At 40.2% G+C, this 72,089-nt stretch overlaps 2 protein-coding genes and 1 non-coding gene across 3 annotated transcripts; 1 reads left to right on the forward strand and 2 right to left on the reverse strand.

Annotated features, from left to right (window-relative positions):
* Nucleotides 1-2,113: 2,113 nt before the first annotated feature.
* Nucleotides 2,114-2,242, reverse strand: LOC113621348 (small nucleolar RNA SNORA18). Its single transcript, XR_003433137.1, has one exon. It is a non-coding gene; the product is annotated as a small nucleolar RNA SNORA18 (small nucleolar RNA).
* A 16,741-nt stretch (nucleotides 2,243-18,983) lies between these two features.
* Nucleotides 18,984-21,332, forward strand: CCDC184 (coiled-coil domain containing 184). The gene has a single exon (XM_027108221.1). It carries the CDS (start codon nucleotides 19,506-19,508, stop codon nucleotides 20,091-20,093), a length of 588 nt encoding a protein of 195 aa, XP_026964022.1. The 5' UTR covers nucleotides 18,984-19,505; the 3' UTR covers nucleotides 20,094-21,332.
* A 13,846-nt stretch (nucleotides 21,333-35,178) lies between these two features.
* OR10AD1 (olfactory receptor family 10 subfamily AD member 1) lies at nucleotides 35,179-39,098 on the reverse strand. Its single transcript, XM_027108190.1, is given in 6 exon segments — nucleotides 35,179-35,348; nucleotides 35,351-35,563; nucleotides 35,566-35,698; nucleotides 35,700-36,027; nucleotides 36,029-36,182; nucleotides 38,981-39,098. Coding segments are annotated over 6 exon segments (1,116 nt in total).
* Between the last annotated feature and the right edge of the window lie 32,991 nt (nucleotides 39,099-72,089).

Consider the following 72,089-nt stretch of genomic DNA (forward strand, 5'->3'; position numbering starts at 1 on the left):
TAAAAATTTCGACAAGATTTTTGTTTGTTTTTTAGATAGACAAATTGATTCTTATGCTCATATGGAAAAAATAAACAAGAACTTCCAGGGAAACCCTGAAAAGAAGAGCAATGAGGAGGGGCCAGTCCTACTAGACATTTAAAGTACTATAAAGCCTTCATAATTTAAATGGTGTAGAGTTGGTACATGAATAGGCAGACACTAGCGGAACATAACATAAAGTCAATCCAATACATGAAGAAATTTATTAATGATAAGGACGTTTCAAAATAATGAAAAAATGGACTCAAATAAATGCTGTTGAGACAACTAGGCATCATTTGGAAAAAGATAAACTTGTATCTATAGCTTATACTGCACACCAAGATAAACTCCAAATGGATCAGTTAATTAAACATAACAAAAATGGAAACCATACAAGTTATAGAAAAAAACATGCGTGGATTTCTGTATAGTATTCCCATGGGGGTGGTGGGGAAAGCATTTGCATGATTCAAAATATAGAATCAATAAAAGACTGATAAATTCTATTACATACAAGTTTTTTAAATTACATGGTCCAAATACTGTAAGACCAAAGACAAAGAATTCACTGGACAAAATATTAACAACTCTATCACAGGAAAAATTTAATCTCCCGAACATATAAAGATCTTCTAGAAATAAAAAGACGTAAGCCCAGTAGAAAAATGAGCACAAGACATGGACAGATAGTTTTAAAAGATTCACGCAAGTGCCCCTTTTATAGTGAAACACACTCAACTCACTCAAGAAAGAAAAGCAAATTACATTACACTGAGATAGAATTTCTTGCTGTGTTGGCAAAAATCCAGTAGTCTGAGAGAACAGTCTGTTGCCAAAGCCCTAGGGAAAGAGATATTGATATGCTACTGGTGGAAGTGTAGAATGATACAGCCCTTAAGGAGGGGAATTTTGTATTTTTTGAATTAATTTTTTATTGGAGTATAGTTGAGTTACAATGTTGTGTTAGTTTCTGCTGTATAGCAAAGTGAATCCGTTCTACATATACATATGTCCACTCTTTTTTTGTTCAAATTCTTTTCCATATAGGTCATTACAGAGTATGGAGTAGAGTTCCCTGTACTATACAGTAGGTCCTTATTAGTTACCTATTTTATAGGGAATTTTGTATGATCTAGCAAAATTACACATAGATGCATTCACCCTTTAACCCAGCAATCACATTTTCTAGAAATCTATACTGAAAGTACACTGCACAAACTTGAAATAATATGTGCACAAGGTTAGTCATTGTGGCATTATTTTTTTTAACATCTTTATTGGAGTATAATTGCTTCACAATGGTGCGTCAGTTTCCGCTCTACAACAAAGTGAATCAGTTATACATATATATATGTCCCCATATCTCTTCCTTCTTGCGTCTCCCTCCCTCCCACCCTCCCTATCCCACTCCTCTAGGTAGTCACAAAGCACCCAGCTGATCTCCCTGTGCTATGCGGCTGCTTCCCACTAGCTATCTATTTTACGTTTGGTAGTGTATGTATGTACATGCCACTCTCTCACGTTGTCCCAGCTTACCCTTCCCCCTCCCCGTATCCTCAAGTCCATTCTCTAGTAGGTCTGTGTCTTTATTCCCGTCTTACCCCTGGGTTCTTCATGACCTTTTTTTTTTCTTAGATTCCATATATATGTGTTAGCATACGGTATTTGTTTTTCTCTTTCTGACTTACTTCACTCTGTATGACAGACCCTAGGTCCATCCACCTCACTACAAATAACTCAATAAGATAAAATAGCCCTTTCAAAAAGAAGTTGTCATGTGAGTCAGCCCACAATTCTTTTAGTTGGGCCTCTTTGATCTCCAGTGGAATATGGACACACTTCAAAATTCCCCACCTGTAATCTTTGGGATCCAATTCCCTCAAGCAATTTACTTTAGGACCATGTTTAGGGTCAGGAGATGGGTCTGCCTGGTTCTGAATTTGACACCCTCTAAAAATGTATTAGGTTCAAATCATATTCACTCCTAAGCCATCAAACCCTAGAACAGTACATAGAGATCATTGGGATATGCCAATACCGAAGATAAAAAAAAGTTTGACTGTTAGGTTTTTCATAGTTTACTTGGCAGCTCTGTCTTGTAGTTCTTCCCCCCTGATCTAACAGGTAGTTCTATGAGTAAAGGAAACCACAGTTACTCTGTGAGGCGTTTCCAATGATGTAGGTTTACAGAAAAAGCCTCATTGGGATAGACCTCAACTAAAGACCATTTTAAACAAACAGAAGATGAAATGTTAAAGGAAGTTCCTCAGGCAGAAAAAAATAGCATGAAAAATTTGGACCAACACAAAGGAATAGAGAGTGCAAAAAATGAAAAATACTTGGTAAAATATTTTAAAATATTTTTCTCAAATTTTATCTCTTAAAAAATAAATAATTAAAGTAAAAATAATTAAACTGCATTTGGGATTTTAGCTTATGTAGAAGTAATATGTGTGACAACAAAACCACAAAGAACATAAGGGAGGAAATGAAAGTATGTCTTTGTAAGTTTCTTACACTGTGACAAGATAATGGTGTACATTGTAAACTCGAACTGCACTGTCCAATACAGTAGCCGCTCACCATATGTGGCTATTAAAATTTAAATTAGAAAAAAATTAAAAACTCAGTTCCTTAGTCATACTTAGCTATATTTCAAGTCTTAAATAGTCATATGTGGCTAGTGGTTACCATACTGGACAATGCAGACACAGAACTCCATCTTCACAGAAAATTCTGTTGGAAAGAATGGCTCTAAAGCAATAAAGACAAAACAAAACAAAGAGAAAAGAGGAGGAAGAACTAAAATGCCAAAAGCCAAGGTAAAAAAATCATTTTAAAATTCACTTAGTCTAAACAATGGAATGGAAATAAGAAAAAAGAAACAAAGAACAGATGAGACATATAGAAACAAAACAGCAAGATGATAGATGGAAATCCAATCTTATTAATAATTATAATAAGTATAAATGACATCCCAATTAAAGGGTAAAGATGGTCAGGTTAGATAAAAAGTAAGACTCAAGTACATTCTATCTATAGAAAACCTACTTGAAATGTAAAGGCACAGATATGACAAAAGAAAAAAATAGAAAATATGTACCATGCAAACACTTAAAAAAGCTGAAATGGGGCTTCCCTGGTGGCGCAGTGGTTGAGAGTCCGCCTGCCAATGCAGGGGACACGGGTTCGTGTCCCAGTCTGGGAAGATCCCACATGCCGCAGAGTGGCTGGGCCTGTGAGCCATGGCCGCTGATCCTGCGCATCCGGAGCCTGTGCTCCGCAACGGGAGAGGCCACAACAGTGAGAGGCCCGCATACCGCGAAAAAAAAAAAAAAGGTGAAATGGCTCCATGAATATCAGACTAAGTAAATATTAGAGCAATGGATATTACTAGGAATAAAGAAAGGCCATTTCATAATGATAAAGTAGTCAATTCAGCAAAAGGACACAACAATCCTAAATTGTTAAATATATAATAAAAGATCTTCCAAAATAGGAGGCAAAACCCAATAGAAATGAGAAATAGATAAGTCCACAAATCTGGTTTAAATCCAAATTATTAATATTAAATATAACTGCATTAAATGCACTAGATAAAAGACAAAGGCTGCTAAAATGGAAAAAAAGCAAAACAAAACAAAATGTGACTATATGCTATCTGTCAGAAACACACTTAAAGCTTAGGAAGTTGAAAGTAGAGAAATGGAAAAGGAGATATGCACCCCATTCAAAAGAAAGCTGGGGGCTTCCCTGGTGGCGCAGTGGTTGAGAGTCCGCCTGCCGATGCAGGAGACACGGGTTTGAGCCCCGGTCCGGGAAGATCCCACATGCCGCGGAGCGACTGGGCCCGTGAACCATGCCCGCTGAGCCTGCGCATCCGGAGCCTGCGATCCACAACGGGAGAGGCCACAACAGTGAGAGGCCCGCGTACCGCAAAAAAAAAAAAAAAAAAAAAAAAAAGAAAGCTGGTGTAGCTATATTAACATCAGTCAAAATTGACTTTAAGGCAAAAAGCATTATTAGAGAACAAAAACACTGCCCAATGAAAACCGTTCAATTCACCAGGAAAATATGACAATTCAAAAATTTAAATTATACTTACAACATAGCACTAGAATATATAAAGCAAAAATTATCAGAAATACAAAAAATGTATCAGAAGAATAAATTCATAAACATAGTGGAAGATTATAAAAACCTCTTCTTAGTAATTTGTAATATGTATAGAAAAAAATCACTTAGGATATAAAAATTTTTAATAAACAATTTATAAATTTGTTTTAAATTTTGTACTAATGGGTGTCTCTAAACCTTGCATCCAACAAACACAAAACACATATTCTTCCATGATGCATATATATAACAATTGCAAACAACTTTTCTATTTGAAAAATTTCAACAAATTTCCAAAGGTTGATATTGAACAGGAAGGGTTCTTCAACTACAATGGATTTAAGTTTTAATAACCAAAAGATAATTAGAAAATTCCCACGTTTGGAAAATAAGAAATATTAGTTTATTCAATGAATATTTAATGCATGCATACTATAAGCCAGGCACAGTCTAGACACTTGGGATTACTATATCAGAGAGAAATTTATAATTAAAAGTCTGACTATACCAAATGTTGGAGAGAATGTGGAGTCATGAGAACTTTTACCCTGCTGGTGGAGTGTAACTCATTACAAAACCACTTTTGAAAATAATTTGATACTTTCTAATAGAGCTGAAGCTCATACCTTATGATTCAGCAAGTCCACCTGTATGTATAAACTTTAGAAAAACTCGTTATGTGCACCATAAGATATGTACTAGAACATTAGTAACAATAGTAATATCCTAAAATTTTAAACAACTGAAATGTCCATCAACAGTAGAATACAGCAGTAGAATACAGATAAATACATTGCAGTATATTCATGCAATGGAATACAGTAGAAAAATAAATATAAACAATGCACAGGTATCCCCAAAACACTGATGACTTTTACAAATATAATGTGAAAAAGAAGCAAGACACAAAATGATAAATTGTATGGTTTCATTCATATAAAGTTCAAATGAATGAATTCATTGTGATTCTATCCATATAATGTTCAAAAACAGGCAAAATCACACTACATTTTTGGCACTGTATAAATATGTGATAAACTATAAAGAAAAGCAACACAATTATCATGGCAATCAAGGCCGTGGTTACCCACAGGAGGGAGGGAGTTTTGACTTCAGCATAGCAGTGAGGGACATTGGGGAGGGGAGGAAAGATGATTGCAGTACTCTGTTTCTTGACCTCGGTAGAGTGATTATTCATTAAATTGTACATGTATGTTTATTTACTTTTATATATTTGTCCTATATTTCACAGTTAATGAAGGTCCAAGAAAAGGAAAGAGAGAGAGGGCAGACAGCAGAAGCAAGAAGAACTACAATCCTGCAGCCTGTGGAACCACATTAACAGAAAGATAGACAAGATGAAAAGGCAGAGGGCTATGTACCAGATGAAGGAACAAGATAAAAACCCAGAAAAAAAACTAAATGAAGTGGAGATAGGCAACCTTCCAGAAAAAGAATTCAGAATAATGATAGTGAAGATGATCCAGGACCTCGGAAAAAGAATGGAGGCAAAGATCGAGAAGATGCAAGAAATGTTTAACAAAGAACCAGAAGAATTAAAGAACAAACAAAGAGAGATGAACAATACAATAACTGAAATGAAAACTACACAAGAAGGAATCAATAGCAGAATAACTGAGGCAGAAGAAAGGATAAGTGACCTGGAAGACAGGATGGTGGAATCCACTGCTGCAGAACAGGATAAAGAAAAAAGAATGAAAAGAAATGAAGACAGCCTAAGAGACCTCTGGGACAACATTAAATGCAACAACATTCGCATTACAGGGGTCTCAGAGGGAGAAGAGAGAGAGAAAGGACCAGAGAAAATATTTTAAGAGATTATAGTTGAAAACTTCCCTAACATGGGAAAGGAAATAGCCACCCAAGTCCAGGAAGCACAGCAAGTCCCATAGGGGATAAACCCAAGGAGAAACACGCCGAGACACATAGTAATCAAATTGGCAAAAATTAAAGACAAAGAAAAATTATTGAAAGCAGCAAGGGAAAAACGACAAATAACATACAAGGGAACTCCCATAAGGTTAACAGCTGAGTTCTCAGCAGAAACTCTACAAGCCAGAAGGCAGTGGCATGATATACTTACAGCGATGGAAGGGAAGAAACTACAACGAAGATTACTCTACCTGGCAAGGATCTCATTCAGATTAGATGGAGAAATCAAAAGCTTTACAGACAAGCAAAAGCTAAGAGAATTCAGCACCAACAAACCAGCTCTACAACAAATGCTAAAGGAAATTCTCTAAGTGGGAAACACAAGAGAAGAAAAGGACCTACAAAAACAAACCCAAAACAATTAAGAAAATGGTCATAGGAGCATACATATCGATAATTACCTTAAATGTGAATGGACTAACTGCTCCAACCAAAAGACACAGGCTTGCTGAATGGATACAAAAACAAGACCCATCTATATGCTGTCTACAAGAGACCCACTGCAGACCTAGGGACACACACAGACTGAAAGAGAGGGGATGGAAAAAGATATTCCATGCAAATGGAAATCAAAAGAAAGCTGGAGTAGCAATACTCATAACAGATAAAATAGACTTTAAAATAAAGAATGTTACAAGAGACAAGGAAGGACACTACATAATGATCAAGGGATCAATCCAAGAAGAAGGTATAACAATTGTAAATATACATGCACCCAACATAGGAGCACCTCAATACATAAGGCAACTGCTAACAGCTATAAAAGAGGAAATCGACAGTAACACAATAATAGTGGGGGACTTAAACAACTCACTTACACCAATGGACAGATCATCCAAAATGAAAATAAATAAGGAAACAGAAGCTTTAAATGACACAATAGACCAGATAGATTTAATTGATATTTATAGGACATTCTATCCAAAAACAGTAGATTACACTTTCTTCTCAAGTGCACATGGAACATCCTCCAGGATAGATCACATCTTGTGTAACAAATCAAGCCTCAGTAAATTTAAGAAAACTGAAATCATATCAAGCATCTTTTCTGACCACAACACTATGAGATTAGAAATGAATTACAGGGAAAAAAATGTAAAAAACAAACACACGGAGGCTAAACAATACGTTAGTAAATAACCAAGACATCACTGAAGAAATCAAAGAGGAAATTAAAAAATACCTAGAGACAAATGACAATGAAAACACGATGATCCAAAACCTATGGGATACAGCAAAAGCAGTTCTAAGAGGGAGGTTTATAGCTATAGAAGCCTACCTCAAGAAACAAGAAAAATCTCAAATAAACAATCTAACCTTACACCTAAAGGAACTAGAGAAAGAAGAACAAACAAAACCCAAAGTTAGCAGAAGGAAAGAAATCATAAAGATCAGAGCAGAAAGAAATGAAACAGAAACAAAGAAAACATAGCAAAGATCAATAAAACCAAAAGCTGGTTCTTTGAGAAGATAAACAAAATTGATAAACCATTAGCCAGACTCATCAGGAAAAAGAGGGAGAGGACTCAAATCAATAAGATTAGAAATGAAAAAGGAGAAGTTACAACAGACACCACAGAAATACAAAGCATCCTAAGAGACTACTACAAGCAACTCTATGCCAATAAAATGGACAACCTGGAAGAAATGGAAAAATTTTTAGAAAGGTATAACCTTCCAAGACCGAACCAGGAAGAAATAGAAAATATGAACAGACCAATCACAAGTAATAAAATTGGAACTGTGATTAAAAATCTTCCAACAAAAAAAAGTCCAGGACCAGGGCTTCCTTGGTGGTGCAGTGGTTGAGAATCTGCCTGCCAATGCAGGGGACACAGGTTAGAGCCCTGGTCTGGGAGGATCCCACATGCCGCAGAGCAGCTAGGCCCATGAGCCACAACTACTGAGCCTGCGCATCTGGAGCCTGTGCTCCACAACAAGAGAGGCCGCGATAGTGAGAGGCCTGCGCACTGCGATGAAGAGTGGCACTCGCTTGACACAACTAGAGAAAGCCCTCGCACAGAAATGAAGATGCAGCACAGCAAAAATTAATTAATTAATTAATAAACTCCTACCCCCAACATCAAAAAAAAAAAAAAAAAAAAAGTCCAGGACCAGATGGCTTCACAGGTGAATTCTATCAAACATTTAGAGAAGAGCTAACACCCATTCTTCTCAAACTCTTCCAAAATGTTGCGGAGGAAGGAACACTCCCAAACTCATTCTATAAGGCCACCATCACCCTGATACCAAAACCAGACAAAGATACTACAAAAAAAGAAAATTACAGACCAATATCACTGATGAATATAGACACAAAAATCCTCAACAAAATACTAGCAAACAGAATCCAGCAACACATTGAAAGGATTACACACCATAATCAAGTGGGATTTATCCCAGCGATGCAAGGATTCTTCAATATATGCAAATCAATGAATGTGATATACCATATTAAGAAATTGAAGAATAAAAACCATATGATCATCTCAATAGATGCAGAAAAAGCTTTTGACAAAATTCAATACCCATTTATGATAAAAACTCTCCAGAAAGTGGGCACAGAGGGAACTTACCTCAACATAATAAAGGCCATATATGACAAACCCACAGAAAACATCATTCTCAATGGTGAAAAACTGAAAGAATTTCCTCTAAGATCAGGAACAAGACAAGGAAGTCCACACTCACCACTATTATTCAATATAGTTTTGGAAGTCCTAGCCACGGCAATCAGAGAAGAAAAAGAAATAAAAGGAATACAAATTGGAAAAGAAGTAGTAAAACTGTCACTGTTTGCAGATGACATGATACTATACATAGAGGATCCTAAAGATGCCACCAGAAAACTTCTAGAGCTAATCAATGAATTTGGTAAAGTTGCAGGATACAGAATTAATGAACAGAAATCTCTTGCATTCCTATACACTAATGATGAAAAATGTTAAAGAGAAATTATGGAAACACTCCCATTTACCAGTGCAACAAAAAGAATAAAATACCTAGGAATAAACCTACCTAGGGCGACAAAAGACCTGTATGCAGAAAACTATAAGACACTGATGAAAGAAATTAAAGATGATACCAACAGATGGAGAGATATACCATGTTCTTGGATTGGAAGAATCAATATTGTGAAAATGACTATACTACGCAAAGCAATCTACAGATTCAATGCAATCCCTATCAAATTACCAATGGCATTTTTTAGACAACTAGAACAAAAAAAATCTTAAAATTTGTATGGAGACACAAAAGACCCTGAATAGTCAAAGCAGTCTTGAGGGAAAAAAACAGAGCTGGAGGAATTAGACTCCCTGACTTCAGATTATACTACAAAGCTACAGTAACGGAGACAATATGGTACTGGCACAAAAAAACAGAAACATAGATCAATGGAACAAGATAGAAAGCCCAGAGATAAACCCACACACCTATGGTCAACTAATCTATGAGAAAGGAGGCAAGTATATACAATGGAGAAAAGACAGTCTCTTCAATAAGTGATGCTGGGAAAACTGGACAGCTACATGTAAAAGAATGAAATTAGAACACTCCCTAACACCATACACAAAAATAAACTCAAAATGGATTTGAGACCTAAATGTAAGACCGGACACTATAAAACTCTTAGAGGAAAACATAGGAAGAACACTCTTTGACATAAATCACAGCAAGATCTTTTTTGATCCACCTCCTAGAGTAATGAAAATAAAAACAAAAAAAACCAAATGGGACCTAATGAAACTTAAAAGCTTTCGCACAGCAAAGGAAACCATAAACAAGATGAAAAGACAACCCTCAGATGGGAGAAAATATCTGCAAACGAATCAACGGACAAAGGATTAATCCCCAAAATATATAAACAGCTCATGCAGCTCAATATTAAAAAAAACAAACAACCCAATCAAAAAATGGGCAGAAGGCCTAAATAGACATTTCTCCAAAGAAGATATATAGATGGCCAAGAAGCACATGAAACGCTGCTCAACATCACTAATTATTAGAGGAATGCAAATCAAAACTACAATGAGGTATCACCTCACACCAGTTAGAATGGGCATCATCAGAAAATCTACAAACAACAAATGCTGGAGAGGGTGTGGAGAAAAGGGAACCCTCTTGCATAGTTGGTGGGCATGTAAATTGATACAGCCACTATGGAGAACAGTATGGAGGTTCCTTAAAAAACTAAAAATTGAATTACCATATGACCCAGCAATCCCACTACTGGGCATATACCCAGAGAAAACCATGATTCAAAAAGACACATGCACCCCAATGTTCATTGCAGCACTGTTTACAATAGCCAGGTCATGGAAGCAACCTAAATGCCCATTGACAGAGGAATGGATAAAGAAGATGTGGTACATATATACAATGGAATATTACTCAGCCATAAAAAGGAACGAAATTGGGTCATTTGTTGAGACGTGGATGGATCTAGAGACTGTCATACAGAGTGAAGTAAGTCAGAAAGAGAAAAACAAATACCGTATATTAATGCATATATGTGGAACCGAGAAAAATGGTACAGATGAACCGGTTTGCAGGGCAGAAATTGAGACACATATGTAGAGAACAAACATATGGACACCAAGGGGGGAAAGCTGCGGGGTGGTGGTGGTGGTGGTGGTGTGGTGAACTGGGCGATTGGGATTGACATGTATACACTGATGTGTATAAAATTGGTGACTAATAAGCACCTGCTGTATAAAAAAATAAATAAAATAAAATTTAAAAATTTAAAAAAGAAAAGAAGCATTATTCATATTTATTTTGTTATGTAGTTATTGAAACTTTTATAAATAAATATATTTTTAAAAAAGAAAAGGAAAGGGAGCAAAAGGTGAGAAAACTTAGAGAACAGCATGAATAAAGGTGAGGAGGCTTGGTGTATGTGCATCTAGAAGGCAAACAGTGAGGCAGAAAGCGGTGGGAAAAAATGAAGCTGGAAGCTATGGGAAACCTTTGGAATATTGTAAGCTGGGTTGTGAGAAGGCTCAAATGTGAATTTTAAATAGATTCTTCTAAATGCTGTGAGGAGAGGGATTTACAGGGAGGAGAGAGGGGAGGGGCAGAGGAAAGGCTGAAAGTGGAAATGTCCCAATCCTCCAGGCATGAGGTAACCAGGGCCTGAAAGATGGCATTGCCTATAGAAAAGGGAGGAGGGAATGGATTAGAGAAGGGTCTATGGGACCAGAGATTACTGTAAATCTTCCTATTTTGAAAAATACACAATTGCTTCAGGACTCTTTCAGCTTTAGGTCTGTGCTTCAAATGCGGGCAGTGGGGTGCCAAAATATCACAGAGCTGGTCTCAAGGGTAAATAAATCTATTTCCTTCCGAGTTAAACTCAGACAAGTAAGACTCTTGCAGTTTTCAACTCCTCCTGGAAAGGAAAGGCAAGCTCCTTCCTCTCAGGGATCCAGCACTCTCAAGAAGTCCTTTAAGAAATCTTACTAAAATGCTTCATACTGCCTCTTGTCCTCATAGTGGAATCAGGGTATGATGCTGCCCTCTATCCTCTGTGCTGGTTTGTTTCAGAGTTTAAAATCTATGGAGAATCTCCTTCTAGCTTTTCCTTCTCTCTCACCTCTGCTGATTATTTCCTTTCTTCCCTTAGACTTTAGACTCAAATTATAGCCCTGGTATCATCTCCATGCTCCATCTCCATCAGCATTGAACCTGTCTCCTTAATCATTCTTTATTACGAAAAGAATATCCCCGAAACACTAATAAAAATTCACAAGTATGAAGCAGAGAGGCCTTATGTCCCAGAGATCTCATTACAATTGAAACACCAGTGATTTCAATGTTCTAGTAATGTAAAATTGTGAGCAGTTTATTGTCTTTCACGCCTGCAAGTGTCTTGGATGGCACTCATTGTTCTGCTGAGCAGCAAAAGCCACTAATGTCCTTGGTAAGAGGGAACTGATTTTTAATAATACATGAAGTAACTGGAAGGGTGTGTGATATGGTGACGGATGAGCTAGGATGAATAGGAGATTGGGTATGTGACTCAGGATCACCCTCTGAGGGGAACTGAGTCCCAGTTTAATGCATTTTATCTAGGCAATTACCAGTGAAATTGCCCTCTGCTTCTTGGAGAACCAGATAACACTGCTGAGAATAGCAAGTTCTTATTGAAATTGTCCTACAAAGGTTGTTTAAAACTAACCTCAATTCCTGGAATACTGTTTTTCTGATCCAGGTTTGATGTTTAGTTTTTAATTTGATTTTACTATCCTGGAAAAACTGATCTTTATATCTCCTTTGTTATACATTTGATCAATGTGGAGAGTTTTTGTTTGTTTGTTTTGGTTTGCTCATAGAACAGAAGTAGGGAAGGCATAAGCAGAGGACAAAAAGGCCTCAATTTTATTATAGTATAAAGTACCCTGGGCTAACATTACACTAAATTACTAGCCTATCAGCTCAAGAACTCAAAGGGAAGAGAAACCCTAGCTTTACAGCACAGTAACCTTTCTCTTCATAATATCCCTTCTCAGTTAGCTACCAATTTTTTTTTTTTTGGCGGTAAGCGGGCCTCTCACTGTTGTAGCCTCTCCCATTGCAGAGCACAGGCTCCAGACGCGCAGGCTCGGCGGCCATGGCTCACGGGCCCAGCCGCTCCGCAGCATGTGGGATCCTCCCAGACTGGGGCACGAACCCGTGTCCCCTGCATCGGCAGGTGGACTCTCAACCACTGCGCCACCAGGGAAGCCCAGCTACCAATCTTATAACCAGTAGCAGGGTACTTTTTCTGAGCCTGTCTCCAGTAGAAGAAGAGTATAAATCAGGAGTTCTTCTCTGTGACATACAGGATGGGGATACAGGCTTGGCATCATCCCATTCTTAAACATTTGAGAGGAGAGGAGAGCATGCAGTCCTCTGACCCTGAAGATGGACTAAAACTTGGCCCCATTCTTTGACACTTCGATGGCGATAGTGGTGGAATATGCTGCTGGGGGTTCCGGTGGGTGGCTAGGTGATAACTCTTAATTTCAAAGCTACAAGCACTTTGTTATCTTGCAGGAGGTGGGGACTTCCATGTTTCTTACAGTAAGTATTCCTTTGTACAAGGAAAGCCAGTAAAAGGGCCATTTAACTGTGTGAACATAAGCCACAGATCATCAAAGTAGACGGCTAAAACCAAAGATAACCTGCTCTCTAAGATAAGGCAGACTTGGAGCTCTGCAGGCTATGTGTCCTTAAGGGAGATGTTTCTTTTTCTAGGTATGGATTCAGGCTTCATTCATTCATCTATTCAACATGTATTTATTGAGCATCTCCCAGGTGCCAGGCATTATTCTAGCGCTGGAGATATTGCAGTGAACAAAACCAAACCTCTGCCCTAATGGATCTTACACCTAGTTGGAGGTGAAAGACAATAAATAAATACATAACTGAATAAACAAACAAGTAAAAATACAGTATCACAGATGTTAATGGCTGTGGAGATGTATAAAGCAAAGCAGAGGGACTAGAGCATTCCAGAGCAAAGGGGATCCTAGTGCCTTAAAACAAAGAAAGCAGGCATTGTGTCTATAAACTGTGAACGTGTAGTTGACCACAGAAGATGGAGCTACTTTCATGTAAGACTTCTTAAAACAGGGGCTTCAGGGTCTTGGTGAAAAAGTTGGAGAAAGGGCCCTCCTCCTCACTTCTGCCTAAGATGCAGCACCTTTGCAGTCCTTTGAAGATGTGGATTACTTTTGGGGGACCCTGTTCATGACATAATCATGAATACTAGTGTAGTTGTGTTGAGTAGAACCATAGTGCACCCTCACAGTGGTTGCTCTACTAGTGCAGCTGACAGTGCCTTGTTGGCCCTTGGAATACCACCTCATAGCAAAAGGGAAGTGGTAGGAACCACATTTGATAGTATTTTTAGGGCCTTTGAGAAGTGTGGAGAGAGCATAAGTAGAGGCATTAGTAAGAGTGAGACCTGAAAAATTTTTTATATATTGTCCACAGACTTCCTTAAGATATGACAGGTGAGAAGGGGCCTAGAAATTTGCATAAGTCAGTATTAAGGAACTAAATTTCTAAAAATTCTTTTAAATGGAAGAGAAGTCTGAGGCAGACATACCACAGTCCATACCCTGCCCAGATACTTGGACATAATTTCCTCCAAATTTGACTGATACTCTGGGAGAGGCAATTTGCCAAGCAAAATTGCCCCATGGCACCAGAAATTGTGGGTGTTCTCAGGTGGTGCAGCATTATCCATGCCTGATGAGGATCCTCACTTGCGGACAAACCAGGCCCTGAGCTATTGGCAACTTTCTGGCGGCAGAAAAATAGATGGAGAAGATGCATGGGGAGGGTGCCCCAGGCCCTGCACCAGAGGTCATGGGTGGCTCCAGAGCTTGGAATGTCTGTGTCTATGGCCAACTGCCCAGCGACACTTGGACTGGAACTAGTCCAGAGTGGTACAGGATAAATGACTACACATGCACTGAAAGGGGAAAAACCCTTTGCAAGTGTTGATACAAGAAAAGCTGTTGCAGTGGGCAATGAAGAAAGGGGAAGTAGTGTAAAAACAAGTAAAGCAGGTTTAATTGAAATGACAGGTTATTTTCAGTGGAAGTGCAGACTGCATGAGAACTCGGAAGGTCCCCTGGTATTCTTGCTCTGAGTAAAGTTAATATGAGTGAAAAAGAAATGGGGAGGGGTGGCCTTTAGGATTCCTAAAATTAGGTTGAAGGCACAAAGCAAGCAACTGAAAGCCCAGCTCTGGGCTTAAGTGAGGGGTGTGTGTGTGTGTGTGTGTGTGTGTGTGTGTGTGTCTCACCTCACAACTATATCTGTGACAGTAGAGACTCCTGAGTGTGTGAACAGTTGGACCCCCTCTCCAGTCAGAGACTCATATGGATTTCGGATCTTTGCAAATGACCACGCTCATTTCTCTGTACAAGTGTGGAGATGAGCAAAGCAGGTTGGCTGTAACACCAGGCCACCCACCCACTCATGATGAGAAAATTTAGTCTATGTGACAGACAAAATCCACAATAATGTGATTATTCTCAGCCTCTCAGCCTTTCTTACCCTCTTGGAAGGAGACCCCTGTCACTGACATCTGGGGCTCCTGGTACCTGTGCAGATCAGGGAACTGAGGGACAGCATCAAAGGAGCTGAAACAAGGACAAGGAGTTTCTTCTTGCAGAAGAGAAAAGGAATATACTCAAGAAGTAAAGAGGGGGCTTCCTTGGTGGCGCAGTGGTTGAGAGTCCGCCTGCCGATGCAGGGGACACGGGTTCGTGCCCCGGTCCGGGAAGATCCCACATGCCGTGGAGCGGCTGGGCCCGTGAGCCATGGCCGCTGAGCCTGCGCGTCCGGAGCCTGTGCTCCGCAATGGGAGAGGCCACAACAGTGAGAGGCCCGCGTACCGCAAAAAAAAAAAAGAGAAGTAAAGGGGGTGGGGAAGTGAAGAAGCAAGGGCCAGCCTTGAGAGAAAGTTTGGGGGTGTTGGGGGAGAGGGGAGAGAGAAGGGCAGCAACAGCTATGCTCACATGAGCGAGATGAATAGAGAAGGAGGGAAGAGAAGTTTAAGATGTTTTGCTCTGTGCTAAGAATGTAAATCCCTTTAGAGTTTTTCCAGAGACATAATAAAAATCTCAATTGCTTTTCAGTTCTTTTTTGTTATTAGATGTGTTTCTTTTGAATGTGATATCATGCTGAGATGGGCCACAAGGCAGCTCAGCTTCATAACATTTACATTTGGGGAGTACTGTCTGGGATTGCAGACCTGTGGTGCAGCAGTCAGCTGTTCCTTGATTTTGACCATCATTCTAGATCTGAGTCAAGCGAGCATCTTAATTACAATTGCTGGATTTATAGTGCAAAAAGTACACCAGCTATATAAAATAGACACTGGAGATAAACTAGACACGAGACAGAGGAAAACGGCAGAGACTATTAAGAATCACAATTTTAGTGACAATTTGAAGTTTGGAACTAGGTGTACCTGATGGAGACCTTTATCTATGCAGCATGAGTCTCTTCCCCCCATGAGCTGATGAGATTGGGATGAAGGAATAGAACAGCTAAGGTGATTCCCAGAGGAAAAGATAAAGGCAGAAAGCAGAAGAGGAGTGCATAGGGCTTATTTTTTCTTGCTATGTCCGAATACTCTAGTGATATGGCCAGAGTACCTATCCATTCAGTTTGGGGATGGACCCAATTAACAAACCCCAGGGCCCTGGCTTCCAGAGGGCCCAGCATTGTAACCCAAACAGCTGACTGAGGCTCTGCTCCACTCTCTGCATCTGTCCCCCTTACTTTTCTGAGACTAGACCTCTCCTATTTCCCCTTGTCTCAATTTCACACAGAATTCCTAAAATTATCTGGTTCTGAATCTGAGGCGCCAATTGTCTCCTTGTATTTTCAAGTCTTGCTACTAGTCCACACCCCCAGATCCCACCTACCCTTGGCTCTCCAATGTCTGACTTGGAACTTGACTGGATCAGCCACACCCCTTGATCTCTGCACTGTTTCCCATGTTCTTTCGTGCTTCTCCAATAATTTCCCCTCCCTCTAGGCTCAGACCCCCTGTACTCTCAGCAGACCTCATGCCAGCATCTCTGGGGAGCATAATGTAATTTATGCTGAAAGCCTTGACATAATGGTATCCGCAACAACAGTGGCAAAGGGCCTTGTATGACGGCATAAACCAGCTCCTACTGTATAGGGGCTATGTTTAATGTAAGGTTAAGGCTAAGATGGGAGGCCCTGTGCTGGGGACAGGGTCAGTTCTTGTAGGTAGAAGGCAGGGGCCTATCTGAAGAGTGAGGGAGCTGGCAAGGTGAAATCATCCTTGTGAAGTGCTGGTCAAGAGATGTGCAGTAACAGACCCAGGCAAAAAATCTGAAAATCATGCCAGTCTTTTCTGACTATAGCAAAAGTCTCCAGGGAAAGATGAACAGCAAGGTTGAATCCATAATCCCTGAGACTATGCTTGCTATAAACTTATACTCTGTACGCTCAGCTGTTTTTGGTGTGTCTTCTCTGTTTCTAGTTTTCCTACAGCTCCTTTTTGGTAAAGTCTTTTCGTGAATATCAGCGCACTTTGGCTGTGCTTAGGGAAACCAAGGAAAAGCATTTCTGTCTTCTCCTGAGCTTTAGGAATAACCTGTGGGACACATGGTGAAGGTGAGAGTGATAACTGAGGTGAGAGTCACAAGTCTGTGGAACGGAGGAAGGATGGAATGAGCAAGCAAATAGGATTGAATCATAGAAAATACAATAGGTTTTTAACTTTCTCCATATATTTGTTTTGGGAAATCAAATTTCTAATGGCTGCATAATACTTTATTATATCAACACTGCCTTTGATTAAACATTTTGCTGTTTAGGATATTTCCCCACTTGTTTCTATTTTAATAGCAGTAAGACAAGGAATAAGCCAAAGAGTTTTTTAGTGCCAGAAAAGTTTCTCTGGGCCAGCCCCACTCCTCACCACTAGAGTATGCAAGCAGGGAAACCTCAAGGTAACACATTTGCTATCCCTGAACCACTAGTATACGAAACACTCACCCATACCTAGCTCTTCCCCATCTTGAAATGATACAGCTTTTCTCTTCCCCAGATTTACTTCTTCTTGTGAACTTCATTTTTGGTTTCTGAACACTTGGCTTCTCCAATTTACTAAGGTCATTATTAGTTAATATGCTGCTGCCTAGGTATTGCTTGCTTTGCACTCTTAAGTCATCTGTAAATGTATTAAATTCAACTTTTCTTCCTCCTCCTCCTTTCCCACTCCGCTCCTCAAAAAGGGAAAGGCATTGTCACAAAGGTTGAGACACCCCATGTATGTCTGTACATGGGTGATGGGCCTGCTGAGGGGGAATTACCCTTACATAATCCTTCCTCCCCATCCCTTCCACACATTTTCGACAGTTCGCCCTTTCAACTGTGAGCTGATGCAGTGTTATTCAGAGTTAGAAATAATATTACCCAATATTGCCCAGTCCAATCCCCTAACAGATCAGGAAAATGATTTATTCAGGGTCTCTGAACTAATAAATGGAAGAAACAAAACTGAATCCAGGTCTCCTAAAATCCACTACCTGTGAGCTGGAGAGTAATGGATGAGGGAATGGGACGCAGTGGTTCTTGTTAAATTATTCATTCAACAAACGTACTGAGCATTTACTTACTACGCGCCAGGTTCTATTTTGGGTGCTGGGGATTCCGTGCTGGAGGACACGGAGGAGACAAAAATCTCTGTTCTTACGGAGCTTTCTTTCTCAAAACTGAAGCGCTTTGCCTCACCGTGCTGGAAGAACCCCCAGTGCCCTGAGTAGAAGCGGTTGGGTCTCATATGGGAGGGAATCCCATCTTTTCTCGGCTCCTGTACTATCTTATCTACAGCGAGGGCTGATTTACTGCAGAAGCAGAAGGGAGTGGCGGAAACCTCCGTAATGCCCTCCCGCGCCTCTGCACCTCTAAGGCCGGGCGGGGCCGGCTCCAGGTCGCCGTCGCGCACCAGCTCTAGTCTGGGTAATAGGGTCGGCCTCGCTACCCGCTCTGCTTCCCTGCTGGAGGACAGAGAAGTAGGACGCGGCTCTAACGTCATCCTCAGGGAAAGGATTTCGGGCGGGTGAAAATCCTTCCAAGGCAGTCGCGCTCACTGTCTACCACCCAGGCTAGGGGAGGGACGATGTCTCCCCGACTTGGGGATTTATGCAGCAAACTGCTCTCTCATGCTTCCCTATTAAACATTGCAGCCACACGCTCTTTCAGCCTCAGCTGAGGCCACTGCAGCGTCCCCTCCCCTCCCGCTCCGCCCGCTAGCTCAGACTCCAGAGTCCCACTGCAGCTTCCCAACCATCCTCCCTTTTCTTCTCCACTTCCTGGTTGCCATGGAGACACACGTCATTTAAGTGCCGTGCGTCGCCTTGGAAACAGAGGAGCATCCGCGGCTCGGCTGGGAGACCCGCCCGTGTCACTTCCAACCACACTCGCGGACGCTGCCCGTTAATGGCCGAGGGGAGTCCCGAGCTCGACCCGCTGCTGGCCTCTGCCTCGACCTGAGCCCCTGTGCGAGCACTTCCGTGACCCAGGCAACCCGCAGGCACCTGCCGCTCTTGGCGCCCAGAGGGCGGAGCTGACACGGGTGCAATTCAGGAGGCTAGGTAGGGCAGGGCGCTTTCGCCCCGTGGCGAGGCGGAGAGACGCCGGCCCTGGGACTGTAGCGCGATCCTCGTCCCGCAGGCTCTTCCCGGCCTCCCCGATCCCGCCCGCACCCTCCGCCCGAGACTCACCTCACGTCGGCTCCCTGCCCCTCTCGGGAGCCTCCTCTTCCCAGCCCCTCCAGGCACCTCTCCCCCTCCCCGTACCTTCCCTCCACCTCGAGGCCGGGCTGGACCGGACCCGGAGCCGCCACCGCCCGCTTCTGCCATTCAATGGAGGACGGTCTGCTGGAGATCATGACCAAGGACGGCGGCGACATGCCGGCACCTCTGGAGGTGTCCACAGTGCCGGCCGTGGGGGACGTGATCTCCGGGGAGTACAACGGCGGCATGAAGGAGCTGATGGAGCACCTGAAGGCCCAGCTGCAGGCCCTGTTTGAGGACGTGAGGGCCATGCGGGGGGCCCTGGATGAGCAGGCCTCGCACATCCAGGTGCTCTCGGACGACGTGTGCGCCAACCAGCGAGCCATCGTCTCCATGTGCCGGATTATGACCACCGCGCCCCGCCAGGGTGGCCTGGGCGTGGTCGGCGGCAAGGGGAGCTTCCCGGGCGCCCCTCAAGAGCCGGAGACCCCTTCGCTTGGGATCGAGGACAGCGGTTTGCTGGGTCGCGATCCTGAGGAGGAGGAGGACGACGATTCAGAAGAGAAGGAGATGCCCAGCTCCGCCACACCCACTAGTCACTGTGAGCGCCCCGAGAGCCCCTGTGCTGGCCTCCTTGGGGGGGACGGGCCACTTGTGGAGCCCCTCGACCTGCCCGACATTACCCTGCTGCAGCTGGAGGGAGAGGCCTCTCTGTGAGGGGACTCCGAGGGGGCACTACTTTCCCGGTCTGGCTTTGGGTTTCCGAGAGCATGACGCGAGAGGACTGAACCGCGCGGTGCAGCATGCTTCACTCCGACCGCTACTCTTGCGGGTCAGGCGGAAGAGACTCCCTGGAGGAAGCATTTATAGGGTGAAGGACTTTGGGAGCATCAGGAATTCTTTCTGCCTGACCAAGCGAGACGTAGCAAACTGCGGAAAGGTGAGGTTGCGGGAGAGGAAGCGCCCATCTCTGGACTCCCATCCAACCCCCTACCCTGCCCTTTCCCCCTCTCCAGCCAACAGGAGAACCCCTGAATTGTGTAAATAAAATTCTGCTTTTTCTATTCTGAAAAAGGACTTATCTAGGACTCTGGCAAATAATCTCTAACGATTTACCTAGAAATTAAGGAGTTGGGGGTATTCTGTTCTGGCAACAGAAAATTTACCCTTCTGATGAAATCCAAGCTATTCAGCATTCTGCAGAAGCCTCTCCCCCTCACAGATCTCTGCGGCTGCTGATTGGTAAAAGAAGCTTGAGGAGGGAACTGCAGCCCTAGGAGTCTGGGTGAATGGGGTTCCAAGGGCCTCTGGGCTGGGAGGAGCTGACTATCAATGTGCATGAAGACATACATAATAGCTCAACCTCTAGGATTTTGCATGCAGAGTGGATCCTGCCTTGTCACTGACTTCATCTGGGATTGCTTTATCCATTCACTGAGGCTTAGAGAACAAAGAGCCCAGTTCACAGGCAGAGACTTGGGGATGCTCAGCAACAGCCCAGATTTAGGGGACATTGAGGGGCTCTTGGGGGCCGCAGCCAAAAACTGTCTCTTTCCTGGCTCTACCTGCTTAACTTCAGTTTCCTTTTCCCGTCAACACCTCCCTGCCCGCTGCCTCTTGGTGCTGCCTCCATAATGTCTTGTGTGCGTTATGTGTGTCGACCTGTGTAGTAGTGTGTGAGCCCTGAGGGGCAGGGCTTGTGGCTCTGGTGTTAGGTTCAGGGGGCTTCAGACCCGTCTGTGAGGCCCAGGCTCTCACGGCGCTTTCCCCTCTCCTCTCCTCTTTCACCCCCACAACCAGGGCATGGAGCATGTGGCTGCCCTGAGGTTCCTAACTGACGTGCTTCCTTCCCACCTCCTCAAGTGGTGATTTTGTGTGCCCTTTCTCCTCCTCCGTGTATCCCTTCTCAGTGCTTTCCTTGGTGTTAACCTTAATAAAGCGGCGTCATCTCCCCTCCTTGCTGACTGGTACTAGGGCGATGTCAGGGTGGGGCTTCTGGACCCACTGCATGGACACAGGCTTAGCGGGAACTACAGGGACCATGCCTTTCCTCCTCTCTTCTTGCCTCTGGTTCCAAGGAGTTGACCGTCCCTGCCGTGATTGGGACATGCGTTGTCAACTCTACCTGCGGTCATTTCCGACCTGGACCTTCACCTCAAGCTGGAGACGGTACGTGTTGAGACTCCCAAACTGACAAGGGTTTTTGGTAGCTAGAACTCCAGATGTGCAGGAGACTTCTTTTCAGTGAAGCACCTGGCTCCTGGGAGATGATTTCCAAATCTGAGTCCTGGTACGGTAGGCATGACACTTGTTCCATGGGAGGGTTAGGGAAGGGGTATTGTTCAGGAGGGATTGCCCGGAATCTCTGGCAGTAGAGTGACATATCACAAAGGAAACCACAAAAACTGCCTCAGACCTCTTGTGGAGAATGCCCGTAAGGTGTTCCCCCGGGAGCTTAGATTGCCATCAGCTCTAGTCTGCTCCCTTGGGCACTGGAGATTTTCCAAGCTGCTCCGAACAAAATTTGGGAGAAGAATGAGCTGGGGTTCTGTGTGTGTGTGTGCACTTGCACTTGCATATCTGCGTATGTATGTATGTGTGTTATGTATGTGTGTGTGTTCTTGCTGTGTGGTTGTTGCAGAGAGATGGAAAGAGCACTGGCATTGAATCTCAGTTCCAACAGTAAATGAGTGCTTGAGACTTGCTTCCTTGCTTGAGGCTTAGTTTCTGCCTGTGTAAAATGGGGACAAAAATTGTTGAGGAGAAAAATATCTAAGATTCCTGGGAAGTCTTGTGCAAATGTTAGTTTTTTCTTACAGTTCTCTTGGGATAGGCAGTGGTGGTGGTGACTGGCTCCTCTGGGAAAATACAATTACTCAGGGAAGGTTCTAGAAGCTCTTGTTTAATATAATCCTTCCCTATCTAAAACTCTTATCATTCAAGATAGTCAAGGGGATGATGAGATTCCCAAGCTGACATGGACTTTCTTCATAAATGTCATGTAGTTATGGGTCAAAAAGGACTTAAAGTCAGCTCTGTACACATAGGATGACCAGAGGAAGCCTTGAGTTGTGCAGTGGTTGGGGAATATGTGCCAGGGCCCTAGAGAGGGCAGCTAAAGTATATTAGTGGGGAAGTGTCCCTGAGGGCTGGAAGACAGTTTCCTGTTACAGTTCCAGCATTCTGCACCAATAACAACAATGACAGCTATCATTTATTGAGCACTTACTGTGTGCCAGACACTGTGCCCAATTTTATCTCCCAACAACCCTATGAAGCAGGCACTATTATTATTTTCACTTAACAGTTCCAAAAACAGACTCCCAAGGCTTGGTCAAGGTCATACAGCTAGTACTTGGCAGAACCAGGACTTAATCCAGATCTTCTGACTTAAAGAACCCTAGATGGGAACCACTCCGTTAATTGCTCTATTATTTCATCTTCAGAGAAGGAAATCCCTTACTTCCCCAATCAAGAGTCTAAGAGTCCTGAACAGGAAGAAATGCTGGTTTTACTCACTTTTCATCTTCTCAGTGGGAACAAGTAATCGCAGATCAGGTTTTGGTTAGTGAGCCTTCTCAGAGTCTAGTGGGTGATAATTCAATAATGGCACAGAGAAGATGGTCTTCTGGACTTGCTTCTTGAGAGGAAGAAGCTGATGTCCCCAGATATTCCCTGACACAGATCCATTCGTTTGCCTCTTTCCTGTTCCCTGTAGCTCAGATTCCACAGAGTGACATGAATCTCAAGGCAGCTTAGCTCTTTAGCACCTGTAGAAATGTCTGGTTTAGGCTTTTAACCCTTGATGCCAATTCAGTTCCTCTTCCTATGCCTACCACCCTAAATGGGCATCAGTCCTTTAGCAGGGCTCCTAGAAGTTCTCCAGCTCTTCCAAGTCCAGATAGATAAAAATCTCCCCAGATAAAGCAATTTTTCAGCTTTAGTGACCTGCATCAGCATTTCAGAGGGATACAGCACAGGTTTCTCTCCCACCTCCTCCTTTCTCCAGATTCCCCACTCTCCTCTGGCATTTCTCCTTTGTAATGCTTCTGATGAGTGAGTTTCAGGTGAGATTTCTAACCTGGGACTCATGGATGGGGTCACTATGAATTTCAGGGGGCCATAGCCCCTTGAAATTGAAGGCAAAATCGTGTATGTATATTCTCTAGAGAGACGATCTATTGTTTTAACTTAATTCTAAAAGGTAAGAATTAAGTAAAAAGGTAAGAATCACTGAACTAAAAGATGAGACTTTTAAATTCAAAAAATAACAAAGCAGAAATGACCCTGCCTGAACTGATACACCCTTGCCTCCTGGGGCCTGCAGAGTATTTCCTACACTGAAGTGAAATCTTTGCATAAACCTGATTACTTACCACTTATTCAACAAATTCAAATTATACTGATACCCATTAGAATGCACTAAGGATCTTGTCTACCATTATTTCCAAGTCTTCCAGTACTTGGGAGTTTGTCAGAGCACTGCTGATGTGTGGCAGTGAGGTGATGGTTCCCACCCCCTCCCCCCATAGCTTTATGCTGCACTTTATGTCTGAACCCAGTGCAATGCTGCATGTAAGTCATCACAACTCTTTCTGTTTCTGGCACTCCTATCTCTCACTGGGAAATCGCTCAGGGTTAGCTCTAAATCTCAAAATGAAAACATACAACTTCATAGAAATAAGCTACAGCTTTAGCGTGGTACAACTAAAATCTGTTCTAGAGAAATAGTTATTTCTCTAAGAGATGCAAACTGGCCCACAACATAAATATGCAGGTTTTTTTGTGGCTTCAGTATCACCAGAGTATGGTCTTTGCTTGATATGTATAATGAAATGGCTCACCTAGAAGTATTCCCAGAACTAAGGGACAGTTCTTCCCCAGATATATTTGAGTCTAATACTCCTTGCAAGACAGAAAACTGCTTGCATCTTTGAAAAGGCAGGTTTTCCTAAGCATCTTTCTCCATTTATATGCCTAGGAATAGAAATTCAGCCAAGATTCTCAGCTACAATAAGAAATGATATATAGAAGTACAAAAGGAATATTTTTAAAAGTTGAGGGATAGTTGATGTACAATACAAAAAGAATATTCTTGAATCTTTAGCCACCATTCCCTCCACCCCCCTCCCCAACCCTACACCTCTAGATTGTCCCCAGAAGGGGAATTCCCTCAAAGAAACACAGCCTTTCTGCTTGGAAGCACTGTGCATATAGAAGGACGTCTGCTCTGTAAGTAATGCTGTAATGGTGCCACCTGGTGAGTAATAGGGACATTGCAAAGGGACCCTCAAGGTAAATTTGTGGTTTTCGATTCAGCAAGCACCACCAAATGCTTACTAAAGGCCTGGCTCTGCCAAATAATGGGTGGCGAGGACAGAAGGGGAACCGAATAAATAGACTGTATTTGAAGGATATAAAAACTAACTGCAATGAACTCCTAAATGGTCTCCCCTGGCCTCTCACTCACCTATAATCCTGAAGATTGATCTTCCTAAACCACAACTCTGAACATTCATTCTCCTCAGAAATCTGCATCATGTCCCATTACTTCTCAAATTAAGCATAAAATACAGTGGCAGTAGCCAAGCTCCCCCCAGTAAGGCCCTGGCATACTTTTAAATCCATACATTTCATTTCCCAGGTAAATTTTTTAGCCATCATTCCATCAGTTGGAAGCCTATATCATCCAGTCAGCTAGAAACGATTCCCAAGTGTATATCAGCTCTTTTAATCTCTGGATGAGTGGACTGGCTGTGTCCCCCTGGCCCTTGCTACAATTTCTCTTAGCCATTCTTCCCAAATGCAGTCAGGTCCAAATTTCTCCTTCAGAAAAGGGACTTCTGCAGCCTTGGTCACCTGCACCAGCCTCTCATGGGGTGTCCTGCAAGGCTGCTTTTCCCTCCTGTCTCTTATGCTATCTGTAAATAGGAAATCCCCAGAAACAGTATGCAAAAAACCTTTTGATTATGAAATTTGTGCTTTTGTTTCTAGGAATTGGGTTCATAGTTTTCATAAAATTCTTAAAGCCAGAAAAGGTTAACAAACCCTTGAATCAAAATATGCTATTCATCATTCTCTAGAAATGCCCATTTTCCTGCAGCTGATTTCTTGCTCTCTATTATTCTTACTCTGTTCCATCTCTGCCAGTTGGAATCTTATCAGTTTTTCGAGGCCCTTCTCAAAGGCTACTTCCTCCATGGAACCTTTCCTAATGTGATCTCTTCCTCCCTTAAATATCTAAATCTTCTTGTTTGTAACTCTTTGGGGGACAATTAGTATATTTTCCCTCACTTCTACTATTCTTTATGCTTGTTATTCCCCCTTCCAGATTATGAATATCTTGAGCTGGAACTGCGTTCTCATTTTTATAGTCTCTGAAATATTTATCTTATTTTATTGACTTTAAGGCACTATCAATTGTGTGGCACGTCATTATTTTAGGTACCATTAAGAAAGAAAAAATACTGCCAATTCAACTATCACCATGCTTTCTTATCACGTATTTTAAAAGTTCATTCTTATTTAGACTTATTTAGAGAATGAACTTTTTTATATCACTACAATGCACACAAACATAACTGAAAGTCATTATAGTATTATTATAATTTCTTCATACTGAGTCTGACACTTCTGAATCACTTTTTGACTCAGAGTTGTTGATGCCTGTATTTTTCATGCATTTATATTCTCTGGGCCATTTTGAGTGTTAGTGAAGCAGCATTTCTTGAAAGAGAGGGTGACTATTATCTCTGGGAATTTCTTACAGACCACACCACCTATGCTGAAAGTTTTAAAACGGGGACTTTTTTTGATCTTGCCAGTGAGAGGTCAAGAAAGATGTTCAGACAACGACCAGGACTAATATTTCTTCAGAATATTGAAGAAAGCAAATTCAAGCAAATTCTTTTTCTTATCAAACAGTTTATCTCACATTTAGACCCCTGGGTCAGGGAAATTTACCTTATTTCTACCTCAAGTACTTTAAAAAAAAATGTATGGTCTCCTTTTAAGAGGGTTAACAGTGAATAAACATTATGTCATTGCTTATAAATAAAGTAATAGATGGAATGACATGTGCAAGCTTGCATAGTCAATGACAGCATTAGGACTAGAATCCTGTTCGTCTGAAATAAAAATCAGGGATTTTTGGTTTGTTTTGTTTTTTTCTCATTAAATGGTTCTGCATCTTACTCTGTTATAAGTAATTACAGTATACTAAGGGAAGCTTATGGTGGCTTGGATTCTGCTTTGGGAATAAAAAGGGACATTGAAAATTCCTTTTAGAGTAGGTGAATAATTCTTATAAGGATGATGGAAAAAGACATCCAAGAAGAGAACCATGACTGACTCAATCTACCAGGAAGTATTTACCAACTGCTTACCATGTCTCATGGAAGGTGGTAGGCTCTGGGGAAGACTCCAAGAAGTCAGGGTCCCTGTCCTTATGTTGCTCTCAGTCTAATGATGAGGGGATGATATGTTCTTGAACTGGAACACAGCGCTTCTCAAAAGGTTGAAGGGAGGGCTTCACTGGTGGCGCAGTGGTTGAGAGTCCGCCTGCCGATGCGGGGGACGCGGGTTCGTGCCCCGATCCAGGAGGATCACGCATGCCGCGGAGCGGCTGGGCCCGTGGGCCATGGTCGCTGGGCCTGCACGTCCGGAGCCTGTGCTCCGCAGCGGGAGAGGCCACAGCAGTGAGAGGCCTGCGTACAGCAAAAATAAATAAATAAATGAATAAAAAAGATTGAAGGGAATGTTTTCTGTGAGCAGTTAACTGAATTAAGAGAACTTCAATTTGAAAATGGGAATGGTGTGTGTGTGTGTGTGTGTGTGTGTGTGTGTGTGTGTGTGTCTGTGTCTGTGTGTGTGTGGTGTGTTGGGAGTCAGTGGGAGGGTGGGATGACAAGACAAAATGGAGAGGACAACAGTTAAAAAGAATGCTCACAAAATTTTATACCACAGAGGATATCAGATATGACATCAGAAGAAAAGCAGTAGCCGAAGCTGCATCCCATAATTCTCTGGAAAAAGTAAGTAGAAAAGGGTCGGGGGAAAAAAAAACGTAGTTATGGCCTCTACACCAGTGCACAAAGTACAGGTAATATAAAATAGAACTTGAGTTTTTACACAGTGAGGAAAATAAAATGTCACATATATAAAGAAACTTGGTAGGATGGGACTCATGCCTGGACCACGGCAGTGAAAAAAGGTGGAGTACGTTGTTCCAAAGAAACAGAACTGGGTTCTGATGTGCAATTGGAAAGGAATTGCCAGTCATGTGACACACACCACCTGTTTGTGGGGAATTTGCTTCTGGGATAGAAGCAGCTTCTTTGCTCTGATCTACAGAAAGCCTGCCCTGGCCCTCAGTATTTGTAAAAGTCAGAAAGGAAAGGAGGAAGAAAAAGGGCAGGGAGGGAAAGAAGGAAACAAGAAAAGAGACACAAGGAAGTAAGGAGGAGGAATAAAAACAGAAGAAAATGATAGAAGGAAAGTCAGAGTAGTACTTTACATCACGAAGATAGTCTTTTATGGGATTTTATAACCTTGAGAGTGGAAACAAGAAAGGAATTATTTAGGTGAGGATAAAGGAGAGGAAAATAATATATCATTGTAAAAATGTGCTAGAGTCTGCCAAAACAGATCAAGTCTATTACAGATCCCAGGACGAGTCATGAAATGGCACAAAGCCAAGTTCCAGAAGTGAAGAGAATGTTGATTTAGTGTAGTCTCATCCTTCATAAGGAAGAGGTTGGCAGAGAATAGATTGCAACTCTGGATCTAATTTTGACCAACGAAGATGAAATTGACTAGTGGAATGGGAGTGAAGAAAATCTTGAAAGACAGTAACTATGGTGATTTGGTTCTCCCTGACAGCCAAGGAGATAAAGTGAGATGTGTGTCCAGGATTATGGGAAAATTGACTTCAAATAGATAAAAGATATGATTTTCATAGCCTGAGATTCTATGGAGGAAAAGGCTCAAGGAAGATGTGATTCTGTTAAGGATGAAACTCAGTCAGTGCAAATCCTTTGGAGTCCAATGAAGAGGAGTAGATGCAATGACTACAGGGACCTCTCCAGTGAACTCAGATTTAGAGACGCCAGGCTGAGAGTAGGTATAACTAAGAGAGTAGTCCACATATTTCAACACTTTCAAAAGCATAAACCATATGGCAAAAACTGAGGAATTCGATTACAAAACAATTAAAGATTTATGTTCTATCAACAGCACCAGGGACAAAGTTAATAGGCAGATGGCAGAATGAAGAAAATATTTGTCTAAAACTGACAAGGATGTAATATAATCCTAAAATATACATGGAACTCCTACAAATGAGCAGGGAAAGGACAGCAACCCAATAGAAAAAAAGGGTACAAATAATATCAATAGGCAATGTACAGAATAGAAAAAACTAATATGGATATGGAAATTTGATCAAAACCATTATTAATCAAATGCAAATTAAACCAACGATGAGATCAGTTTATAACTATAAAAACAGCAAAAATCAGAAATCTAGACAATTACTAATGTTGTCAGGAATGTGGAAATGTAGAAACTTGCGCTGCTGCAAGGCTAGTTTCACCACTTCTGGAAAGCAATCTGGCAAAACTTGGTTACATTAAATAGACTCATACCCTATAGCCCAGCAATTCCTCCCCTAAGAAATATAAAACAAATTCTTTACAAGTCCAGCAGGGGACTAATAGGAGGATGTTCTTTGCAGGGTTACTTGTAGTGGTATGGAGTTGGGGGCAATGTGGGTGTTCATCAATGGAGGAGTGGATAGATGCAACATCGTGAGTGAAGAGTGCACACAGTGGAATAGCAGGTAACAAAGTGAAGCAACAAATTAAATATTAGCATCTGGCAATGTGGATGGAAATGAAAAACAGTGCTCAGTGAAAAAAGTAAGACACGGAATGAGACATGTAACAGTAGCTTTGGAGTACATTTAAAAATAAATGCCTACAAAATGATAACTATTTTCTGAAGACACATTTAAACAGATATATACACACTAGAAAACTGCCTATTTTGGGGGGTGGAGGGAGTGAAGATACAGGGTATAAAGATAGAATAAAGCAATAAATAAAGACATAAAACAAGAGAGCCTTTCCTTGCAGGGACCAATGATGGTGTCTCGTGAACTGAGGATTATGATTAATTCCATCCATTGAGGAACAAAAACTTCAAAACAAAACATAGCAAAACACAAACACAAATATATCAGCGCTTGGACCATGAACAGAATGGCAACTGGAAGAGGAAAAGCAGGAATGAAGAAAATCTTGCAAAAATACTGACAGCGAAATGGGCTTGTCACTCCAAATAAGAAGTACAAAGAACAGGGAAGTCTGATGCTCAGAGCACATGGGTGCCATTTACAGATGGAAGGGAGAAAGTAACATTTTTGGAGGCACTGATGTAGATGTTTGAAATACTTTATCTCATTTAGTCCTTATAATCACATTGCGGTAGATACTGCCTCAGCTAAGACTTTTTTGGTTGCAAGAAACAGAAACCCATCTGTATTAGTTTTGAGGGGGAACAAAGAAGGAGCTTATTATAAGGATGCAAGGTTATCTCATAAAACCCAAGAGCAAGAATGCAGGTGGGCCTCCAAGGCTGACTAAAACCAGGGCAGTCATTATCTTGGGCTCTTTCTTAGAGACATGGTGTTTTATCTCTGCTTCCCTCTCCTCTGACTTCAACCTATTCTCCCTGCTAACTTTGTTTCTTCAGGTACATGGCAGAAGACAATTGCTCCATAGGTTGGGTGTCTGCCTGTTCCAGCCCTGAACTGATTATACCCACTGCATACCAATTCCAAACTCCTGTGAAAGAGGACTTAATCCATAAAGCTTTGCTGCACTGATTGTGCTGATGGTGGAGGGTGGTGTCCCATGGCACTTACTAACTTGATTGCCAGGTTCACCCTTATGGGAGGAGAAAAGGGTTCTTAGGGAAGGGGCTGTGTGCATAGCAGATACTCTCTAAAATCTCTACCGTGACTGATAGGACTGTGCAGTATCTGCCAAATGAATGAATGATTGAATGACAGGAGACTCAGGTTTCTCCAACTTCAAAGTGCATGCTCTTTCTAATACATCATGTAGCCTTCAAATGTTTGCATGTGAGATAACTGTTTCCATTACCTCAGTAAAAGAGAATAGTCTTGTATAAGGGCATACCCAGGAAACAGATGGCACATTCAAATCACAATAATTTGAGGAAGTTTAATAAAGATTTATTTGCAAAGGTGTGGGCATGGTGTAGGGAAATCACAAGGGCAGTGGGCAGTTCCCAGAATCTAGTATTAGAGAGGCTGAGCCTGAAGAGGTAACGGGAGATGGTGGTTCAAACTTAGAAACAGAGAGCTATGTAGAGGGGGTCACATGGCAGGAGTGAGATCTTAGCAAGGGGACTCAAGTGAGTCCACAACCCTCAAAGGGAAACAGAGGATTAAATACCCAACCTCACACTCCTACTTCCCTCTGATATTCTGCCTATGCTACTCACTGGCTGAACCCAATAGAAAGCCAGGGAAGTAAGGGAATCTATTGATGTGGTCCATACAGGTTAGCCTCAAAGCCCAGAGCTGGGTGAAGAAGATAAGGAATTAAACAGAAGAAAGAAACAGCTATCTAGATCGTTAGACTGGAAAATAAAAATAAACACGTGTAGTCAGATTTGAAACCCAAAAATGAGATTTGTAAGGGTGTTCCTAGAGGCTCTAGATATGTTTAATTTTCATGTCCTGGGTAAGCCATATATATTAAACTGATTACTTCAGCTGAAGTCACTAATTATGGTGCCTCAGGGGCTTCCTTGGAGGTCCAGGACTCTGGACACTCCCTCTCCACTCCTATCAGAACAGCTCTGCTTTTATTTGGTTAATACAACAGGATTCTGCTTAAGATTTCATTGAGGAAACAGCGCTATAGCACCACCTATAGTCAGGCAATATGCTAAGGACTCGAACCACAGACAAGTGGGGAAGACAGAAAAGTAAGTAACAGTACAGTGTTAGGAAAACGCACAGGTGATGAAGGGTTAAAGAAAGTCCAGTGAACCCAGAAGGGGCGAGGGATCAAGGAAGGCTTCCCGGAGTCGGTAACTGGAAAGGGAGGCAAGGAAGCTCAGAGGACACTGCCGTTGTCTAAAGAGGGAAGAGGAGCCCAACATTATGCAATTCGCTGAAAGGGGGGCTATCACCTGGAAAGAACTAGGATACAGATCCGCGTACAAGGCTCGGAGCTAGGGTGACTGCACGTGACGGGCAAAGATCTTCGCTCAGTCCAGCCTCCAGCCCTGCTCCGCCCCCATCCCATCCCACCCCACCGACAGCCAAAGGGGCGCGGCATTTCAACAACTGCACTCGGCAGGGGGAACATCCCAAGCCCGAGGTCCGCATCACCAGCTGGGGCGGATGTCTGCAGAGTCTCCCAGAATAGCTGGTGTCTCCCAGACTGGTTTGGTTAGGGCTCTCTTGCCCGGGAGGGCTAGCCAAGGACAAGGCGCTCATTGGTTGCCATAGAGGCGATCCGAGAGGCTGGGGAAGGCTGATTGGCCGCAGGTTCTTAGCGCGGACCACGCCCGCCTCCTCTGCCAGCTGCAATCAGGTCAGGGCCCCGAGGCCTCTTGGGTAGTTTATTGGTGCGGTGCCAAACCGGGCTGGTTAACATGGCGCCGGATTTAGATGGGAGGAAAGTAGGGCCGGGCCACAGCTGAGGTCGGGCTGAGTCGGGACTCTCAGTAGAATTCCTGGGTTTTCTTCCCACATTTTCGGCCCTTCGGCCGGGCTGCGGTAACCCTAGAGCCTGGTCGCGCGGTCTGGTGACCAGTGACTTTGCATCGGGAGATGACGCGCATTTCAGGATGGCTTCTAGTTAATGCATTTACAGGAGTTTTCGCTGTCCCTGTGGGCTCTTGTGCCCCCAGGGACCAAGGCAGAGGCTGCAAGGGATACAGGGCCAGGGCGGTGTATCTCTAGCGCTACAGCCCCACCATGCGTCGGTTCCCGTCTGGCGCTCGTGGCTCCTGCGAGCCGGACCTTGAACCAGAAAGTGCGTGGCCTTGAGAAGACAGTTCTAGGTCACTCAACCTGGTTTTCCAGCATTCATGGCCATACTTGCTCTTCTCCATCCACGTTGAACGCAACATTTTTATGACGAATCACGCAGTTCCTCTTGCCTGGAGTTACTAGTCCCTGCCAACGCCGCACCCCGCCCCATTTTCTACCTTTTAATTCACTATTCTTTAAGGCTTAGATCTAGTATCACCTCAGTATAAAGCCTGCCCATTCTTCAGGATAGTTATTCTATTACCTCTTAAGGAGTGCAGGCTCAGGAAGTGGTGCCCAGTTAGTATTGCGGCTATGCCATTTGAAATGCGCTGTGATTTTGAGCAAATTACTTAACCTCCTTGAGCCTCAGTTTTGCTTCTCAAAATGGAGGTAGTATTACTTCAAGGGTTTTGTGAGGTTTAGATGTAACGTTGTTAGAACCTAAGTGCTTAATAGTTGTGAATGCTGTTATTATCTGTCATCCCAGTGTACTTTGTATAGGCTTGTTATTAAGTTTGCCCATTGTATAACCATTATTTGTTCTTATCCGCCCTGTTAGAGCTTAAAAGCTGGAACTGTGTTTTGTTTATAGCATCAGCGTAAATAGTGCTGGGAAAATGTTATATTGTTTCTCAGAAAACTTTGTAAAAAGCACCCTTTCCTCTCTTTTCGCTTTTTTCCTTTTTTCTTTCCTTCACTTTTTCTTTTTACTCTTAAAGACTCCTTGAGACAGGAATTTTTAAACTTGGAGAGGGAGCTGAGATCCTGAGGCAAGAATAAGCACTTCTTTGTTCTCCATGGTGACCAGGAAAGCCTTAACATTTCCCTTTCCCTTGACTACACTTAGGGCAAGTTTCTTCTTGACTGTTGTCTCCTGATCTCTTTTTTCTCAGCGCATTTACTTTAGAAACTTGCAATTACAAATTCTTTCTCTGCCCCTTTGAAATGTACAGAAATCTCCCTAAAAGCCCCTTGCCAGTTTTAAGACCCAGGGAATGTTTTCTCAAGAGCCATCCCTTTGAAGTGTAATCCTCAAGGAAGATAGCACCCCTGTTTCCTAGTCTCTGTGGGAGGGTAGGAGCCCAACTTTACTGGGTGTCTTGCTCCAAATTGTAAAATACAGCATATAAACTTACTTTTCCTTTGGGTAAGAGCAATTACCACCCACAGGTGGCCTAAGATCTCCCTACTGCAGCTCTTAAAAACTCTCCAGCCACTTGTTTCAGCAGAGTTGAATTCAGTCTCCTACCTCTTGCAGTAGCCTTAAATAAAATCTTTCTTGTCTGCTTAACTTTGCCTTGGTGTAGTCTTTCTTTGATAATGTAAATGTTTAGGTTCTGTGCTTATTGTTTCTTCTTGATTACAGTGTTGTCTCATTTCTTACTTCTTGCTGTCTGAGAAGTGCTTATCACATGTCCTCTATTATCTAGGGATTCACCAATTTGGACTGAAAAGAGTAGAGCTTTGTGGAGTGAAGCTACTGCTTCAATTCACTGCAGGGTAGTTAGTATGTGATGTGCAGGATGTGGAAAGGGCAGTACATCTATTTGAGGGCATCCCAAGTGAGGTGTGTTCATCTTATGGAATTAGCACCAGAAAACAAAGCACAGGCCTATGCCCTTTCCTTTCCTATCTATTATGAAAGGAGCATGAGAAAGATGTAATTTTCAAAAAAAGAGAACAGCTGAGAATATAATGCCCTCTCAAGGGACACTGGCTTTTGTTAAGAAGAGAAGCTAAGCCAGAGAGGAAGGGTTGCAAACAGAAAGCATTCTGCAGTGGTGGAGGTAGTGTGGAGAGGTGTTCCTTAAAGTACGGGGAATTAAGTGGACCCATTTACGACGAGGAGGTAAAGTGGAATAGGACTGAATTGGAATGAAATGAAAGATGGTTGAGAAAAACAGGCAGTAGGGAGAGGGGAGTTAACTAGGAGTATGGGTAACAGGGAAGGAAACTGGTAGCCTAAGAAGCTTGGTAGAAGCACTTATTACTTGGATCTGAAGGGAAATATCAAACAGTCATGTATTTAAGGAAACTAGAGGACTTAGGAAGAAGGGGTTTGACACCTGGCCTCTCCCCTTCCCCTTCCCCGACACACACAAGCATAAACACACATTGAATGCAGTGTTGATTATTTAATGCCACCACAAATTCTCCCTCATGGCCTAGTGGAGGCAAACAAGATAAAGCTCAGGCTGCTGATCCTTAGTTTTTCTTTTTCTTCTTTTTCTCTAACTGACTTTTCTTAATGTCAACACTGCTCCCTAATTCCCTTTTTCTTACTTCTTCCTCTACTGTTTCTCATGTAGGAGCAGGGTGGATGAGGGCAGATTCAGGAAGTGAGAGTGGAGTGTGAGAAAGAAAAACAGATTAAAATGATAAGTTGAAAGAGAAAAAAGTTTACCTAAATGTATATGCAGAACTCAGGCTAGGAAGAGCATGTATAGAAAGAAAATGAAATGGACTTAAGTGTGCTTATAGATCCTGTTGTGATAACTTAGAAGAAAATCACTCAGGAAAGTCTCAAATTCTCCTGAGGAGGGTCCAAGAGAAAACAGTGCTTAAAGTTACATCAGACAGATGAGCATTAGACATCAATAGGATCTTCCAGGTCTGATGCTATTGCAAAGGAAGCTATGAATGCTCTTTCCTGGAGCCTTTCAGCACTGGAGAGTTACCCAATAGTCAGGGTTGGAGGAGGGATCTTCCCCTCCAGGAGTCTTCCCACTAGACAGACTCTGCCTGGGAAAAGCTGCTCCTCCCAAAGGCCCTCACCATGGCCCCTTTCATTTCTTTATTTCAAAAACTGTAGATGATGGTATTGCACATCGGGGTGATAATGGTGTAGAGGAGAGAGAAAGGCTTGTCTTTGTCAGGACCATGTGTGCTGTGTGGTTCATGTAAGAGAACATGGCTGAGGTGTAGAAAAAGATGACCACAGTCAGATGGGAGGCACAAGTAGAGAAGGTCTTCCCCAGACCAGAGGAGGAGGCTCTGCCCTGAATGGAGGCCAGGATGCGGGCATAAGAGATGACAGTGAGCACCATGGGGCTGAGCAGCACCACGATGGCATCGGCAAAGATGACTCTCAGACTAAACTGGGGGTCTCCATAGAGAGAGCAATCACTATGGGGGCCTCGCAGAAGAAGTTTTCTATGTGGTTGTCTCTGCAGAAGGGATTCTGGAATAACATATACTCAAGAAAGATGCCATTGATCAGCCCAAAGAACCACGCAGTACTCACCAGGACTCACATGGACCTGCTGGCTCATGATCTGGGCACAGCTAAGTGGGTGGCAGATAGCAACATAATGGTCATAGACCATGAAAGCCAAGAGGATGCACTCAGCCACACCCACACCAAAAACCAGATACATGTGGGTCAAGCACGAGGCAAAGGAGACAACACAGTTCTTGACCACCAGGTGGATCCGCATCAGCATTCCACCAGGTGGAATGGTGGTAGGAACGAAGTAGATATTCAGGAAGGATAGGTGGCCAAAGAACTGTGTGGGGCTGTTGAGCCTGGGATCTGTCCAGGTGATGAAGATGATGAGGCCATTCATGGGCATGGCAGAGGGCTAGGAAGAGGACAAAGAGCAATGCCCGTGTGGAAGGGGAGCTCTGCTCGAAGCCCATGAGGATAAACTCGATCACTGTGCTCCTATTCCCTATATCCACAATCTGAGGCCTGCTTGAAGAGGGAGGACAGCAAAACACAGACAGGATACCTGTGTACAGGTTTTATCCACGTGTATAAAAATAGATTAAGGGCAAAAGGGTGAAAGAGATGGGAATTTCAGTAAACTCCATGTGAGTCGGCAGTGTCATGGGCACTGAAAATACCAGTTCTACTGTAGGCAGGAATAATGGAAACATATTATGAACCAAGAGAGATTCTGTTGTACTTCGTATGAATCAAGAGAGATTCTGTTGTACTTCATATGATTCTGTTGTACTTCGTATGAATCAAGTTGGACCTGAAATATTGTATCCAGTTCTGTGATATCTACTTCAAATGATTATATACCAATGGGATTATGTTCAGAGACAAAAAAGATTGCGAATGATCTAGGAACCACGTGACAAAGAACAGTATGGAGGTTCCTTAAAAACTACAAACCCAAACAGACACTCACCAAGACATATCATAATTAAAATGGCAAAAGTTAAAGAGAGAATACAAAAGGCAGCAAGAGAAAGACAAAGGGTCATATTACAAGGGAACCCTGAGGCTATCAGTTGACTTTTCTGTAGAAACTTTGCAGGCTAGAAGGGAGGGGCATTATATATTTAAAGTGCTGAAAGAGAAAAACCTGCAACTCAAGACACTCTACCCAGGAAGGTTATCATTAAGAATTGAAGGAAATATAAAGAACTTCTCAGAGAACCAAAAACTAAGAGTTCATCAATACTAAACCAACCTTACAAGAAATGTTAAAGGGTCTTCTCTAAATGGCAAAGTAAAGGCTGCAACAAGAAGTAAGAATCTATAGGAAAGGAAAACCCCCACTAGTAAAGGCAAATATATAGTAAAGGCTGTGGATCAACCACTTAAATAAGCTGGTATGAAGATTAAAAGACAAAAAATATAAAACCAACTATAACTGCAATAAACAGTTAAGGGATAAACACGAAGATGTAAGATATGACATAATAAAACACAAAACGTGGGGGGGGGGAGAAAAAATGTAGATCTTTTGGAATGTGTTTGAACTTAAATGATTACCAGTTTAAAACAAGTAGACATAGTTATAGGTCAATATATATGAACCCCATTGTAATCAGAAATCAAAAATATACAACAGATATACAAAAACTAGAGAGAAAGGAACACAAACATACCATTGAAACAAATCATCAAACCACAAGGGAAGAAACTAAAAGGAGAAAAACAGAACAGAGAACTACAAAAACACCTGGAAAACAAGTGCAAAATGGCAATAAGTACACAACTATCAATAATTACTTTAAGTGTCAATTGGACTAAATCCTCCAATCAAAAGACATAGGATGGCTGATTGGATAAGCAAAAAAGGTCTTTCTACCTGCTTCTTAAAAGAGACTCACTTCAGCGCTAAACACACAGACTGAAAGTGAGGGGATGGAAAAGATATTTCATGTGAATGGAAATGACAAGAAAGCTGGGGTAGGAGTACTCACTCATATCAGACAAAATAGACTTTAAAACAAAGTGCTGTTTGGGAGTGACAGGTACACTTACTATGTTTAAAATAGATAACCAACAAGGACCCACTGTATAGCACAGGGGACTCTGCTAAATATTCTGTAATAACCTAAATGGGAAAAGAATTTGAAAAAAAATAGATAACATGTATAACTGAATCACTTTGCTGTACACCTGAAACTAACAGAACATTGTTAATTGACTATGCTCCAATATAAAAGTTAAAAAAAACAAAGTGTATAATAAAAGACAAATAAAGGCATTATATAATGATAAAGGGATTAATAGAAGAAGAGGATATAACATTTGTTAACATATATGCACCTAATATAGGGGCACCTAAATATATAAAGTAAATATTAACAGATGTATAGGGAGAGACTAACAATAATACAATAATAGTAGAGGACTTTAACACCCCGCTTACATCAATGGACAGACCAACCCAACAGAATATCAATAAGGAATCATTGGCCTTAAATGACACATTACACCAGTTGGACTTAATAGATCTATTATCTGCAGGACATTCCATCGAAAAATAGCAGAATACACACCACAAAACAAGTATCAACAAATTTAAAAGGACAGAAATTACATCAAGTATTTTTTCCAACCACAATGATATGAAACTAGGAATCAATTACAGGAAGAAAAATGAGAAAAGAGCAAACACATGGAGACTAAATAACATGCTACTAAATAATCAATGGGTCAAAAAAGAAATCAAAGAGAAAATGAGAAAATGCCTCAAGACAAATAAAAATAAAAACACAGATTTCCAAAATCTATAGGACATGGCAAAAGCAGTTCTAAGAGAAAAGTTTATAGTGACTATACAGGTCTAACTCAAGAAAGAAAAAAAAGCTCAAATAAAAATCTAAATGTAGGGGCTTCCCTGGTGGCTCAGTGGTTGAGAGTCCGCCTGCCAATGCAGGGGATATGGGTTCGTCCCCTGGTCCGGGAAGATCCCACATGCCACAGAGTGGCTGGGCCTGTGAGCCATGGCCGCCGAGCCTGCATGTCCGGAGCCTGTGCTCCGCAACGGGAGAGGCCACAACAGTGAGAGGCCCACGTACCGAAAAAAAAAAAAAAATCTAAACGTACATTTAAAAAAATTAGAAAAAGAAGAACAAGTAAACACCAAAATAGGTAGAAAGAGGAAGTAATAAAGGTTGAGTGGGAATAAGTGAAAAAGAGACTTAAAAAAAATCAATGAAACTAAGAGCTGATTTTTTTAAAAGGTAAACAAAATTAGAAAAAAACGGCCTGTGGGGTCTCCAGGAGCCACAGCTCTCGGGGCAGGTCACAGGCAGAGCTGGAGGCCTCCTTGGCCCTGACAGGCTGCAGCACCCGACGTCAAATGATCCAAAAGTCTCTGGAGTCCTCTGTGTGACCTTCGAGGACCCATCAACCTGAAAACAGAGCAGGATGCAGGTGTTTCGACCGTGGAGGCCATAGTGCCGTGTGGCTGACAGGGTCTTGGTGCTCCTGCCAGGTGTCAGGGCTGTGCCTCTGAGGTGCGAGAGCCGAGTTCAGGACATTGATCCACCAGGGACCTCCCAGCTCAACATAATATCAAGTGGAAAAGTTCTTCCAGAGATCTCCATCTCAACGCTAAGACGCAGCTCCACTCAATAACCAGCAATCTACAGTGCTGGACACCCTATGCCAAACAACTAGCAAGACAGGAACACAACCCCACCCATTAGCAGAGAGGCTGCCTAAAATCATACAAAGTTCACAGACATACCAAAACATACCACCGGATGCAGTCCTGGCCACCAGAAAGACAAGATCCAGCCTCATCCACCAGAACACAGGCACTAGTCTCGCCCCTCCACCAGGAAGATGACACAACTCACTGAACCAACCTCAGCCACTGGGGGCAGACACCAAAAACAACAGGAACTATGAACCTGCAGGCTGTGAAAAGGAGACCCCAAACACATTAAGGTAAGCTAAATGAGAAGACAGAGAAACACACAGCAGATGAAGAAGAAAGGTAAAAACCCACCAGACCAAAAAATGAGGAGGAAATACGTAGTCTACCTGAAAAAGAATTCAGAGTAATGATAGTAAAGGTGATACAAAATCTTGGAAATAGAATGGAGAAAATACAAGAAACGTTTAACAAGGACCTAGAAGAACTAAAGAGCAAACAAACAGTGATGAACAACACAATAAATGAAATTACAAGTTCTCTAGAAGGAATCAATAGCAGAATAACTGAGGCAGAAGAACGGAGAAGTGACCTGGAAGATAAAATAGTGGAAATAACTACTGCAGAGCAGAAAAAAGAATGAAAAGAACTGAGGACAGTCTCAGAGACCTCTGGGACAACATTAAACGCACCAACATTCGAATTATAGGGGTTCCAGAAGAAGAAGAGAAAAAGAAAGGGACTGAGAAAATATTTGAAGAGATTATAGTTGAAAACTTCCTGAATATGGGAAAGGAAATAGTCAATCAAGTCCAGGAAGCACAGAGTGTCCCACAGACGACAAATTCAAGGAGAAACATGGCAAGACACATATTAATCAAACTCAAAAATTAAATACAAAGAAAAAATATTAAAAGCAGCAAGCGAAAAACAACAAATAACATACAAGGGAATCCCCATAAGGTAAAGAGCTGAACTTTCAGCAGAAACTCTGCAAGCCTGAAGGGAGTGGCAAGACATATTTAAAGTCATGAAAGGGAAAAACCTACTACCAAGATTACTCTACCCAGAAAGGATCTCATTCAGATTTGACGGAGAAATTAATACCTTTACAGAGAAGCAAAAGCTAAAAGAATTCAGCACCACCAAACCAGCTTTACAACAAATGCTAAAGGAACTTCTCTGGGAAGGAAACACAAGAGAAGGAAAAGACCTACAATAACAAACCCAAAAGAATTAAGAAAATGGTAATAGGAACATACATATGGATAATTACCTTAAACGTAAATGGATTAAATGCTCCAACCAAAAGAAACACACTGGCTGAATGGATACAAAAACAAGACCCGTATATATGCTGTCTACAAGAGACCCACTTCACACTTAGGGATACATACAGACTGAAATTCAGGGGATGGAAAAAGATATTCCATGTAAATGGAAATCAAAAGAAAGCTGGAGTAGCAATTCTCATATCAGACAAAGTAGACTTTAAAATAAAGACTATTACAATAGACAAAGAAGGACACTACATAATGATCAAGGGCTCAATCCAAGAAGAAGATAGAACAATTGTAAATATTTATGCACCCAACATAGGAGCACCTCAATACATAAGGCAAATGCTAACAGCCATAAAAGGGGAAATTGACAGTAACACAATCATAGTAGGGGACTTTAACACCCCACTTTCACCAACGGACAGATCATCCAAAATGAAAATAAACAAGGAAACACAAGCTTTAAATGATACATTAAACAAGGTGGATGTAATTGATATTTATAGGACATTACATCCAAAAACAACAGAATACATTGTCTTCGCTAATGCTCATGGAACATTCTCCAGGATAGATCATATCTTGGGTCACAAATCAAGCCTTGGCAAATTTAAGAAAACTGAAATTGTATCAAGTATGTTTTCCGACCACAATGCTATGAGACTAGATATCAATTACAGGAAAAAAATCTGTAAAAAATAAAAACATATGGAGGCTAAACAATACATTACATAATAACCAAGAGATCACTGAACAAATCAAAGAGGAAATCAAAAAATACCTAGAAACAAATGACAATGAAAACACGATGACCCAAAACCTATGCGATGCAGCAAAAGCAGTTACTTTTAAGAGGGAAGTTTATAACAATACAATCCTACCTCAAGAAACAAGAAACATCTCAAACAAACAACCTAACCTTACATCTAAAGCAATTAGAGAAAGAAAAAAAAAAACCCAAACTGAGCAGAAGGAAAGAAATCATAAACATCAGACAAGAAATAAAGGAAAAAGAAATGAAGAATAGCAAGGAACAATAAAATGAAAAGCTGGTTCTTTAAGAAGATAAACAAAATTGATAAACCATTAGCCAGACTCATCTAGAAAAAAAGGGACAAGACTCAAATCAATAGAGTTAGAAATGAAAAAGGAGAACAACTGACACTGCAGAAATACAAAGGATCATGAGAAATTACTACAAGTAACTCTATGCCAATAAAATGGACAACCTGGAAGAAATGGACAAGTTCTTAGGAAAGCACAACCTTCCAAGGCTGAACCAGGAAGAAATAGAAAATATAAACAGACCAATCACAAGCACTGAAATCGAGACTGTGATTATAAATCTCCCAACAAACAAAAGCCCAAGACCAGATGGCTTCACAGGCGAATTCTATCAAACATTTAGAGAAGAGGTAACACCTACCCTTCTCAAACTCTTCCAAATTATAGCAGAGGGAGGAACACTCCCAAACTCATTCTACGATGCCACCATCACCCTGATACCAAAACCAGACAAAGAAGCCACAAAGAAAGAAACTACAGGCCAATATCACTGATGAACATAGATGCAAAAATCCTCAACAAAATACTAGCAAACAGAATCCAACAGCACATTAAAAGGATCATACACCATGATCAAGTGGGGTTTATCCCAGGAATGCAAGGATTCTTCAATATAGGCAAATCAATCAATGTGATACACCATATTAAAAAAATGAAGGAGAAAAACCATATGATCATCTCAATAGATGCAGAAAAAGCTATCAACAAAATTTAACACCCATTTAAGATAAAAACCCTCCAGAAAGCAGGCATAGAGGGAACTTTCCTCAACATAATAAAGGTCATATATGACAAACCCACAGCCAACATCATTCTCAATGGTGAAAAAGTGAAACCATTTCCTCTAAGATCAGGAACAAGAAAAGGCTGTTCACTCTCACCACTATTGTTCAACATAGTTTTGGAAGTTTTAGCCACAGCAATCAGAGAAGAAAAAGAAATAAAAGGAATACAAATTGGAAAAGAAGAAGTAAAGCTGTCACTGTTTGCAGATGACATGATACTCTACATAGAGAATCCTAAAGATGCTACCAGAAAACTACTAGAGCTAATCAATGAATTTGGTAAAGTTGCAGGATACAAAATTAATGCACAGAAATCTCTTGCATTCCTATACACTAATGATGAAAAATCTGAAAGACAAATAAAGGAAACACTCCCATTTACCAGTGCAACAAAAAGAATACAATACCTAGGAGAAAACCTACCTAAGGAGACAAAAGACCTGTATGCAGAAAAGTATAAGACACTGATGAAAGAAATTAAAGATGATACAAACAGATATAGAGATATACCATGTTCTTGGATTGGAAGAATCAACAATGTGAAAATGACTATACTACCTGAAGCAATCTACAGATTGAATGCAATCCCTATCAAACAACCAATGGCATTTTTTCACAGAACTAGAAGAAAAACTTTCACAATTTGTATGTAAACATAAAAGACCTTGAATAGCCAAAGCAATCTTGAGAAAGGAAAACAGAGCTGGAGGAACCAGGCTCCCTGTCTTCAGACTATACTACAAAGCTACAGTAATCAAGAAAGTATGGTACTGGCACAAAAACAGAAATATAGATCAATTGAACAGGATAGAAAGCCCAGAGATAAACCCACGCATATATGGTCACCTTATCTTTGATAAAGGAAGCAAGAATATACAATGGAGAAAAGACAGCGTCTTCAATAAGACGCTGGTGCTGGGAGAATTGGACAGCTACATGTAAAAGAATGAAATTAGAACACTCCCTAACTCCATACACAAAAATGAACTCAAAGTGGATTAAAGAACTAAATGTAAGGCCAGACATCATAAAACTTTCATAGGAAAACATAGGCAGAACACTCTATGACATAAATCACAGCAAGATCCTTTTTGACCCACCTCCTAGAGAAATGGAAATAAAAAAATAAACAAATGGGACCTAATGAAACTTAAAAGCATTTGCACAGCAAAGGAAACCATAAAAAAGACGGAAAGAGAACCTTCAGAATAGGAGAAAATATTTGCAAATGAAGCAACTGACAAACGATTAATCTCCAAAATTTACAAGCAGCTCAGTATCAAAAAAAAAACAAACAACACAATCCAAAAATGGGCAGAAGACATAAATAGACATTTCTCCAAAAAAAAAGATATAGATTGCCAACAAACAAATGAAAGGTTGCTTAACATCACTAATCATTAGAGAAATGCAAATCAAATGCATAATGAGGTTATCACCTCACACCAGTCAGAATGGCCATCATCAAAAAAATCTACAAACAATAAATGCTGAAGAGGTTGTGGAGAAATGGAACCCTCTTGCACTGTTGGTGTGAATGTAAAATGATACAGTCACTATGGAGAACAGTATGGAGGTTCCTTAAAAAACTAAAATTAGAACTACCATATGACCCAACAATCCCACTACTGGGCATATACCCTGAGAAAACCATAATTCAAAGAGTCATGTACCAAAATGTTCACTGCAGCTCTATTTACAATAGCCGGGACATGGAAGCAACCTAAGTGTCCATCAACAGATGAATGGAGAAAGAAGATGTGGCACATATATACAATGAAATATTACTCAGCCATAAAAAGAAACGAAATTGAGTTATTTGTAGTGAGGTGGATAGACCTAGAGACTGTCATACAGAGTGAAGTAAGTCAGAAAGAGAAAAACAAATACTGTATGCTAAGACATATATATGGAATCTAAGAAAAAAAAAAAAAGGTCATGAAGAACCTAGTGGTAAGACGGGCATTAGGACACAGACCTAGTAGAGAATGGACTTGAGGATATGGGGAGGGGGAAGGGTAAGCTGTGACAAAATGAGAGAGTGGCATGGACATATATACACTACCAAACGTAAAATAGATCACTAGTCGGAAGCAGCTGCATTGCACAGGTAGATCAGCTCGGTGGTTTGTGACCACCTAGAGGGGTGGGATAGGGAGGTTGGGAGGGAGGGAGACGCAAGAGGGAAGAGATATGGGAACATATGTATATGTATAACTGATTCACTTTGTTATAAAGCAGAAACTAACACACCATTGTAAAGCAATTATACTCCAATAAAGATGTTAAAAGAAAAAGGTATGGCACATATAAATAATGGAATATTACTCAGCCATAAAAAGAAATGAAACTGAGTTATTTGTAGTGAGGTGGATGGACCTAGAGACTGTCATATAGAGTGAAGTAAGTCAGAAAGAGAAAAATAACTACTGTATGCTAACACATATATATGGAATATTAAAAAAAAGGTTCTGAAGAACTTAGGGGCAGGACAGGAACGAAGACGCAGACATAGAGAATGGACTTGAGGACAAGGGGATGGGGAAGTGTAAGCTGGGATGAAGTGAGAGAGTGGCATGGGCTTATATATACTACCAAATGTAAAATAGGTAGCTAGTGGGAAGCAGCTGCATAGCACAGGGAAATCAGCTTGGTGCTTTGTGACCACCTAGAGGGGTGGGATAGGGAGAGTGGGAGGGAGATGCAAGAGGGAGGGGATATGGGGACATATATGTATATATAGCTGATTCACTTTGTTATACAGCAGAAACTAACACACCATTGTAAAGCAATTATACTCCAATAAAGATGTTAAAAATAAATAAATAAAATTTTAAAAAATAAAAAATCCTTTAGCCAGACTCACCAAGAAAAGAAGAGAGCCCAAATAAATAAAACCAGAAATTAAGGAGGAAAAATTACAATGGACACTACAGAAATACAAAGGATTATAAGAGTATACTATGAACAATTAAATGCCAACAAATTAGGCTGGAAGAAGTGAATAAATTCCTAGAACCATATAATCTTTAAAGCCTGAATCATAAAGAATTAGAAAATCTGAACAGACTGATTACTAGTAATGAAATTAAATCAGTAATAAGAAAACTTGCATCCTAAAATTCCAGGTCCAGAACACTTCACAGGTGAATTTTTGCCAAACCTATAAAGAAGATTTAATACCTATCCTTTTCAAATTATTCCAAAAATTGAAGAAGAAACATATTCAAACTCATTTTATGAGGACAGATTATAAAACCAGACAAGGACAATGCAAAAAAAATTAACACCAAAATCCTTGATGAACATATTTGCAAAAATTCTCAACAAAATATTAGAAAACTGAAGTTAACATCTAAAAAAAACCATACACCACAATCAAGTGGGATTCATTTCAGGGATGCAAGGATGATTTTACATCTGTAAATTGATCAATGTGATACATTATATTAACAAAACAAAGGATAAAAGTCATATGATCATCTCAATAGATACAGCAAAAGCATTTGACAAATTCACATTCATGTATGATAAAAACTCTCAACAAAGTGGGTGCGGAGGGAACATATATCATCACAATAAAGGCCAATATGACAAACACACAGCTAACATCATAACTCAATTCTCTAAGATTAGGAACAAGACAAGGATGCCTACTCTCACCACTTTTATTCAACATAAAAAGTTGAATAGTTCTAGCCGGAGCAACTAGGCAAGAGAACTCAAAAATTCAACCAAACTGGAAAGGAAGGAGAAAAAACTGTCACTATTTGCTGATGACATGATACTATATATATAAAATTGTAAAGACTCCACCAGAAAACAATTAGAACTAATAAGTGAATTCAGTGGAGTTGCAGGATACAAAATTAATATACAGAAATTTGTTGCATTTTCATACACTAATAATAAACTATCAGAAAGAGCAGTGAAGAAAACAATTTCAATGACAGTTGCACCAAAAAGAATAAAATACTTAGGAATAAATTTAGCCAAGGAGATGAAAGCCCTGTACTCTGAAAAGCATAAGACACTGAGTAAAGAAACTGAAGATGACACACAAATGGAAAGATATACTGTGCTCATGGATTGGAAGAATCAATATCATTAAAATGTCCATACTACTCAAAGTAATCTACAGATTCAATGCAATCCCTATCAAAATACTAATGGCATTTTTCACAGAACTAGAACAAATAATCCTAAAATTTGTATGGAACCACAAAAGCCAAAGCAATCTTGAGAAATAAGAACAAAGCTGGAGGTATCACATGCCCAGACTTGAAACTATATTACAAAGATATAATAATCAAAACAGTATGGTACTGGCACAAAAACAGACACATAGATCAATGGAACAGAACAGAGAGCCCAGAAATAAATCCACACTTATATGGTCAATTAATATTTGACAAACGAGGCAAAAATATACAATGGGTAAAGGACAGTCTCTTCAATAGATGGTGTTGGGAAAACTGGACAGCTACATGCAAAAGAATGAAATTTGACCACTTTCTTACACCATATACAAAAGTGAACTCAAAATGGTTTAAAGAGTGAAATGTAAGACCTGAAATCATAAAGCTCCTAGAAGAAAACATATGCAGGGCAGTCTCTGACATAGTTCTTAGCAATATTTTTTTGGATCTGTCTCTTCAGGCAAGGGAAGCAAAAGCTAAAATAAACAAATGGGACTCTACCAAACTAAAATGTTTTTGCACACTGAAGGGAACCACCAACAATATGTAGAAGATAGCAACTAGCAGATGTTTGCAAACTATGTATCTGATAAGTGGTTGATATCCAAAATACATAAAGAATTCATACAACTAAAAAAAAATTAAAAATTGGGCAGAGGACCTGAATAGACATCTTTCCAAAGAAGACATACAAATGCACATGAAAAGATGCTCAATATTACTAATCATCAGGGAAGTGCAAATCAAATCCACAAGGATGGACCTTTAGGGTATTATGCTAAGTGAAATAAGGCAGACAGAGAAAGTCAAATACTGTACTATTTCATTCACATGTGGAATCTTAAAAATAAAAAGAAATGAGCAAACAAGACAAAACAGAAAGAGACTCATAGATGGAGAGTGCAAACTGATGCTGGCCAGAAGAAAGATGGGTGCAGGTGAAGGAGATTAAAAGGTACAATCTTCTAGCTATAAAATAAATAAGTCATGGGGATGTGATGTACACATAGGAAATAGAGTCAGTAATGTTGTAACAACTTTGTATGGTGCTTGATGGTAACTGGATTGATTGTGGTGATTATTTCATAATGTATAAAAATACTGAACCTATATACTTTGTTGTACATCTGAAACAAATATAATATTGTATGTCAAGTATAACTTAGTAAAAAAAAACTCCAAAATACCTGAGGCAAAAGTAAATAAAACTAGGAGAAAAAGACTACAAAATTACGGTCAGAGATGTCACAGTAATCAATTCTACAAGTAGATGAAATCCCAAAATATAATAGATCTGAACAACTCTATCACTCATGTTAACCAAAGTGACATTTACAGAACACTGAACCTAGCATTAACAATATAAATACCATGTCCTTTCCAGATGGACAAGGAGAATTCACCAAGATAGACGTTACTCTGGGCGTCTAACATAAGGAATTTTAAAGAACTTAAATCATTCAAATTATGTTACTTGATAATAACAAAATTATACTAGAAATCAATAACATAAAGGTAGACATTTAGGTTGCCTCCGTATTTTGGCTACTGTAAACAATGCTGCTATGAACATTGGGGTGCATGTATCCTTTCAAATTAGTGTTTTTGTTTTTCTCTGGATGTATACTCAGGAGTAGAATTTCTGGATCATATAGTAGTTCTATTTTTAGTTTTTTTGAGAAAACTCCATACTATTTTCCATAGTGGTTGCACCAATTTACATTCCCACCAACAGTGTACAAGGGTTTCCTTTTCTCCACACCTTTGCCAGCAGTTATTTGTATACTTTTTAATGATGACCATTCTGAAAGATGTGGGGTGATAGCTCATTGTGGTTTTGATTTGCATTTCTCTAGTAATTAGAGATGTTGAGCATCTTTTCATGTGCATGTTAGCCATCTGTATGTCTTCTATGGAAAAATATCTATTCAGGTCTTCTGCCCATTCTTTGACTGGGTTCTTTGTTTTTACAATATTGAGTTAATATGAGCTGTATACATATTAACAGTTTATGGGTCATATCATTTGCAAATATTTTCTCCCATTCAATAGGTTATCTTTTCATTTTGTTAATGGCTTCCTTTGCTGTGCAAAACTTTAAAATTTGGTTAGGTCCCATTTGTTTATTTTTGCTTTTAGCTATTTTGCCTTAGGAGACAGATCCAAAAAATATTGCTATGATTTATGTTGGAGGGTGTTCTGCCTATGTTCTCTTCTAAGAGTTTTATGGTTTCATGTCTTACATTTAGGTCTTTAAACCATTTTGAATTTATTTTTGTATATGGTGTGAGGAAATGTTCTAATCTCATTCTTTTACATGTTGCTGCCCAGTTTTCCCAGCACCACTTGTTGAAGAGACTGTCTTTTCTCCATTGTATATTCTTGTCTCCGGTGTCATGGATTAGTTAGCCATAGGTGTGTGAGTTTATTTCTGGGCTCTTTGTTCTGTTCCATTGATCTATGTGTCTTTTTTTTTCTTTTTTCTTTTTGGTACCAGTACAATACTGTTTTGATTACTATACCTTTGTAGTACAGTCTGAAATCTGGGAGGACTATACCACCAGCTTTGTTCTTTTTTCCCAAGATTGCTTTGGCAATTTGGGGTCTTTTGTGTTTCCATATGGATTTTAGGATTATTTGTTCTACTTCTGTGAAAAATGTCATAGGTATTTTGATAGGAATTGCATTAAATCTGTAGATTGCTTTGGGTAGTATGGATATTTTAAAGATATTAATTCTCTTTTCTTCTTGAAACAACTGACAACAGAAGTTCTTTGTGACTATGAGATGACCTCGAGGATACTAGCATACTATCACTTCTGCCTACATTCTATTGGTCAAAGAAAGTCACTTAGTCAAGTTAGATTCAATGGGTAGAAATGTATAGTCACATGATGATGGATAGGGATTATTGTCCTATTGCAAGGAGATAGAAACTAGTCTATTAAATCAAGCTATGCAATTGCCATTCCAAAAACCTAGGAGTCTCCTTTGATTCCTCCATTTTCCTCACTCTTCACATCTACTCCATCAGGACATCCTGTTGAATCTTTTGTCAAAGTACATAGAGTCCATACATTTTCTTTCTGCCATGCTAATCTAAGATACCATCACCTATTGCCTGGGCTCCAAGAGTCTCCTAACTGGTCTTCTCATTTTTACTCTTACACTTCGCCTGTCAATATTCCTCACTGCAGCAAGACTGATCTTAAGATGTAAATCTGTTTGCATTGTTCACTCACTTAAAAAAAGACTTTCTATTGTACTTAGAATAAAATTTAAACTCCTAACAGCATTGGAAGCCATGTATTATCCTCCTTCTGCCTATCTCTCTAATCTCATCTCATTCTGGTTTCTTCTTTTATTCACTATATTCCAGCCACAAGAGTCTTATTTCAGAAAAAAATTTCCAAGCTCTTTCCTGTATCATTCCCTTTGCATATGCTGTTCAATCTCTCTAGAATGCTCATCATCATCCCTTAAGTCTTAGTTTATGTATCATTTTCTCAGATAGGCCTTCTGTGACCCTCCTCTCTAAAGTCTGTCCCCCTGCTATTCTCTACCTAGCTCTTTGTTTGATTCTATCATAACTCTTATTTGTTGGTTTACTTATCTCCTCAACTAGAGTGTAAGCACAATGAAGGCAGGAACCATTTCTGTGTTGCTCACTGTTGTATCCCCACACCTGGCCTTGACTCTGGTACTTTGTAGGTTTAAAAAAAATGTTGAATAAATGAGTGTATTAATGAATAAATGAAATAATGAAGTTGTTATCCAGTGCAGTGGCCATGGGGAAAGAAAAGAAAGAACACTTGAAACTTTTTAGACCCAGGTTAAATGTCCAATCGTTTCTGAGGCCTCTCCTTATCTCTCTATTAAGAAATTGAGTATAGTGTTCCATGGCTGAACGATCTCTGATTTTTGTTTGTGCCTAATTTGTGGTACCTAACATTCTCTAACTCTTGTAGTGATTGTTTTGAACAACTACTCTCTCCTGTCAGATTTTTACCTATCTTAAAGCAAAGAGTATATTTTATTCATCTATCTCCCATAATATGCAGCACCTGACTTGGCAAATAGTAGACTGAATATATGTTTTGAATGAAAGGATGAGGGGATGATCTGAACATTTTCCTGTTCTAGGATGAGGGGAGGGAGGGGCTCATGCTTCTTGAAAGTTTTCCAATCTCATTACAAAAGTTCTTTGCCCAGGGCATGAGCTTGCCATGCTTCACTTTCTGAGGGAGACCAAAGAAAGATACAAATAATGGATTGACCTCTTTCCAGAATTAATAATCTTGAGTAAAAAGCCTGTTATTTCCCAAATGATTATAATACAGAGCATTTCCCAGCACAACCCAGTAAGGCCAATAGAAATTACTTTGAACTTGCAAACTTTTCTCCCTGGGGAAACCTGGTAATAGTCTTGAACACACTCTGAGGAGGCACTTGGGTCCCAGCCAGTCTCTTCCCTCCTTTGGTGTGTGTGGGAATAGGTTTAAGGGGAAGAGAAGGTAGAATCAAACTGAGACCCTCACGGCCTCATTAGCATTTGTTACTTAGAGATTCCCAGAGGTTCCAAGTGTGGACATCCCAACAGGCAGCTTTACTTCAGACCAGTTAAGGCCAGACTGAGTTTTGCTTTTACTCTAAATGAGTCTCAGGAGGTTAGTTAAGAAGATGCCTACAGGAACTCCCTGAGTGACAGCCTAAAGAGGATCAGGAGCAGCTGGGATTTATTAAAGGAGTGAGCAAAGGGCATACGTCCAGGAGATGTCCCTGCAGATCTTCTTCTGAACATCCTGAGTAGCCTGGCAACTCCAGGGCCAACTGTCCCTGCTAAGTAACTTAAAGACTGTTCCTGGAAGACTCTCTCTACTCCCACCACAAATCTTTCCTTTGCAGTCTCTTTTGGGTTAGTCAGGAAAGGCGGATCTCTGATTTTGGGATATCCCTGTTAACTGTGCATTTCTCTAATCCATCCCAATCACCCATAGACAGATTAAATTCCTCTGGAAACAAGACTTTCATCTTATTTACCCTGTATCACAGATTGTTTGCAATAACAAAAAAGTAAAAGCAATCCAATTATTCAACAATAGATAAACTGTTAAATAAAATATGGACCACCTATATAATGACATTTTATGCAGTCATAAAAATATTTATGAGTTGTTTACTCCATGAATACCTATTTACCTATAATTTTAAGTGAAAAGTCAGGATGAAGAATTCTATATGTAATATGAAAAGGCTATATAAAATCACATTTAGGGAAGGAATAAATGGAAATATACCAAAATGAGAACAATGGAAGTATTATAGATAATATTTCCTACTTGTTATTTTTCCTTAAATGTTTCTATAGTTTCAATAGCATGTATTGCTATCATAATAAGGAAAAACACATTAAAATGGTAATGGAGCCATTCAGCACAGAGTTATGATTGTCTCACATAACACCAAAGAAAAATCACTGATCAGTGTATTTGTTTCCTAGAGCTGCCATAACAAATTACCACAAACTGGGTAGTTTAAAACAACAGAAATTTATTCTCTCATAGTTCTGGAAGCTAGAAGTCCAAAATCAAGGTGTTGGCAGGGTTTGTTCCTTCTGGGGGCTCTGAGGGAGAATTTGTTCCATACAGCTCTCCTTCTGGTGGTTGCTGGCAATCCCTGGCATTCTTTGGCTTGTAGAAACATTACTTCATCATCACATGGCATTTTCCCTGTGTGTTCTTGTCCAAATCTCCCTCTTCTTATAAGGACACCAGTCATTAGATAAGGGTCCACCCTCATCCAGTATGACCTCATCTTAACTTGATTACATCTGCTAAGACCCTATTTCCAAATAAGGTCACATTCACAGAGAGGTTGCTGGGAGAATAAATACCCAGACTTTACTCTGTTCTATCTCCCATCTCTAGCCAAATGGTAGAACCTAAATGGAAGCCAGAGGGCAAGGAAGCCTATGATGGAGACCATACACATCATCCTCTGGGAGCACTAAGCAGAGTGAGGAATGGAGTTGTAATGGCAAAAGGAAGCTACCTAGAACACTGGATATTTATTTAGTGTCATGAATGTTTGTATGGTTGGCCTGAGGCCTCAGTTCCTCCCTAGCACTTGTTGAGAGGCTGTTTCTTGCCATGTGGGCCTTTTACATTGCTTCATCAAAGTAAAGACTAAAGAAGATCCAGAGAGAGAAAATCCCAGCCAGATGGAAGCTGGAGTCTCTTATAACCTAATCATGGAAGTGACACACTATCATTTTTCCTGTACTGTATTCATCAGGAGCAAGTCAGTAGGTCTAGTCCACACTCAAGGGGAAAGAATTAAATAAGAATGTGAACAACATGGCCCCCTTCATTCTCTCTAATAGAGGGCTAATTTTGTTCCCCTCTTCCTAACAACCAAATGCTTCAGAGGTAGCTGGGTCCCTTCCCAGCTCCAGGGGGTCAATCTTAATTAGCCTAAACCAAACATGGTTATCCTATTTCCTTTGCCAAGGGTTACTTTAAGTATAATTGTATGATACAATTCTGGCAAAAACTATGTGAGGCTAACCTCCTGGGAGGCTTCTGAGAAGATCACCCTCATTCTTAAAAGGGACACAAACACAGAGACACTTCTTGCTCCTATGAATGTAGTTTTTTTGCATCTGATGCCCAGAACCATGTCAGCCATCTTGGAAGCATGTGGGCATCCAGACTAAGAAGGCAAACCAACACTAAGTGAAGATGGCAGAGCAGAAAAATTTAGCAAACACCTGGGATTCTGATAATGTTGCTGAATTAACCAACCCCAGATCATCCATCTCTGTAGTCCTTGTTATGTGATTTAACAATGTATTCATTGTTGTGTCACTTTTGGTTGAATTTATATTAAGTTCAACTAAAAGTATTCCGACAGACAATACTGTGACTTATTTGTTAAACAGCAGCTATGCCACACTGAGTATCTAACTCTTATTAAAGTCTGTGACATTGGGCAAGTAATTTAACCTCTCTTCAGTTTTCTTATCTGCAAAATGGAAGTAATAATAATACCTATGTCACATATCTCTTGTGAAGATTAAATCCATCAATGTACATAAACAATGACTCACATATTACAAGGGTGCAATAAATGTGAGATATTATTATTACTGTTGTTGTTATTATTTATGTCAGACATTAAACTAGGCAACTTACACAGTCATTATTTTCTTTCCAGGTAGTTATTACTACTTTTATTTTACTGGTGAAAAAATGAGATCAAGCAGAGAGAAAAAATGTATTCAAAGTCACACAATAATTATATTAGGTAGGGATTAGTGTATCTCTATTTTATAGATATGGAAATTGGGGTTTAGTCACACGTCTAGTAAACAGTAAAGCAAAACTCTGAAGACAGACTTTCTAGCTCCAGAGCCCATGCTTTTAACCACTGTTACATGTACTGCCTCCAAAGATGAATCATAATTTATTGAACAATTCTCCTATTGTTGGATAATTAGTTTTCTAAACTTTCACTGTTACAAGTAAATGAACACATATCCTTGACACAGGTAAACAAACAACTATTTCTGTATGATAAATTCCTAAAAGTGAAAGAGGGTCTGTTTTTTAATATCCAACAATGCCTTGCAAAATCAGAACAAAAATTCAGAAATTAATAAAAAACTTTTTAACATGATCTAGAGCAAGGCATCTGAATTGGAGAGGAGAGAGATCCTTGCATATTTTTTTCCACTTTTGAAAATCAATAATAGTTTTTATTAGAATACAAAAACTGCTGCACATGCCCATTAAAATTCCATTTAGCATCCGTTTTATTCGAGATTCAATGGGGCACCATTTTATTCTATTTTATTTTTTTTAAACATCTTTATTGGAGTATAATTGCTTTACAATGGTGTGTTAGTTTCTGCTTTATAACAGTGACTCAGTTATACATATACATATGTTCCCATATCTCTTCCCTCTTGTGTCTCCCTCCCTCCCACCCTCCCTCTCCCACCCCTCTAGGTGGTCACAAAGCACCGAGCTGATCTCCCGGTGCTATGTGGCTGCTTCCCACTAGCTATCTATTTTACATTTGGTAGTGTATATATGTCCATGCCACTCTCTTACTTTGGCCCAGCTTACCCTTCCCCCTCCCCGTATCCTCAAGTCCATTCTCTAGTAGGTCTGTGTCGTTATTCTCGTCTTGCCCCTAGGTTCTCCATGACCTTTTTTTTTTTTTAGATTCCATATATATGTGTTAGCATATGGTATTTGTTTTTCTCTTTATGACTTCATTCTTTTATTATTATTTTTTTTTTGGTACGCGGGCCTCTCACTATTGCAGCCTCTCCCGTTGCGGAGCACAGGCTCCGGACACGCAGGCTCAGCCATGGCTCACCGGCCCAGCCGCTCCGCGGCATGTGGGATATTCTCGGACAGGGGCACGAACCCGTGTCCCCTGCATCGGCAGGCAGACTCTCAACCACTGCGCCACAAGGGAAGCCCTGACTTCACTCTTTATGACAGACTCTCGGTCCATCCACCTCACTACAAAGAACTCAATTTCGTTTCTTTTTATGGCTGAGTAATATTCCATTGTATATATGTGCCACATCTTCTTTATCCATTCATCTGTTGATGGACACTTAGGTTGCTTCCATGTCCTGGCTATTGTAAATAGAGCTGCAATGAACATTTTGGTACATGACTCTTTTTGAATTATGGTTTTCTCAGGGTATATATGCCCAGGCCTGGGGTTGCTTGCTCTAGTTCCTCCTCCAGCTACTCTCACCCTAAGCAGCTTCTTCTTCCTCATAGAGGACAGGGCAGCTTCCTCCACCACCACCCCAGACAAGTGAGGAGGGAGGTCCCAAGAAAACCTCCAGTTAATTTGGGGGGCTGTATTTAGAAAAGGGAAGCAGGTGTGTAAATCCCTGATTGGATGCTCACAGAATGGTGGAACTGATGAGCTGCCACCAAATTTTGTAGGGATCTTGTCATATTTATATGTTCCTAGAGATGTGTGCCTACATTTTGCCTTGAAATGTCTGATTGTAAGAGGCTTGCTGCGGTAACCTGAGCTACTAGGGTAATAGGGGGCAATGGAAGTATGATGGTTAACTTTATGTGTCAATTTGACTAGGCCACAGGATGCCCAGATATTTGGTTAAATGTTATTTCTAGGTGTGTCAGTGAGGGTGTTTCCAGAAGAGATTAGCATTGGAATAAGTATGCTGAGTAAAGCAGATTGTGTTTTCCAGTGTGGGTGGGCATCATTCAATCTGTTGAGAGCCTGAAAAGAATAAAAAGGCAGAGGAAAGGAGAATTTGTGCTCTCTGACTGCTTGAGTTTTGGCATTGGTCTTCTCCTGCCCTTATACTGGGACTTACATCATTGGTGCCCCAATTCTCAGGCCCTTGGACTTGCACTAGAACTATACCACCAGCTTTGCTGGGTCTCCAGCTTGCAGATGGCAGACTGTGGGATTTCTCAGCCTTTATAATCATACAAGCCAGTTCCTCATAATAAACCTCTTGAGATATATGAAATTTATACTGTTAATCTTTCTCCCGGCCTTCCCCAAAGGGACTTATGGCCTTTTATCAGAGTTACTGTGCACTGAAGAAAATGAAATAATCAAACCTTTCAGGGACTACTGGACACTGACTCTGAACTGACACAAATTCCAGGAAACCCAAAATGTCACTGTGGTCCACCAGGCAGAATACAGGCTTATAGAAGTTAGGTGATCAATGAAGTTTTAGGTCAGATCCATCTCAGAGAGGGCGCAGTGGGTCACCAAACCTATTGTGTAGTTATTTCTCCATTTCAAGAATACATGTTTAGGGCTTCCCTGGTGGCGCAGTGGTTGAGAATCTGCCTGCCAATGCAGGGGACACGGTTTCGAGCCCTGGTCTGGGAAGATCCCACATGCCGCGGAGCAACTAGGCCCGTGAGCCACAACTACTGAGCCTGCGCATTTGGAGCCTGTGCTCCACAACACGAGAGGCCGCGATAGTGAAGAGGCCCGCGCGCTGCGATGAAGAGTGGCCCCCGCTTGCAGCAACTAGAAAAAGCCCTCGCACAGAAACGAAGACCCAACACAGACAAAAATAAATATAAAAATAAACAAATAAATAAATAAAAGATTACTAAAAAATAAGAATACACGCTTGGCAGAATTCCCACGTTAGTTCTCTGACTTGCGGAGTGAGGGCTATTATGGTGGGAAAGGCAAAGTCGAAGCCACTAGAACTGCCTCTACCTAGGAAAATCATAAACCAAAAGCACTACCATACTGCTGGAGGGATTGCAAAGATTAGTACCACCATCAAGGACTTGAGGGATACAGGAGTGGTGAGTCCCACTACATCCCCATTCAACTCTCCTATGTGGCCCGTGCAGAAGGCAGATGGATCTTGGAGAATGAGAGTGGATTATCATAAGCTTATCAGGTGGTGACTCCAATTGCAGCTTCTGTACCAGATGTGGTTTCAATGCTTAACCAAATGCTTTTTTCTTGATACCTGTTAGTTAAGACCACAAGAAGCAGTTCACTTTCAGTTGACAAGGCAAGCAATACACCTTCACTGTCCTACCTCAGAGATATACCAACTCTCCAGCCCTACTTCATAATTTAGTTTGCAGGGATCTTGATCACCTTTTCCTTCCACAATATATTCCACTGGTCCACTAAATGGTTGCTGTTATTGCAAGTATGCATCATCAGTGAAAAAACAGCCTGTTTTCACGTTTATGCATGAAGCTTTAGAAACCATGGAAATTATATAAGCTCTAAAGTCCCCAAGCACCTTCTTGCCTTCTTGCCTCTGCTGACCTTAGTCCCTAGGGGGCAGGCCAGCTACCCTTATTAACATTTCTCTTCCACATAGAGCTAAATGCATAAGTGGACTCAGGGCTCCTCTTGGGGAGCCACACTATTATTTTCTCTTTGCAAGCACACCTGGGAGTATAGGTCCCAAAATTTAGAGCGGGGGATCAGAGAAAAGAGAAAGCCTTCATTTAAGGCTTGAGCCTAAGCAATACCTGCTAACTCATAATTTACCAGAAAGTCCTATACTAGGAATTTTTAGACACTGACTCAACTAATTAACGATTCCCATTCTGTCACTTCTTATTTCTAAGTCTAGGATAAGGTCAGTCATGAATAGGCCCAATGAAATTTCAGAAGGAAGAACAGTATTAGATAAAGTGCCAGTCTAGTACTATCCTGCAAGATTTACCATTCATTCCCCCACATGAAGTCTGCCCATAACCTTGGTAGTATCCCATTAAAAAATTCCTCACTTTTTCTTTCCTTAGCTGGATGTTTTCTTCAAATAGTAGAAAGGCAAAAGTCTATAGAAATTTTTTAAATGCACAAAGGTAAGTAAATTTGAGATTTAATACTTGAGGAATGTGGTAGTATTTCCTGACTCCTGCACTGTTTAACAGAGAAACTAAATCTCTCTTTATAACCCAAGAAGTTATTGTGTAAGTGATGGAAAGGGGTCTAGTTAAAAGGAAAAGAGTAGGCAACAAGCAAAAGAGGTGAAAGCCAAATAGAAGGTAAGAAGTTTTTTTAAGGAAAGACAGAAGTGAGCAGAAGGGGCAGAGACTTCCTATTGGCATAGACTTCCTCTTAATGATAAATCACTGCTCAATTATTTCCATTAAATTCTTGTAATTCCTTTTCTACTTATGGGCCATTCACTCTGCTTTATATAAAATTAAAGTCAGCTCTTGCTTAATGAAAAAAAGCCAGCACAAATCATTATCCAGTGAAACAATATCTCAGCAGGTCTCCTGCTTGAGTCCCTCTTCTGATTGAGGAATTTTGCTCCTCCATTCTTTCTGGAAGAAAGATACACTTAAGTCTTCACACACTGTTATATGTGTGTGTCATATGGGTTCCTCCTTTATCCATGTATCAGGGGGCTTCTAGACCACTGTATTCTAGAACTTTAAACATTTGAGATTCAGCCTCATATTTATCGAGCATCTACTATGCTCCAGACACTCTTTTAGATGCAGGAGATGTAGCAGTGAAGAAGACAGACAAGTCCCTTGCTCTTACGGATTGTAGATTCTAGGGGAAGGGGAAGTTAACTATCAAATCAATAAGTAAACAAACAGGATATTATTCAGATAATAATAAATGCTATACTACTTTATATTGGGTGTTCAAGGAATGACCTGAGAAAAGAATGATATGAAGGAGCAAGTATGAAGATTTTGGAACAGAGGGTTACAGGCAGAAAGAACAGAAAGTGCCGAGTGTTAAGAGGGAAATAAGAAAGACTACTGTGACTAGAGCAGGGTGAGCAAAGTGGAGAGGAGTGGCACAGGTGTCCAGAGGACAGTTCATGCAGGGAGTGTAGGTCAGGGAAGGAGTCTGAATTTCGTTTTACATGTATAGGGAACAAAATTCTCTATAGTAGGATTCATAAAAACTTCATCACAGAGGAAGTCAAATGAATAAGTTTCTGGTTGAACTTTTCTTTTTGCTTTCAAGATAGCTTATTATATCTAGCATCAATTATGAAATAATCTGCTGAGGAAGAATTCTTAAACAAGAATTTAAAAATACATTAAAAAATAAGGATTTCTGCCCAAAGAACTTTATTGGCATTAATTATTATATAATAATAGAACATTAATATTCTATTATTAAGAATTTTTCAACAAATACTTTTATCCTAATAAATAGAATCTACTTAAGTAATTATTAAAATATACTCATGAAAAATATATTCTTAAATAAAATCACAAGAAGTCTTCATATTCCAGAATACATTCTTATTACTCTATTATTTTTATGATCTTTAATCTCTTCCTCTATCTGTCCCTCAAAATCTAGCTATAGGGCTTCCCTGGTGGCACAGTGGTTGAGAGTCTGCCTGCCAATGCAGGGGACACAGGTTCGTGCCCCGGTCTGGGAGGATCCCACATGCCGCGGAGCGGCTAGGCCCGTGAGCCATGGCCGCTGAGCCTGAGCGTCCGGAGCCTGTGCTCCGCAACGGGAGAGGCCACAACAGTGAGAGGCCCGCGTACCGGGAAAAAAAAAAAAAAAAATCTAGCTATAGTAGCAAGAGATGGGGTAAAGAAAACAAAACATTATTTAAAACGCTGTTAGGCAACAAATAATTTTTAAAAAGCTTTAAATAGTAGTATATAGTTAAAATAAAGAGGTAAATTTGTTGAAATGATGATTTGGTGAATTGACAATTTGGCAAACTGGCCATTTGCTTCTGTTGAACTGGCATTCTACATATTAGTGAATTAACTGAGGGCCAACCAGAGAGGTCAAAGTTTATGGGAGCCAGAAGACTGTAATCTGAACACAAACATTTAATTTTGCTCTCTCCTAAACCTTGCATAAACTATAGGAAAGAGGGTTTTTTTTTTTTTTTCAAAAGATACAAACCTACAGAGTAAATAAAAGATAAAACAGCAACAATATATTTTGGAAATTGAAGGTAGATAGATGTGTGGTATCTGATTTTGCAGAGATAAGAAAGATAAATTCCAGGCCAGTAGCTAGGCAGGGGTATGGAACTGAGAATAAACTGATGTCTACTGCAAAATCCTCTGGAATTGGGAGTGAAAAGTATGAGGTAAAGGCTAAAATAGGAAGAACTGGTTGAAAGCTACCTTAAAAACTTTTCAATCCTTTCATCCCTTTCCCCATTGCACACTGTTGTGAGATCATCTCTCACTCACCCTAGCAGAAAATTGGGAGTTTATTCTTTGCAGAGAAGAAGCAGTGATTTGGTCTCAGACACACTAGGTCTACTTGAAAGCATTAATATTATGCTTAAAATAGGAGGGATTAAACAAACATATGCTTCCTAAATGCTAAGAGGCCCAGATCTCTTTCCCACCTTAACTTCCAGATGCTGACAGCCACGTCTTAAGCCTCCAGGTAGAAGACTGGAAGAGTCTTCTCTGAGGAATCAGAGCAGCCTAAGAGGAAAGGCCTAAATGTATTGACATCAGGGCTTCTTAACCAAAGACCTAACCGAATTAAACAATAAAAAAACCCTCAAAGTTGACAAGTCCCACCAAAGAACTTGGAATTTCATCCATATTTTCGTCTTCCACTGTAAATATGAACAGGCAACAAAGTATTAGTAGGCAAATGGGGAAAGCTTTCAATATGAAAGATAAAGACCAAATCAAACTAATAGAAAAGAAAAGAGCAGCTAGAAGAAACAGACAATATGCAGAGAGAAGAAAAACAAAAGTCAACACCCAGAGAGATGAAATGCATCCATGAAGCAAGTATAAAAAGGAATATTTAGAAAACAAAGAAAGGGCTCTTAGCATTAAATATGATAACAGAAATGAAAATTTCAATAGAATTGGAAAACAAAGTTAAAGATATCTCCCAGGAAGTAAGGCAAAGAGCCAAAGAGGCTACCATGTGGGAGAAAGCCATCACCATGATAATTTTTTTTTCTTAGAACCTAACAGTTTCTTACACTGCATGAATTTTCAGATTGAAGGGTTCTTTATCATTGTGATAAAGAAAATAAAAAAACATTGAAGTACACCACTGTAAAATTATAGTACACTGGCAGAAAGAAAATTCTATAAGCTTCCAGATAGATAGAAATATGGAAAAATAGGATGGAAATAATAAGTTAAAAAGAATCATAAACCGAAAATGGTTTTGTACTTCTCAAAAGTTACTCCAGAATCTAGAAAACAATGGATAAATACCAAAGAAAAATAGTATTTCCAAACTAAAATACTGTATCCTGTGAAACTACCAATCAAATGAGAGGGTATAATAAACATATTTTTGACATGCAAGTTCTTACATTTATCTTCTTTGCACTTTTTTCTCAGTAGATACTAGAGGACAGTTTACTTCAGAAAAAGGGAGTAAACTAAGAGGAAGATATGGGATGCAGAAGACAGGAGATCCAGCAGAAGTGAGAGGTGAAAAGAAATCCCCAAGGATGAAGAGATATCCTAAAATGAGAATTTTGTACCAGATTAGAGCAGTGCCACTCAAAAAAATACATATTAAGGGCTGTCATCCCCATTCCCTGTCATTATTCCATTTTTTAATCTTCACAAAGCTACCAGTAAGTGTATTCCCCCCCCCCCAAAACACAAAGGCATGAGATCCAGGAAACAGGGAATCCAAATCAGAAGAAAGCCAAAGGGAATTCCTAGGATGGCAGTAAAAGGAAGTCCCAGGATCATAGTTTCAGAGCAGGACCAAAAAGCAATCAGGGCAGAATGAATCTCTTGGAAGAGTCTTAAGCATCTGTCTGTGTGTCTGTCTCTCTCTCAATCCCCCATAGACTCACACACACACACACACTCTGGAACTGATATATTAGCTGATAAAATTGCTCTTGTGGAAAATTATAGTGAGAGATTATTGGAAGATATGAGAAGAAATAGCAATCGGTAAAAGAAAAATAATGTAAAAACTGCGAAAAAAACAAAGCAATTATTTTTTTAACATCTTTACTGGAGTATAATTTCTTTACAATGTTGTGTTAGTCTCTGCTTAACAAAGTGAATCAGCTATATGTATACATATATCCCCTCCCTCTTGCATCTCCCTCCCACCCTCCCTATCCCACCCCTCTAGGTGGTCACAAAGCACCTACCTGATCTCCCAGCGCTATGTGGCTGCTTCCCACTAGCTATCTATTTTACATTTGGTAGTGTATATATGTCAGTGCTACCCTCTCACTTCGTCCCAGCTTACCCTTCCCCCTCCCCATGTACTTTAGGAAAAGACATAAGAATGTAATCCTAGTACCTTACAATAATATGATAGACATATCTGGACAGACAATAATCATATAAATACTGAATACTGATTAATAAAAAACTATACTATAACTCCACTGGGAGGATGGGGAAGGAAAAGCCAGAGAGGATGGAAGCACACCAGAGCTAAATCCTCTCTCTACCATTCCTATCTACCAAAATAGGATGTCAAAGGACAATGGCAAAAATAAATGAATGAACAAGATTAGAAATTTGGAGATAAGTAAATGGAGATGTATAAAAGCCAGAAGACACAGCTAGAAAAGGAGTCAGAAGTTGTTGCTTCTGAGGAGGAGGACTTGGGGAAGCAAAGAGGAGCGGGGTAGTCACTATATTTACACTAAGTCTTTCAGTACTATTTGATAACTCTTTATACTTAGTGTGTGTATTATGTTAATCAAAATCAAAAGTAATATTTAAAATTCCTGGGTTCCAAGAGAGGCCATAATACCTGATTTTGGCCTATATATAAATTGGGTATTCACTCTGAATATCCAGCTTGCTCTCCCCTTGTAAATGCCCACAGCTTACACTCCCCTCTTTATGTCCCAAAATGCACAAAGAAATCTCATGGACATAGAATATGGGTGGGCAAACTACACCCCTTAGGGAAAATCAGTCTGCCACCTGTTTTAGTATGACCTATGAGGTAAGAATGGCTTCTACAATTTTAAGCAGCTGAAAAAAATCAAAAGAAGAATATTTTATGACACATAAAATTATACGAAATTCATATTACGGCGTTCACACTCACTTGTTTATTTTTTGTCCATGGCTTTTTTTTTTTTTTTTTTGCTACTAGTAGAGCTGAGTAGTTGTGACAGTGACTGTGGCCAGAAAAGTAAAGAATATTTGCTATCTGGCCCTCTACAGAAAAGGTTTGTATACCCATAACCTGAAAGCTTAGTATCACAGGATGGGTACACATAGGACCATCCTTCCTCTTTTAGCACCTTTCTGAAATCATATTCCAGAAATACATGCACATATAAGCGAACACACACTCTAAACTATCAGAAAATCATCTCCTTTAGCTTCACTACTGAAGCTTTTTGTCAAATTTCATCACCGAAATTTCCTTGCAGTCCCCATTTCCCAGCACTATGATTTTGGAATCATTAACTTAGTCTGTCATCTTCTCAATTAAGAACAGAGAAAAACTGAGGACCTGACTGTAAGAAAACTAGGGATGCCATATTCCAGTCTAGTATTACTGTCAGTAGGAAGAGAGGGAAACTAGGAAGGTGGATGATCCATAAAAGAAAGTAATTAGAAAAAAGCAATATTTTGATTTTTTTCATTAGAAGAGGGTCTATCTCCCCAAAGGTACTACTACTAGCGACCCTAAGAAAATGAAAACTGAAATGTAGTTTTTTTTATCATTAATTTGAAATCTAGATCCACTCTCCATAAAATTGATTCTAGAAAGTTAGTTTGGTTGGTCCCAATCTGAATATGCTTCTCAGAAAGTGAGATTAAAAAGTTTTGGGTGGGGACAAAGGATAGAGGTCATAAACAGTTCTCTGTCCCGTGAGTCCATATCGGGCTTAAACTTCTGAAACTTCCACTCACTTACCTAGGCCTTCCCTCTTCCTCTAATCTGGGATACAGATGTTGTGACTCCTCTTCTTCTTCAGGTTATGGTACAGTTTTCGCTACTGGGGAACTCAGTGATGCTAACTCCACCAAAAGAACTCTCTGATCCTATTTCTGGATTGTGACCTGAACACCATTCCTTGTTTGCTGTAGCATTCAGGATTGAGGCTTCTTGAAAAAAGTGGCCTGACTTTTGCATAGAATAAGAGAAGGGAAAACAGAAAATAAAGTCCTGTTTTCAGGGGTTGTTAAGGAGAATAAAGAAATTTCCAAAAACTTCTGGCTTAAAGCTTGAGCTAGGATCTACTGAGATACAGGGTAATGAGAGTTAGCAGGACCTTCCAGTCACTACTCTACTTTGTTGCCCTCTAGTTTCATTCATACCTATCATGACCTCTGCTGTGCTTCAATATTTAATAACTTCAAGCAAAGAAACAAGTCAATACTGGGGGCTAATGGGCCTCAGGAAAGAATCACTAACCTCTTCTCTCAAAAGATTAGGGGCCCAAAAGAAATATAAATCTTTGTAACATGAAGGAAGGGTACTGGCCCAAACATAAACTCCTTCCTCTCTGTTCATTGTTTTCCTTTCTGGGAGAAAATTCTCAAAAACATTTACAAGTATTCTTCATACTGTATTTGTATGTGTCCTTACAGAAAACAAAGAGGCAATGAGCTCCATTCCTTTTCTCCAACTCTGCCCTTCTAGCCCCACACCCCCCCTTAATACGAGTACCCCATTTCATCTACTGTGTGAGCTTCCAGGACTCTTTCTGCAAGTTTTCTCTTATGTCATGGTCACAAATTCTTCACCACATTTTGGATGCTGCTACTGAACCCAGGACTAGATATTCTTGGGCAGAATTGTTCCTTGGTGTGGTTCTGACCTGAACTCAAGGCATAGCTGCCAGAATTGAGTCAGAACTAATCCAAAGAAGCTATGGCAGAAAATATTGGGGCCAAAAGAGATCCCACTTAGGCTGAACTTCTGATTCCATGGGGGGAATGTTCCTGAGTTTCACTGCAGGTACCCTTCTGGCTCCAATGCCTGGCCCTAAAGGCATTACCTAGCTCAGAGAACAACTTCAGGCCAGGGGGAAGCCAGCTTCTTTTTTTTTTTTAATTATTATTTTTTTAAATTAATTTTTTTGGAGTATAGTTTCTTTACAATGTTGTGTTAGTTTCTACTGTACAGCACAGTGAATCGGCTATACATATAAATGTATCCTCTCCTTTTTGGATTTCCTTCCCATTTAGGTCAGCACAGAGCACTGAAAAGAGCTCCCTGAGCTATACAGTGGGTTCTCATTAGTTATCTATTTTATACATAGTATCAACAGTGTATATATGTCAATCCCAATCTCCCAATTCATCCCACCCCCCTCCCACCGTGGTGTCCATACATTTGTTCTCTACTTGTATGTCTCTATTTCTGCTTTGCAAATAAGTTCATCTGTACCATTTTCTAAATTCCACATACAAGCAATATTATATTTGTTTTTCTCTTTCTGTCTTATGTCACTCTGTATGACAGTCTCTATGTCTATCCACGTCTCTGCAAATGGCACTATTTCTTTCCTTTTTATGACTGAGTAATATTCCATTGTATATATGTACCTCATCTTCTTTATCCATTCCTCTGTTGATGGACATTTAGGTTGCTTCCATGTCCTGGATATTGTAAATAGTTCTGCTATGAACATTGGGGTGCATGTGTCTTTTTGAATTATGGTTTTCTCTGGGTATATGCCCATTGCTGGGTCATATGGTAGTTCTATTTTTAGTTTTTGAAGGAATTTCCATACTATTCTCCATAGTGGCTGTATCAATTTACATTCCCACCAACAGTGCAAGAGGGTTCCCTTTTCTCCACACCCTCTCCAGCATTTATTGTTTGTAGATTTTTTAAATGATGGCCATTCTAACCAGTGTGAGGTGATACCTCATTGTAGTTTTGATTTGTATTTCTCTAATAAGTAGTGATGTTGAGCAGCTTTTCATGTGCCTCTTGGCCATCTGTATGTCTTCTTTGGAGAAATGTCCATTTTGGTCTTCTACCCATTTTTTGATTGGGTTGTTTGCTTTTTTAATATTGAGCTGTATGGGCTATTTGTATATTTTGTAGATTAATCCTTTGTCCGTTGCTTCATTTGCAAATATTTTCTCCCATTCTGAGGGTTGTCTTTTCGTCTTGTTTATGGTTTCCTTTGCTGTGCAAAAGCTTTTAAGTTTCATTAGGTCCCATTTGGTTTTTTTTGTTTTTATTTTCATTACTCTAGGAGGTGGATCAAAAAAGATCTTGCTGTGATTTATGTCAAAGAGTGTTCTGCCTATGTTTTCCTCTAAGAGTTTTATAGTGTCTGGTATTACATTTAGGTCTTTAATCCATTTTGAGTTTATTTTTGTGTATGGTGTTAGGTAGTGTTCTAATTTCATTCGTTTACATGTAGCTGTCCAGTTTTCCCAGCACCACTTATTGAAGATACTGTCTTTTCTCCATTGTATATCCTTGCCTCCTTTGTCACAGATTAGTTGACCATAGGTGCGTGTGTTTATCTCTGGGCTTTCTATCCTGTTCCATTGGTCTATATTTCTGTTTTTGTGCCAGTACCATACTGTCTTGATTACTGTCGCTTTGTAATATAGTCTGAGGTTAAGGAGACTGATTCCTCCAGCTCTGTTTTTCTTTCTCAAGATTGCTTTGGCTATCTGGGGTCTTTTGTGTTTCCATACAAATTGTAAAATTTTCTGTTCTAGTTGTGTGAAAACTGCCATTGGTAATTTGATAGGAATTGCATTGAATCTGTAGATTGCTTTGGGTAGTATATTCATTTTCACAATATTTATTCTTCCAATCCAAGAACATGGTATATCTCTCCATCTGTTTGTGTCACCTTTGATTTCTTTCATCAGTATCTTATAGTTTTCCACATACAGGTCTTTGGCCTCCTTAGGCCTCCTTTATTCCCAGGTGAAAAGAGATACAGGCTTCAGAAGTGCAGCCCTGTGAATACAGGAGCTATATGGAAATTAAACACTAACTCAGTCTATGTGATAGCATTCCAAATTTCTGTCATACACTGTTCCCTCAGGGAGAAAGATCTTCTTCCAGGATTTCCTCTAAAAGCGTTTATTTGTGTATCCTGCTTTTCTAGTTCTTCAACTATAATTCACAGACATTTGGGGACCAGAGAGAAGCCAAGTTCAAAACCCTTGAAACCAGTGTGCTTTCTACCATGTGTTAGTGCTTTACTCTGATAAAAATCTCATTTGTGAGGTTTTTTTTTCAAGACTATCTACCACAGCCTTATGAAGTATTCGTATCCCCATTTAGTAGATGAGAAAACTCAGAGAAGTAACTTGATTATGTCAGATTTAATGATAGAGCTGCAATTTGAATCTAGGCTTTTCTAAGACCAAGGCCTCTGTTCTTTCCATTTTCCATGTTGGGGGTCATCACTCAATTAGAAATTCAATTTCTAAAGTTATCTAGGAAAGAAAGAATGAAACCCTCTAAACCCATCATTTCAGAGGTTAGTTTAGAATTGATAAGAATCATTAAGAGGAGGAAGAGACATGAAATGGAAAGGATAATCTAGTTTAGGCCGGACTGTGTGATACAACTGAATATGTCCACTTTACTAATTTCATGTGTCCCAAGTTCCTTGTCACTGGGGATTCAAACAGTTAATCCTCCTGTCCTGAAGCTCAAAGGAAGGGTAAGCTCTCTTTGTAGAGCCAAGCTACACAACATATTCCCTAAGAACAGGAGGCTTCCATTTGTCTAGGCAGAAAACCCAGATTCTAACATTACCTTTCCCTGACACTGCCTGCCTGGCCTTTATGCACCCCCGGAGGTGTGAGAAGCTGATTTCCATACTTCATTGGCTCACTTAGAGCTAAGTCATTGGAGGGAGAGCCCTGGGTACTAGTTTCAATGTTTTTGCTATACAGTGGTGGAACCCTGGGCGGGGCCTTTTATCTCTGTTTTGTCTTCTGTGAAATGAGAGAGCTGGCCAAGACCTACTGTAAGTAGTCAAGCAATGGACAAGGGCAGATCCATGGAGCCTCTGACCCACACCATATATTGCTCCCTTCCAAGTTCCTAACCTATAATGGGTAATACTTTTATTCCCAGAGCCCTTTACCATGTTAGGGTACAAACAAACACCAATATCTACTAGTTTTTTTGTGCCAAGCACTTGCTGAGCATATTCACATATTTGGGGCTTTCCAATTGGCACGCTCGGGGAGAAACAAAAACTAAACACATCCTCACTTCCACACCTAATGCTTGGGTGAACAAAATAAAAGTCCTAGTCAGATTCTGGAACACTCCGCAGTTCCAAGGCAAGAGACTGAAGGAGAGTAGGGCCTGTTCAGGAGGGTGAAACTTAGGAGGCTGTCAAATTCTATTCCAGATTGTCTATAGCTATCTTTCTACCTATTTCTTATTCTTCTCTGTCTCATTAATAAGGAGCACAACAGCCTTTTTCCTTCAGAGGCAAATGACCACGACATCATCTTGAGGCTTAGCGGCCTCTCAGGCTCCACATCAGCCTCAGGATACAGGAGGCTCTGAGACTACATTTCCCAGAAACCACCGCTCCGCTTGTGGTCTCAGAACAGCTTTTTGCGGGGGCGCGCATGCTCTGACCATTAGCACCAGATTCTCCTCCGGCCCCTATCTCCCCCAACCCCGCGATTGGAGTATTGACAAGTTAGACCCACCCAGCCTTCAGAGTACCGGAAAGGGGTGAGCAACAAGACCGGAGCTTTTGGCTTTCACCCACTCCAGGCGCCCAGTCTTTCTCCACCTCATTTGGTAGTCCCGGGACCCCACATCGTCCCTCTTTTCGATGCCCGTCGTCCTTTGAGGACGGGAGTCCGCTGCGTGCGTCCCCTCAGCCTTAAGACAAGAAGGAGGAGCCAAAGCCCCACAAAAGGGGCTTTGGCGAATCTTCATGGAAATTATTCCTGCAGCTTGCATAATTTTAGTTTTAAGTGTAGTAGGTGGGGAGAAAATTGTTAACAAGAATGAGATAAGCAGTCAATTTTTTATCCAATTGTAATGCACAAGTGCAGTTGCAGGCCTGAAAGGTCCGCCCCGTTACCAAGACAACATAAATAGCCCAGGGACAAAAATTTCTCTTTTCTTTCATTCTCAGATCAACAAACACTGGTAGAGGCCCATCAAATAAGATCTGGCCCTTGTTCTCTAGGAGACGAAGTAAAGATGACAGTCAATCGATAAATATTTATTAAACTCCTATGTTGGCAACACATTAGACACGGAGGTAAAACAATAAATAAAGTGCTGCCCTTGCTCTCCTGCAAACTATTCTAAGACAGAAGTGATGATTGTTGTGACGTGTGGTATGAGAACAAAAGGCAAAGATTCCTAACCACCATTAAAATGGAGGGGGAGAGAGTCAAGGAAAGCCGTCCAGAGAAAGTGATGGATGTGAATTAAGTTCTGAAGTGACCTATATTTGTAAAGAACTTCAATCCTCATTATCTGTACACAAAATTAAAGTCCAAAAAAGAAATTGAAGTCCAGATGATTAAAGAGCTAAACATTAAAAAAAATAAAGTAAAAGTATTAAAAGAAAATATAGGATACTAATACTCTTTCTATGATCTAAGGCAGGGAAACAAGTCACAAAACTAAGAAGTCATCAAGGAGAAGACTGATAAAACTGACAACATAGAACATACTGTATAGCACAAGGAACTCTACTTAATGCAATGTGGTGACCAAAATGGGAAGGAAATCCAAAAAAAAGGGGGATATATGTATATGTATAGCTGATTCATTTTGCTGTACAGTAGAAACTAACACAACATTGTAAAGCAACTATGCTCCAATAAAAGTTAATTTAAAAAACTGACAACATAAAATTAGAAACTTATCAATAACAGAAGATACCATAAACAAGGTTAAGAGACAAGAGACAGACAAGGAAAAAAATATCTGTGTCATGCACGAGAGCAATCAACATCCAGATGTTTGTGCCCACCAGCCAAAAGTACCAGGAAACACAACAGTAGGCAAGCAGAGTTGAGTCTAATACTTACTACAGCAAGGAAGGCTGCACACCATGGGCAACAAGGGGGACATTTCCGTAAGATGGGGTTAAGAGGGGATTGTTTTGTGATTTGGGCTTGTGTTACATTTGCGGAGAGTCTTTCAGAAATCGGGGCAATTCTATGATTGGATATCTTAATTTTTATCTAGGATGTGAGAGAAACCGAATGGAGCTGAAGCTGTAATTGGTAAAGCAGCAGCAGGCCCTCCTGTTCCCTGGGAGAAGGGGATGTTTGGTCATTTTTTGTGATTTGTACAGTGTTCTTATTTTTATCTGTGCTCAGATAATTTCAGAACGGTTGTATTGTTGTCCTGCTCCATTGGAATCACAGAATAACTTTGTCTGACATTGGTTATTTTCTATAGTTGTTTATATTAAGTAGGGAACGCCTGGGCCTAGGTACTAGGTGCAGGCTAGCTCCTTCTATCTGACACCTGCCATTTTTGTTTCTCGTAGAAGTCAATAACAAAACAATAGACAACACAATAAAACATTAGGGAAGTATAAGAACAATAATTCACAAAAGAAAAAATAAAAATGAATAATTAAACACATGAAAAGATGCTCAACTGCACCAATAGGAAAATGCAAATTAAAACAGTAAAACACTGTTGGTGTTAATTTAAATTGGTCCAGGCTTTTTGGATGGCAATTTGACAATATCTACCAAAATATTATACGCAAGTACCTTTCAACCAGGAATTCCATTTCTTGAAATCTCTCCTAGAGAATTATATGCACATGTACACAAAGAGGAATATATAAGGATATTTATTGTAGCATGTTTATAATAGTAAAAACTGGAAAACCTAAATAACTGGCAAAAAGGAATAATTCACAGTAGTTTAAGTTTGATCTTATTTAACTTTCTGTTATTTAATTTAAAAAAAAACACTTGAAAGTCAATATTTATGGCTCTAAGTAGCAACATAGGAACACAATTATGACATAACATTTAATAAGGAAAGCAGCACTCATAGTTATACATCAGTATGATTCTATTTTTAAAAAAATTTCCAAAGGAAAAAAAAAGATTTAAGAAATACTCCTAAATACGAATAGTATATTTAGATGGCGGGGCTATGGGAAATTTTTTCCTTTCTTTCTAATTTTCAGTATTTCCAAACTGTGATTAATTAGTATGCATTTCTTTTAGAAATGAATAGGAACATTTAAAAAATGTAGCAGCCTACAACACGTCAGCAAGTACTAATCCAGACTAGCTGGACTGGCTAAATGATTGTCAAAAAATAGTCCCTATGCAGAGAAGAGTTCACAAGGAAAAACAAGATTTTCCAAAAGTACCCAGACTCCATGACCCATTTTAAAATCTGGTTGCTCTTATGCACAGGTGCTGCCATGTTCCAAACCGATTTAGTGACCCTGGTGACATGTTAATACTGCTTTATAAAGCTTTTGTTATTTTTAATTACCAAGCATCAGGCCCTATTATTTTTATCACTGAGCCTTACCCAAATCCTTGGCTTTATTCCAATTCTGAGCTTTGCCAAATAGGGTCAAGGACTGGGTGAGATTTTAGGAATGAGGTTAGGGAAAAATTTGTAATATACTAATAGGATATAAATCTATTCATGATAAAATATTTAAAACTGTTTCTATATGCTTAACTTTCACTGAAGCTTAATTTTCATATTTTCACTTCCTTCTGGAATATCTCCTTTTATTAACTCAAATGCAAAATGCTCAAAACCAAATATATCATTTCCTCTCACCATGAGCCATTATTTAATAATTAACACAGAACTTGGAGAAGAATATGATCAAACTCCAGGCCTTTCAAAATTTTGACAAAAGTGTATCCCACGGTTGCAGATATCATCTGAGCTTATGGAAGTAATTCCACCATAAATAAGAAGAGAATAGAAAATGTAACCAAGAAGCAAGTCTAAGGACGTCCAACTGGTAAAGAGGCGTAAGAGCAGGGCTCACACATATTTCAGGGTTATGGTGTGGTAAGGGTCAGGCTC

This window comes from Aethalodelphis obliquidens, unplaced genomic scaffold (assembly GCF_003676395.1).
Source record: "Aethalodelphis obliquidens isolate GAN/ISIS:26980383/991018 unplaced genomic scaffold, ASM367639v1 scaffold8, whole genome shotgun sequence".
Lineage (NCBI taxonomy): Eukaryota > Metazoa > Chordata > Mammalia > Artiodactyla > Delphinidae > Aethalodelphis > Aethalodelphis obliquidens.

What these genes read in the sequence shown, in the direction of transcription:
- CCDC184 (XM_027108221.1), top strand. Translation starts at nt 19,506, where the DNA reads ATGGAGGACGGTCTGCTGGAGATCATGACCAAGGACGGCGGCGACATG.